The sequence below is a fragment of the Natrix helvetica genome, assembly GCF_964273705.1.
Source record: "Natrix helvetica genome assembly, chromosome: 14".
Classification (NCBI taxonomy): Eukaryota; Metazoa; Chordata; class Lepidosauria; order Squamata; family Natricidae; genus Natrix; species Natrix helvetica.
Genome location: NC_138564.1, coordinates 4,703,486 through 4,764,433, shown reverse-complemented (window position 1 = coordinate 4,764,433; position 60,948 = coordinate 4,703,486). Strand labels below are relative to the sequence as shown.

Here is a 60,948-nt window from a genome sequence, read left to right as displayed (position 1 = left end):
ACGCAACGGCACGGCGCTGCCCCCGCCACCCCCCACAACCCCATTCCAAAGCATGCTCGAGCATTGCAACATGGTTGCACGTGACAAAAACCCATGACTCGCTTTGGGCGTGCTCTGTTGTCGAGTCTCTCTTGGAGAGAAAGGGGAGGGGGAACACCCCCCCCCCTCCAAGAAGGCTAAAAGACATAAAAGAACAAGAGGACCGGTTTGGAATAAAGCCGCCTCGGCTCCGGATCGCCTCCGGATTGCACCCTTTAAAACGCGCGCTTCGCAATTTTGAGTTTTGTTATTTTGCAGAACCAGGAAGAGGCGCCTGCGTTGCAAATCACGGGGGAGCTCGTGAGCGACGGCGCACGGCGGCCAATCAACGAGCGCGGCCCGGACCGAAAGGGGCGGGCTTTAGAACAACCTGGGCATTCCAAAGCCAAAGAGACGAAGCGGCGGCCGGCAGAGGCGGCGGCGGGAGGGGGAGAAGGCTCCGAGAACGGCGGCCAGCGCCAGGCTTTTCTAGCGAGGTGGGAGGTGGAGAGAGAATCTGGCGCGGCTGGGAAGAGCCCCCGTAATCGGACGATTACGGGTTCGAATCCCACTTGGGGAAGAGTTTGAGTTTAGAAGCGGGGGTTAGTTTAAAAATTTCGGGGTACAGTGTTGGACCTGGCTCTTGGAAGCCAGTCCCCCTTCGTTCTTTAGCTCCTAAGAGGGGATCTGAGCAGCCCAGGAGCTTGGAGGTTGCCTGGAGTAGGGAGGAAGGGTTGGAGCGTGGGTGCCAAAGCTAGGCGAGGGTAGCAGGGGAACCTCAGAGGTCCCTAAGGGGGGGGACATTGGAGGGGGACTTGAGTAAGGGTTGGGGGAGACACTTTCAGTTGGGTCACCCAACAGGAGAAGTTGAGTAAGGAGTTGGCCAACCAGCAATGCAAGAGGCGGAGTCCAACGAGAGGAGCCCGCTCTTGGAGCCCAACGCTCGGTCGCCCGTCTCCTTCCCAACGGCCAACGTCTTCCATGGACGGCGCCTGGCATGTGCCGCTGTGCTTCTAGCAGAGCTGCTGGAGAGGGTGGCCTTTTACGGCATCACTTCGAACTTGGTGCTCTTCCTCAATGGAACGCCGTACAACTGGGAAGGTGCCCAAGCCAGCCAGGCCCTCCTACTCTTCATGGGCATCACCTACCTGGTCTCCCCGTTTGGGGGCTGGCTGGCCGACGCCCTGCTGGGCAAGTTCCCCACCATCTTGGTCAGCATGGCGGTCTACCTCTTGGGCATGCTGGCTTTCCCCGCCATGGCCATCGCTCCCAGCCGCCAGTGGCTCTGCGGGGAGCTTCACCCATGGCCCATTGAGAACTGCTCAACGCCTCTGCAGAGTAATACCACGTCCGCCCCGTGCCCGTCGCAAGGAAACACGCGCTACTGTCTCATCGCCACCTATGTCGGCTTGGTGCTCGTTGGGCTGAGCGTGGGCTCTGTCAAAGCCAACATCACCCCCTTCGGAGCTGATCAGGTGGAGTAGCCTTCATTGTCTTCTTCCCTAACGATGTCTTGGGGTGGGTTGTCAAAATGGGTGGCCAAGACAATAGGTTGGACAGCTTCATGTCTGTCCTTGCTGCTGTCCTTGGTTGGTGTAGATCTTCTCGGAGATGTGGTCCCTGCCAAAACACCATAATTAAGTAGGAAACCAAGTGGTTCCTTAAGATAGGTTCAATAAGAGTTTGGACCATCTTAGGCTTGGGTGCTTTTATAGGAATTTCTGCACTAATTTGGATGGTGGGAGTGGGAAGATAATTAATAGAGTCTTCTTACTCTAGATATCTATGATCATCTTCCCCATTCCCAGACATGGCTGCAGAAGCATCTGGAAAATGATGCCTTATAGCATAGACCAGCCTTCTTCAATCTGGTGGGACCCATCAACTCATAGTTTTGGCCACCATGGTCAGTTCAAACAAGGTTGGAGTGGACAATGCTGAGCTAAATGCAGCAATGGCCTCTAATGATAGTTAGCAGCTTTTTGGCTTTCAAGTGATGAGCAGTGATTGATTTTAACGGTGAGATCTACCACATCAACTCATTCCTCTAACATCCTGGTTTTAGAATAGAATTTAGAATTGTAGAGTAGAATAGAGCTTGAAGGGACTTTGGAGGTCTTCTAGTCCAGCCCCCTGTTCAAGCAGGAGTACCTATACCATTTCAGGTAAGCGTTGTCCAAGATATTCTGTAGGTGCGTTGCATGTGATGCTCAAAGTGTGGAGTTTTTCTTGGTTCTCCTCCCATAATCTGTGACTTTGTAGATTCTGAGATTAGCTTCCCATATCTAATCCTCACGATGGCCTTTTCTATCAACTGTCCCCTCCTCCTCTTTGCCTCTCCACCACCAAATTTGGTTGCGTGGTGGAAGATTCTCGGAGTTGGTTTCAAAGGCTCTTCATATCGGGAGATGCCTTCGAAAGGAAAGGCTCAAGAAAGGGGAAGAATTCAAGAATTAAGGGCCATGAATGAGCTAAGTAACACCACAAGAAAAGCTACCTTTGAAATGTGGTGTGAATTGATGTCCGTCTCAAGAACGTTGAGATGGTTTTGCTCCCAAGCTTGTTTGATTTGAGTTGGTGTGTGACATAAGCACATCCTCTCCATAAACTAATGACCTGGCCAGTCTCGTGTTTGCTTTAGAAGAAGACACAAGAAAACTGAGATAAAGAAATGTTTGGTGGTTCTTCTCAATTCTTCTGTCCTTCAACGGTGTCTGTGAGTGAGGTCCTGTCCTTTAACAGATCCTGCTTCTTCCCTTCTCTTGCCTTTGGGTTGGACCATGGAGGGTTAAGAAATATTTCTGAGTAGGCCAGATTTAAAATTGGAAATCTTCAGCTGCTCTTTAGACCAAATTGTCGCCATCAATAGTGGATATGCACATGCTCTGAATGTGCTTGCTCTGCTTTCTTGGGATATTGGTGTCTGTTTTTTGCAGTCTCATCCTTCTTCTCCAGCTCTGATGTCTTTGAAATACGTTTACATCTTTGTGTGTGGCTTGTTTAAGCTGTATCACTTTCTAGGTGGCTAAAATAGTGGTGGTTTTGGATCATGGGAGTTGTAGTCACAGCCATTTGGCCTCTACCAACTGTGTACCGAGCTGTTCCCCAGAGGCAGCCGGCTTGAGTATAAAAAAACATTTGTGTTATATTGAGACAAGGAAATTGGCCTTTTAAACGTCCCATTATTCTAATTTCTCTCTCTTTTGCTTACTATGCTGTGTTGTGCTAAATTTCTGTATAATTCTTCCTCTGTGCTAATCGCCCTGACTTGAAATGCACACAATTGTGGCCTTGTGACCAATCAGACATGTGACACCCAAAGGGGGAAGGTTTGTTCCAGAAAAATGCACACAACAACTTGCTTTTCGTGGGTTTGGTACTCCAGAAGTTGTTGATATGGCCCTCCCCATCAGCTGGTTGATAGCGAGGAATTCTGGGTGTTTAATTAGACAACATCTGGAAGCTCCGTCTCTGTGGAAATGAAACAGGGGCATTGAGGGAACAGGATCGAAAGAGGATTGACCCATTTGAACTTCCGAGTTGGAGAAGATTGCGCAGAAGGCCACGGACATCCAAGGCAACCAATGGGTCGACAAAAGAGATAAATCTAGAGTTATCACTCAAGGCATGAATGATCAAGCTCAAATTGTCCTCCTTCATGTAAAGATCTCTGGAGAAGGTTCAGATGCTAGAAAAGGTGGAAAGAAAGGAGAAGATGAGATGGATGGGCTCAAGTTGGAAGATATTCTTGAAGGCATCCTTCCGGAGAAAATGTATGTATGTGGTCGTTGAGAGTCAACACTAACTTCATGGCATTCAGTCAATCACAGATGAAATCGAATTTCTTTTTCCTATCCATCAGCTTATTCTGTTGATTTAAGATGTAAACAAGGGCTGTCCAACTTGGAAATGTTAAGACTCATGGACTTCAACTCCTAAAATTCCCCAGCCAGCATATTGGCTGGGGAATTCCGGGAGCTGAAGTCCTTCCATCTTAAAGCATGCCGGCTGGAGAATTCTGGGAACTGAAGTCCACTTATCTTGAAGCATGATGACTGGAGAATTGTGGGAGTTGAAGTCCACAAGGCTTAAAGTTGCCAAGATTGGACACCCCTGCCATCAACCAAAGTTTGTCAAGACACACATTCATTGTTCTCTCAAAAATGAATGTAGGGCACTTTTCATTTTCCCGATGTTGCTTTAATTATATCCGCAAAACACACTTACGCCCTGTTCCAAATAGGCAGACTTGAGCAATGCAGTGATTTCATCCCAACGTGGTGAAAATGAGGATTTTTTTTTCATTGCTCTCCCAGCTGTTTTCGAGTTCCTCTTTTGAATGTGTTTGTTTCCTGTTCCTCTCATTGACACAGTTTAAAAAGAAACAACCATGACTTCTCATAGTTCTGAATTCAGCTGTCATCACAGCAAGGAAATGAAACTGACCTAAAACATAAAAATGGCAATGGACGAGAGGCCAAAAATCCTTCTACATCTCACCGGGGGCATGAATGGTTCTTAATTCATTATGGTTAAGGGAATCCTTGTATATATTTGCTTACTGCATATTTCTCCAAGAACTCAAAGCAGGGAGTCTGTCCTCCAATCTCGACCCCCAACAACAGGTAGTTCTCGACTTACAACCACAGTAGGGACCAGAAAAATCATCATTAAGAGCCGTGATGGTGCAGTGGTTAGAATGCAGTGCTGCAGGCTACTTCTGCTGACTTCCGGCCGCTGGCAGTTCGAATCTCACCAGGCTCAGGGTTGACTCAGCTTTCCATCCATCCTTCCGAGGTGGGTAAAATGAGGACCCAGATTGTTGGGGGCAAGAGGCTGACTCTATAAACTGCTTAGAGAGGGCTGTAAAGCACTGTGAAGCGGTATATAAGTCGTTATTGGTATTACTATTTTCCTTCCATCTATCTATCCATCCATGGTGCACAGTGTTTACACAGCACTAGTGGTCAGTGATTGAAATACATAAGGGAAAATTGCTCCTGTTGTTTTGAATCTAGAAGCAGTTCCATAGGTGGAAGGCGTAGACATTTTGGTGAGGTACCGACGTTTAGGACTGTGAAGGAGTGGAACGTCTGCCAATTTGAACTGAGGTAACGGAATGTGAGGCAACTGGCAGTTGGAACAGAGTTCTTTTCAGGTGGGGAGGGGGAGTAGAATGTCTAACGCCTTAGCATCAGAGCGTGTTAATATAAGACAACTGGCAGTTGGAACAGAGTTCTTTTCAGGTGGGGAGGGGGAGTAGAATACCTTAGCATCAGAGCGTGTTAATTACTGTATAAGAATTACTAATGATCTGATGGTCATTTCGAAAAATCCTTTCTTAGCGAGCACCTAGAAGCCAAGAGGAACAAACGTGCCAAGTTTCACGTTTGTAGGCTTTACAGTTCTGGAGATTTCATGATGAGTGAGTGGTATTTGGCTTTTATATATATATAGATTAGATTTTAAAACCTGGGGCACCGTGAAAAGGAAAGATGGCTACACATATCCGAATTCCAGGGGGCTTCCTTTCTTTGAGTGGTTTTTAATCAAACCAGAAAAAAAAGAGGGCTAGGAATGAGGGCAGCGGTATCCTGTGTGGTCTTCATCCAGCTGCGTGGGCAGAGATTCCGAGATTGAAACTGGACCTTTTTAATGAGGCCACAAACAAGCCCTGTTCGTTAAGGAGATTGGCTTCGTGTAAGCCGGGATGGCATCATTGACCCAAAACACAGCAAAACAAGTATCTGGATGATTCAGCTGGCACCGGAGGAATGTTCTGAATTTTTTTATTTTCTTCCTTTTTTTGAGAGAGAGATACAGTAGTGGCTTTTCATTCCCAGATGTGTCATAGAACAGTAGCCCCAATGAGTCATGAAGTATGGGGCTGTGGGGCCAAGGGTGTGTCTTGTGTGAATAGATATATCCCTATAACAGCTTCTGGACATTCAGTCCCCCCAAAAACAGTGAGTTATTCTCTGTTCTCAATGTTTCTCAACTTCGGTTGCTTTAAGATATGTGAACTTCAACTCCCAGAATTCCTCAGCCAGCCATGGAGATTCACTAATTTGGGGGGTGGTTTTTCTCCCTCGTGATTCTTTGATTAGGATGGTGTTTCCTGCTTGCTTCTTTGTCTGGTATCAATCCCTGCTTATCCACCGTGTTTCCCTGAAAATAAGACAGAGTCTTGTTTTCCTTTGACCCCCAAAATAAGCACTTGGCCTTATTTTGGGGGAAGTGTTATTTTTGAGGTGCAGGAGGTGGCGAATGTGGTCACCTCATGGCTGTTGCTGTGTTGCAATATTTTCAGGAAGGGCTTATTTTCGGGGAAGGGTTTATTTTAGCGCATGCACTCAAAAGCCCGATTTGGCTTATCCTGGGAGGTCCTATTTTCGGGGAAACAGGATAGTTACAGGCTGCTGGAGAGGATGTGTTAGTAAAGCTATTGTCAGGTTTCCGAAAGATGCCCTAATTAATTCATTAGCCTTGAGCCAAGTTTCAAAAGAAATCCAGTGATTTATTAGGAACACCATTTCGGCAATACCCCATTGCAGTCAGATGTGACCTCATTTAAATTATGGCTGAACTTTGCCCCTGTTTCTTCCCTCCCCTCACTCTGTGTCATAAATCACATTTCCCAATGAGGTGCACCCCTCCCAAGCCTGCTATAGAAATCTGAGATCCGACTCTAGCCGAAAGTATGCATGGAATGCCTTCCCCCCTCTCCTTTCCTCACCATGGCAACTTGATAACAGTTATGCAAATGCTTTATGAGTTGACAGCTATACAGATAGTCCTCGACTTACAACAGTTCGCTTAATGACTTAGTGACCATTTTTCACACTTATGACCCTTGCAGCATCCCTGTGGCCACAAGTTCAAAATTCAGATATTTGGCAACTGGCTTGCATTTATGATGGTTGCAGTGTCTCATGTCATCTGATCTCCTTTTGCAACCTTCTGACAGAAAAAGTCATTGGGGAAGCCAGATTTGCTTAACAACTGTGTTACTAACTTAAAAACTGCAATGATTCACTTAACAACTGCCAAGAAAGGTCATAAAATGAGGCAAAATTCACTTAACAAAGGTCTTACATTGCAACAGAAAGTTTGGCCACAATTGTGGTTGTCATTCGAGGACTATTTGTATTGAGTGGATGAGAGAGAGTTGTTTAACTCTAATGTTGATAACTTGGCAACATTAAGATATCTGGACTTCAACTCCCAGAATTCCCCAGCCAGAAAAGCTGACTGGGGAATTCTGGGAGGTTGACATCCACATGTCTTTAAGCCACCAAGGTTGAAAACCACTGGATTACAAGAATGCTACTTTATTCTTAGAGGATAAGGAAAAGATAAACGTTCCCCTCGCACATATGTGGTTAGTCGTTCCCGACTCTAGGGGGCGGTGCTCATCTCCGTTTCAAAGCTGAAGAGCCAGCGCTGTCCGAAGACGTCTCCATGGTCATGTGACCGGCATGACTCAATGTCGAAGGAGCATGGAACGCTGTTCCCTTCCCACCAAAGTGCTTCCTGTTTTTCTACTTCCATTTTTACGTGCTTTTGAACTGCTAAGTTGGCAGAAGCTGGGACAAGTCACAGGAGCTCACCCTGTTACGCAACACTAGGGATTCGAACTGCTGAACTGCCGGCCTTCTGATCGACAAGCTTAGAATCTTAGCCACTGAGCCACCCCGTCTTACAGGATAGAACACCAAAATCTTGAAAATCTGCCAAAACGTTCTTCCGCCTCCCCTTATATCAAATAGAATCATAGTGTGGTTTTCTTGAGTTTCTTTCTCACTCTTTCCGTGGCCGAAATCTATTTCTCCTGAAAGGTCCAATCTTAGGAAACTCTGTTCTCTACGGACTAAAAATGGAATTCTATTTTGCATTTCTTGGTTGCTTTTTATAGAGGCAAAGATTTGCACCTGCTCCTTCGAAGTTTGTTTCCTGAAATATCTTTGGTCTCTCTTTGTAGTATTATAAAAATTATGCCTGTAAAATGTTCCCACTGCAGGTGGGACCCCCTGTGATTGAAGTGCTCCTTTGAGAGAGACAGAGAAGGCATTTGCATAAATAGATTGTATACACACACACACACACACACACACACACACACACAGGATACCCATGCTTTGCTACGAAACTGTTTGATTAGGCTTGATAAATTGACACTTAAAGCTTGAGAATTAATGAGTAGTTCAAAAAGGCAGTGTATTATTTCGTTAGAGACGGTAAGATAAGTGTCTGTTACAGATTAAGACATTATTGCAAGTCCAACAACAATAAAATAGGTAGGCTCAAGCCCTTTAATCCCACCAACACTCAGTTGCAACTGACAGTTGGAACAGAGTTCCTTTCAGGTGGGGAGTAGTAGTAGAATGTCTAACTCCTTGGCATCAGAGCGTGTTAATCTAAGGCAACTGGCAGTTGGAACAGAGTTCTTTTCAGGTGGGGAGGGAGAGTAGAATGTCTAACTCCTTAGCGCGTTAATATAATACTGTATAAGAAATACTAATGATCTGTTGGTCATTTCGACAAATCCTTTCTTAGTGAGCACCTAGAAGCTAAGAGGAACATACGTGCCAAATTTTAAGTTTGTAGGCAAGAAACTAAAGCCAAAAAACCCTTTTCTCATAGAGTTTTCTTCTCCCTGGGGGAAAACAAATCTCCTTTAGGTGAAGGATCGGGGTCCGGAAGCCACCCGGCGTTTCTTTAACTGGTTTTACTGGAGCATCAATTTGGGAGCCATCCTTTCCCTGGGAGGCATCGCGTACATCCAGCAGAATGTCAATTTCGCCATTGGCTACATCATCCCCGCCGTTTGCATCGGGGTCTCCTTCGTGGTCTTCTTGTGCGGCCAGAGCGTCTTCATCACCAAGCCGCCGGATGGCAGCGCCTTCACCGACATGTTCAGAATCCTGGCTTATTCGTGCTGTAACCGAAAGCAGCCAGAGCGGTTTTCCAGCCCAAGGTGTGTACAATTAAGGCGGCGGGGTATAGTGATAAGACAATAGTGATAATCAAACGAAGGAAGCATAATAACAATGTATACAAAGATATCTTGATTGACAATATGTGAATTTTGATAAAATTCAAGTGAGGACCACGGAAAGGACGCAGAAAGACCTTGTAACCAATTGACACACTGTGTGTAGTTGAAGAGGCTTTGATGTTATGTGTGTTGTGTGTTTGTTTGAAAATAAATTTTTTATTAAAAAAACAAAACGAAACGCCCAGCTCCAAAGTCTTTGGGGGATGCATCTGAGAAGAAACCAGGGGATAAATTTTCATTCTCTTTTCAAAGGGGCACGCAGGGGGTCCTTCACCAGACTCAGCCTCCCAAGGACAGCCTCCTGGAAGCGGCCAAGGCCTCCCACGGGGGCCCTTTCCGAGAAGACAAAGTGGAAGACGTCAAAGCCCTGGTCAAAATCATCCCCGTCTTTTTGGCTCTCATCCCGTACTGGACAGTCTACTTCCAGGTGAGTGGACGGACCGTGCGTCCATCTGGATTGTTCTCTAGGTGGCCCAACCGATAACGCAAAACCAGTAAGGTAGGTGCAGCAAATTAAACCTTAGCCGCATCCAAACGTCTTCACTTTCAAAATAAGATCAAGCTCCTAGTCCTCAGAACTAGGACTAGGAGCGTGATCTTGTTATGCATTTCTTTCTCTCTCTTCTCTCTCTCTCTCTTTCTTTCTCACTCTCTCTCTTTCTCACTCTCTCTCTTTCTCTCTCTCTCTCCTTTCTCTCTCTGTCTCTTTCTCTTTCTCTCTCTTTCTCTCTCTCTCTTTCTCTTTCTCTCTCTCTCTCTCTTTCTCTTTTCTTTCTCTCTCTCTGTCTCTCTCTTTCTCTTTCTCTCTCTCTCTTTCTTTCTCACTCTCTCTTTCTCTGTCTCTTTCTCTTTTTCTTTCTTTCTCTTTCTCTCTCTTTCTCTCTCTCTCTCTCTTTTCTCTCTCTCTCTCTCTCTCTCTCTTTCTTTCCTTGTGGCTATACAGTTACAAGATTGGGACCTCATCCCAACTTCGTTGAGATTAATATTTGGGGTTTTACTTCTATATAAGCTACCCAGAGTCACTGTGGGTGAGTTGAGCAGCCAGATAAACTTTCTTAATAAATAAAGCAATAAATAAACAATGCTGAAGAGATGGGGATCCTTCAGCAGAAGCTGTCAGGGTTCCAAATAGCATCCGAAAGTAAATCAGAGTCCGAGGCAAAGGATTCCTCAAAGTTCCAATTTATTGAGAGCCATATTGGCACACCTGGGAAAACCCAAATCGGAAAGCTTCCCGGTTTTCCCCACCCAGTTGAAAGTTCAAGATCATGCCCCCACACCCACAAGTCCATCCCTTGGTCCAATCTTCCACTGCCATGCTGGCAAGCAATGTTCCCTCTAATTTTTTTCCGATGTGAGCAGAAAAGTATAGTGTTTGAGTGGCACATTTTCATGCCTGAGCACCCGAATTTTTTTCACAGATGTCACCTAAGACAACAACAAAATCAGTATTATTTGAAACTCAAAGTTATGTTTCTTCAAGGTACACGCTTAATTCAAAGTGTTATATAATATCAGTATCACTTAACAACGCTCCTGCTTAGCAACCAAAATGTTGGCTCAGAAACTCTGGCATTTGAAGCACGCAACTCTTAAAGCTGTCAATTTACAAGACCCTTGCACCCCTAACCCTTTAGGGAAAAAAACCCCCAGGGGTCTTCAAACCTGACAGCTTTAAGATTTGTGGACTTCAACTCCCAGAATTCCTCCTCCAGTCATGTTGGCTCAGGAACTCTGGCATTTGAAGCATGGAAGTCTTAAAGCTGTCAAGTTACAAGATCCTTGCACCCCTAATCCTTTAGGGAAAAAAACCCCAGGGGTCTTCAAACCTGACAGCTTTAAGACTTGTGGACTTCAACTCCCAGAATTCCTCCTCCAGTCCTGTTGGCTCAGGAACTCTGGCATTTGAAGCCTGGAAGTCTTAAAGCTGTCAAGTTACAAGACCCTTCCACCCCTAGAAAAAAAATCTGACAGCTTTAAGACTTGTGGACTTCAACTCCCAGAATTCCTCCTCCAGTCATGTTGCAGCGACGTCATCTGCATGGATCTGCTCCATCTTTGCTTTCTTCATTGTGGGCAGGGCTACTGCTGAAGATACTAACGAGTACGAGTTGCCACCAGAATAACTGCTGCTACCTCCTCCTCCTCCTCCTCCTCCTCCTCCTCCTCCTCCTCCAACAGAATCACCAGATTTGCTCCTGAGCTCAGCGCTGGGTTACCTCTGCCCCCTCCCCCTCCTCCGTACTTTTGAGGAGCCATGAGGCTTTTCCCCCCTGCTCCCCCCCCCGCCTTCCTACTGGCTCCTGCAGCCTCATGGCTCCTCAAAAGCACGGCGGAGGAGGGGGAGGGGGCAGGGGTAACCCAGCGCTGACTGAGCTCAGCTGCTCCGAGCGGAGGGGAGGCGCCGCTGCCACGCGCGGAGATGCCGGCGGGAGCTTTGGCGGCTTAATCTCAGCCGCAGCGCCGGGCGGCAAATCCGGCAGTGCTGCCTGTTAGAGGAGGAGGAGGAGGAGGTGGCAGGCAGCAGTTCTTCCGGTGGCGGTGGGGGCTTTGGGGCTTCACAACTAGCTTCAGTCGCCCCGTGCTCCTCAAAGCAAGTCTGGGGAAGTCCTTTGCGGGCGGCCCGTTCTAGCTGCCTGCAAAGGACCTCCCCAGCTTCCAAAGCCTGTGGCAATAGAAATCACTGCGCGGCAGTTGAAAACTGCTGCGCGGTGTTTTCTTGCCACCTGCGCGCTAGCACAGCCGCGCACCTTAGAGGGAACGTAGCTGGCAAGTCTACCCCTCCAGTTCCGGCCAGGTATAAAGACAAAGGATGACCTTGAATTTCTAAAAGAATGTTGTTATGGCTACATATTACCCAATTCTATATAATCCTCCCTCCCATTTTCCCACAATAGAAAATGAATAGTAGAAAGTGTGGCAGGCCCAAAGTCCAAAAGAAAAGATGGCTTCCAGGCCTGATAGCAGCTATATTTGTAACTTATTCTTTGATTCACGTGTTTTTACCATTTACTGTTTTGTTCCTTCTTAGTGGCCCCAGAGTCATGTATGCATTTGTGTGTGCGTGCGCAGGCTCTAAATTGAGTTAAAATAACAGGTTGGCAGTTAGACACATTTAAATAAATAAATAAAATTTAGGAACTGATCCGTTGCTTTGTCAGAAGGCAATGGACCGTCCCGAAGGATGGAATAATTACATTTAATTTTTAAGGATGAGTTGGCTAGTCAGACCAAAGTTGGTCAGCTGCTTCTAAGCCATTGACAAAGAAAGGTTGATCTTCCTGGGTTTTGTAAAGAACGCTGTTGAGCAATGCCTCCTTTTGACTTCACAGATGCAGACCACCTACGTCCTCCAGAGCCTCCACCTGAGAATTCCACAGTTTTCCAACAGCACATCAAACGGCACCATGAACGCCCACACGGTGAGCCGTAAAGTGGAAACACGATAACAGAGTTGGTGGGGTGTGTGTGTGTGTGTGTGGAGTGCTGCCTTTGTTTCAGTAAATGGAATGTTTGGTTGTGTGGTTGTATCATGATTGGTAGATTGGTGCTGATTGGTGCTGGCTGTGTGTCCGTTGTTGTTTCGTGTTGTAACGGCCTGGGTGGTGGGTGGGGCTCGTTTATTGACTAGGGCTGGTTTCAGGATGTCTGGTAGGTGGGAGGTATCGTCACGTTTATTCATGTTGTGGGGGTGTTTCTCTATTTCGATAGCTTCCATAACACTTCAACAAGAGAATAATTAGACTATAATATATAATATATATAATATATACTATATAATAATTAGAATAATAAGACAATCTCAATCTTACATGGGAAAATACCCAAATACAACAAGACCAGCATACACACACACACACACACACACACACACACACACACACACACGGGGGGGGGAGGGAGAGAGGGAGGGAGGGAGAGAGAGAGAGAGAGAGAGAGAGAGAGAGAGAGAGAGTCTTCCAGAGATTAATAGAGTTGGACGCCACCTTGTAGGTCATCCAGTGCAACCCCCCAGGCAAGCAGGAGACCCCACACCGTTTCTGACAGAGGGCAGTCCCGTCTCTTCTTGAAAGTCTCAAGTGATGAAGCTCCCACAACTTCTCTTCCATGGGTTGATTGCTCTCACTGTCAGGAAATTCCTCCTTCTTTCCAGGTTGAATCTCTTCTTGTTCAGTTTCCACCCATTATTCCTTGTCTGGTCTTTGGGTGCTTTGGAAAATAGCTTGACCCCTTCCTCTCTGTGGCATCCCCTCAAGTATTGGAAGACTGCTCTCCTGTCTCCCCTGGTCCTTCTCTTCACTAGACTAGCCATGCCCAGTTCCTGCAACCGTCCATCGTATATTTTAGCCTCCAGTCCCCTCATCATCCTGGTTGCTCTTCTCTGCACTCTTTCTAGAGTCTCCACATCTTTTTTTCTGCAGGGCTAAAAACAGAGGGGCTTCCAAACGCCTTTCCATATGTCCATTCGGTTAACCCAGTGCTCCTGAAGCCACCGTCTCCGTGAAAGACCAGAGGTCCGCAAAACCGAAGGTCAAAATATCTCCAATTGGAGAGTCTCGTCTCCCCTGGCTACCCCAAAATCATTTGGAATGCCTGACCTATCCCTTACCCATTTCTTGCCCATTTCAGCATTCCTTCCGCATTTTCTCCAACATGAATATTTCATCATCGATGCTGAAATGAGATGCTGGCTGCTTCCCTGTTTAATTGGGACTTTTTACCCTTCCCCTCGTGAACTTTTCCAGTGATTACAGAGGAGGGAGTAACTTTCTACAGGCAGCTAAGGGTATGTCGGCTTGACCCGGGTCAAAATCTTGCAAGGGAGAAATTTTAATGAAGAGCAGGGCATCTGCAGAAGGTCTGAGACAACAGCGAGACCATGAGGGGCTGCTTGTTTGTGTAAATAACTATTTTAGCAGCAATTTTGCTGCGTAGATCATGTGCTCCGATGTTTTAACCTATGAAACCGTCATTCTTCTCCACTTCTAGTTTGATGAAGACAGATCCTTAATGAGTTTGCAGCTTCTGCGTGTCAGAAAGTGTGTGTGTGGGGTATTTTAATTTCTCTACTGACGGGATTTTGTTTTTAGCTTCTGGGAAGTTGGCCCGCTTGGTGCCAAGGGTTTAGCTGATGTTCTCCAAAGCCACAAAGTCATAGGGATAAATGCAAAGTGGAACGATTTGCATCCGGAAGTTGTGGGGGAGGTTTTTAAGAAGAGGTTGGATAACCATTTGGTCTGAAATGGCGTAGGGTTTCCTCACTGAGCAGGGGGTTGGACTAGAAGACCCTTCCAAGGTCCCTTCCAAGTCTGCTATTCTGTTATTCTGTAAATAGAGCTGCGATGGCACAGTGGTTAGAAGGCAGTACTGCAGGCGACTTCTGTTGACTGCCGGCTGCATGCAATTTGGCAGTTCGAATCTCACCAGGCTCAAGGTTGACTCAGCCTTCCATCCAGGGCTAAGTGCTATTGTTCTTCCTCCCTCCCTCCCTTCTTCCTTCCTTCCATGATGCGCAGTGGTTAGAAGTCTAATTCTGCCCACAGCCAGGAGTTTGATTCTCACTGGATCAAGGTTGACTCAGCCTTTCCATCCTTCTAAGGTGGGTAAAATGAAGACCCAGATTGTTGGGGGCAAGAGGCTGACTCTGCAAACCACTTAAAGAGGGCTATAAAGCACTGTGAAGCGGTATTAAGAGGCTCTGCTCTCACACACATTAATCATTGCTAACATGGCCTTGAGGTTCCTCACCGAGCCACATGGTGACTATCAGAGAGGCTGTTCTCTCTGTCTCCTCACCACAGTTCCTAACAGATTAACCAAGTTGGAAGGGACCTTGTAGGTCATCTAGTCCAGCCCAAGAAGAAGACCCTACACCATTTCTGACAGATGGCAGTCCAGTCTCTTCTTGAAAGCCTCCAGTGATGAAGCTTCCACAGCTTCTGAAAGCAACTTCTGTTCCATGGGTTGATTGTTCTCACTGTCAGGAAATGTCTCCTTATTTCTAATTCAGTTTCCATCCATTATTCCTTGTCTGGCCTTCAAGTGCCTTGGAAAACAGCTTGACCCCATCCTCTCTGGGGCAGCCCCTCCAATATTGGAAGACAGCTATCATGTCTCCCTTGGTCCTTCTCTTCACTAGACTAGCCATGCCCAGTTCCTGCAACCGTTCATCATATGTTTTAGTCCCCAGGCTTTTGATTATCTTAGATAGATTCAGATTAACAGAGTTGGAAGGGACCTTGTAGGTCATCTAGTCCAACCCCCTGCCCAAGCAGGACACCGTACATCATTTCTGACCAATCGCAGTCCAGTCTCTTCTTGAAAGCTTCCAGTGATGAAGCTCCCCCAACTTCTGAAAGAAACTTCTTTTCCATGGGTTGATGGTCCTCCCTGTTATTTCCAGGTTGAATCTCTCCTTGGTCAGTTTCCATCCATTCTTCCTGGTCTGGCCTTGGAAAATAGCTTGACCCCCTCCTCTCTGGGGCAGCCCCTCAAATATTGGAAGACTGCTCTCCTGTCTCCCCTGGTCCTTTTCTTCACTAGACTAGCCATGCCCAGTTCCTGCAACCGTTCATCGTATGTTTTAGCCTCCAGTCCCCTCATCATCCTGGTTGCTCTTCTCTGCACTCTTTTTTAGAGTCTCAACGTCTTTTTTGATAGTGTGGAATACTATTTTATATATTTTATAGTTTCCGGCGGCTTGGCTGACCATGTTTGATGCTGTCCTCATCCTCATCCTCATCCCCCTGAAAGACAAAGTGGTGGACCCCATCTTGAAGAGGAAGGGTCTCCTTCCTTCCTCGCTGAAGAGAATCGCCTTTGGGATGTTCTTCGTCATGTGCTCTGCGTTCGCTGCAGGTGAGGCGCAGGATTTTGGGTTACGGAGTGCCATCGCTGGGTACTGCAGGCCTTGTATCTAGTTTTGTACGTAGTTGCTATTGTCAATTTATCATTTCTATCGCAGAGCTTTTGCTATTTGTCTAATTCTATTGCATATCTAAAAAAAAATGCCCATGCTATTTGTTTCTTTCACTTGTTCAGCTTCCATTTTAAAGCTTAATAAATAACTATCATCATCACCTTTTTAACAACCCCATAATCCCTTGTGGGGTGGAGTCTGGGCAACTGATTGGAGCTGAGCGTTTACTGGCTGGATGCCTTTCCTGTTGCCAATGCAGAGTTTTCTTCGGCAGATATATTCTCATTGTGCCCAGAGAGAGAAATATCTGCCTCTACCTAGGATCGAACTCCCACCTCCTGATTGTGATTGATCCTAAACAGGATGCAACCGTGCAATCAAAAGCGCATTACTTTGAACACACGGGTGAGATCAGGGACAATGTGGCAGAAATACACAGGTTGAACATCAGATGCGTGTCAGGCCTGCAGCCATCTTTTCTTTTGGATCTTTGGCCTGCCACACTTTCTGTTATTCTATTACGCATTTTCTATTGTGGGAAAATGGGAGGGGGAATTGTACAGAGTTAGATGCTATGTAGCCATAACAAACTTCTTTCTAGAAAGCCAAGGTCATCCTTTGTCTCTGCACCTCTGCACCTGACCGGAATTGGATGGGTGGAATCTGTCATCGTGGCAGTGGGAGATTGGACCATGGGATGGAGTTGTGGGTGTGGGGGGCAAGATCATGAACTTTCAACTGGGTGGGGGGAAACCAGGAAGCTTTCAGATTCGGGTTTTCCCAGATGTGCCAACATGGTTCTCTTCATAAATTGGAACTTTGAGGAATACTTTGCCTCGGATTCTGATTTAATTTTGGATGCTATTTGGAACAACGGGTGTTGGCAATTGGGAATCATTTCCTGTGTGCTTCTCCTTCCAGGAATATTGGAAAGCGACCGTTTGAGGAGAGTCAAGACCAAAACGATTGATCAGAAGATTGGGACGGCCGTCTACCATGCAGCCGACATGTCCGTCTGGTGGCAGATCCCCCAGTATATCCTGATCGGAATCAGCGAAATCTTAGCCAGCATTGCAGGTTGGTTTGTCATGTCGCGTGTGTGACAGGAAAACAAGCCCCCTTTAAGCTTCTTCATTTGGTCTGTAATTCCCTAGATGTTCTGACTTGGGCTTCCCCAGATAGCATGAGGCAGATCCCTGGTCCTGACAAAACCCCTTTTGTTAAATGAACGTGAATTCCTCTTGTTCACATTCAGCCAAGGGCTGGTAAACAATCTTTCAAAGGAATATTTATGACCACAGACCTTATCTATCTTGGAAAGCTGCCATGTCAATATTTTCCAAAAGCGGTGCTGTGCAAAGAAAGACTGGGCACAGAGTCTCTGAGATTCACGGACAGATCTCCACACTCCTGAAACAAATAAACGAATTGTTTCCTGCAAACCTCACTCCCTTCTAGCACTGATGTTGTCCCCTAGTTGGATCATGAAATGTCTGCAAGGAAACTACCAGGCTCAGGGAGCACCAAGGACCCCTCAGTCCTCCTCCTCCTCTTCTCCTTCTCCACTCAACCAATCCCACTCCCTCCTAGCACTGATGGTGTTCCCTACCAGGGTTATGAAATGTCTACACGCAAAGCAACGAAGCTCAGAGAGACCCAAGGACCCCTCATACACTTATTTACATTTATTTATATGTGATTTATAAGAGACATGATGGCTCAGTGGCTAAGATGCTGAGCTTGTCAATCAGAAAGGTCGGCGGTTCGAATCCCTAGTGCCACGTAACGGAGTGAGCTCCCGTGACTTGTCCCAGCTTCTGCCAACCTAGCAGTTCGAAAGCACGTTAAAAATGCAAGTAGAAAAATAGGGACCACCTTTGGCGGGAAGGAAACAGCGTTCCGTGCGCCTTCGGTCTTTAGTCGTGCCAGCCACATGACCACGGAGACGTCTTCGGACAGCGCTGGCTCTTCGGCTTTGAAACGGAGATGAGCACCGCCCCCTAGAGTCAGGAACGACTGGCACATAAGTGCAAGGGGAACCTTTTACCTTTATATATGATTTCTAATTTTCTGATTGATCTCACTCAGACAGGGACAGCTACAGGGCTGGATATGATCTGGGTCCCATAATATGCCCAGGTCTAAACGCACTACTTATACTATTGGCTCAAACCAGGATTTAACTCACGGGAAGCAGCCAGATTGTTGGGACTTTCTCTAGGCCAGGGGTGTCCAAACTTGGGAACTTTAAGACTTGTGGACTTCAACTCCCAGAATTCCCCAGCCAGCCATGCTGGCTGGGGAATTCTGGGAGTTGAAGTCCACAAGTCTTAAAGTTCCCAAGTTTGGACACCCCTGCTCTAGGCTGTTCCCGGTGGATTTTTAGAAAATTCCTGGCTTGAGTAAATGAGGAAGTTGTGGGCCTCTTTGCTAGTGCGTAGCTATCTGGGCTCATCACCGGCGATTGATTTTCCTTCTCTCTCTCTTCCTCCCCTCCAACTTTCCTGGTGCAACCTGCAAACGGGAGGTGTGTGCGTGGCCATAAAATCTCATTTTCTGCTCCGTTTCACACACATTTTGGGTTCATTGGGGGGGGGGAGGAAGGCCTCCAGGCTCTCCATGTTTTGCAGAGAACCTCATTTCGCCTCGTCTTCTAATTAAATCGTAGCCGTGTTCTCGCTGTGGGGGCCCAACCAATTCTGAACAGCTTGGTTTGTCCTTTTTGTAGGTTTTTGCTAGCAGTGACAAACTGGCCTCCAGGTTTATGGGGATAAGTTGGGCGTTTTTGAGTCTTGTTGTGAAGTCGTGTTCGACCGATTGTGACCCCATGGACAACGTTCCTCCAGGCCTTCCTGTCCTCTACCGTCCTCTGGAGTCCATTGAAGCTCACACCAACTGCTTCATCCAGCCACCTCCTTCTCTGCTGTCCCCTTCTTCTTTTGCCCTCCATCGTTCCCAGCATGAGGCTCTTCTCCAGGGAGTCCTTCCTTCTCATTAGGTGGCCAAAGTCTTTGAGTTTCCTCTACAGGATCTGGCCTTCTAAAGAGCAGTCAGGGTTGATCTCCTCTAGGACTGACTGGTTGGATGGCCTTGCGGTCCAAGGGACTCGCAGGAGTCTTCTCCAGCACCAGAGTTCAAAGGCCTCCATCCTTTGGCGCTCAGCCTTCCTTATGGTCTAACCTTCACAGCCACACATTGTAACTGGGAAAACTATAGCTTTGACTAGACACACTTTCGTTGGCAGGGTGATTTTCGAGCCTAGAAACCAAATATTGCAGAGCAGCACTTGGGAGAAAAATGCCAGATCCAAGGCCTGGTGAAGACTATTTCCAAGATTCAGAGGGACAGTTTGGTCTAGGGGTTAAGGCTCCAGGTTAGAAAGCAAGAGTCTGTGAGTTCTAGTTCCATCTTAGGCACGAAAACTGGCTGAGTAACTTTGGGCCAATCACCCGGAGATGGCGAATTCTAGTTCTGCCATAGGCGTGAAAGCCTTGGACAATGAACAGGAGACTGGGAATTCCGGTCCCCTGTTAGGCATGAAAGCCAGCTGGGAGAGTTTGGGCCACTCACCAAGAGACTGGGAGTTCTGGGAGTCCGGCATGAAAGCTGGCTGGGTGATTTTGTCCCATCAGTAGAAGACTGAGAATTCTAGTTCCAAGTTAGGCATGAAAGCCAGGTGGATGACTTTGGGCTAGTCCCCCTCTCTCTCACCCCAACTCACTACTCAAGCTTGATGTTGTGTGGAAAATAGGAGGAGGAAGGTGTGCTGGATATGTGTCCCCCCCCCCCCCCCTTGAGTTACTCCTAAAGATCAATAGCAGCCAGGCACAAACAAATAAATAAACACCTGCTCTGCAAAAGGACCATCTCCCTCAACCAGGAATGTGCAACTTTTGAGTGGCGTGTTTCTTTTCTCTGTGTGTGGCTCGCTCTAAAAAATGAAGCGGTACACGAGAACAATCACACTGCTGGTATTTAGGTTTCATTAAAATTCAATACACCGGCTGCCCTTATTTTCCATTCGTAACATTGAATTATTTCCCCCCTCTGGACACATTTGAAATGGCAATTTGGCCATTTGCTTGAGAGGCCTCCAGAGGCACCTTTAAGGTGTGTGTGTGTGTGTGTGTAGAGAAAGAGAGAGAGGAATTGTGTGTGTGGGGGGGGGGGTTGAATTCTGGATGGAGAACAAGACTTCCCTGTTCCTTATTCTTCCCATTGGGAACGAGCCACGTTCTTCTCCTCTCTTCTCCCGGGGGTGATTCGGATTTAGAAAATAAGGATTTTTGCTTCTCTCTTTGAGTTCTGAAGAGGCTTCGGCTGGAGAAGAGAGCTCATTTTTGGACGCCATCAAGGGATCAACGGCTCTCCAACACTGCTCTGTTAGTTGTAGCTGCGTGTTGAGCACGAGAGGGCGGGATTTTCAGAGATTTGGAGAGAGGTTTGCAGAGAGAATTGGAATGGAAAGACTAGAATAGAATAGAATAGAATAGAATAAGGATGCGGTGGCTCGGTGGCTAAGACACTGAGCTTGTCGATCAGAAAGGTCGACGGTTTGAATCCCTAGCACTGCGTAAAGGAGTGAGCTCACATGACTTGTCCCAGCTTCTGCCAACCTAGCAGTTCGAAAGCACGTTAAAAATGCAAGTAGAAAAATAGGGACCACCTTTGGTGAGAAGGGAACAGCCTTCCATGCGCCTTTGGCGTTGAGTAATGCCGGCCACATGACCATGGAGACGTCTTTGGACAGCACTGGCTCTTTGGCTTTGAAACAGAGATGAGCACTGCCCCCTAGAGCCGGGAACGACTAGCACATATGTGCAAGGGGAACCTTTATCTTGAATAGAATAGAATAGAATAGAGAGTGGAATGGAGGGGAGGGGAGAGGAAAGAGAAGAGAAAGAGAAAAGAAGAGAGAATAGAATATAAATTAGAATAGAACAGAATAAGAAACACAACAGAAAAGAGAATAAGGAATAGAATTGAATAGAATAGAAACTTGGAGATCTTCTAGTCCAGCTCCCTGCTCAAGCAGGAGACTATACCATTCATGACAAGTGGCTGCCCACTCTCTTCTTGAAAACCTCCAGTGATGAAGTCATTACAACTTCTGGTGGCAAGCTGTTCCACTGGTTATTTGTCCTCACTGTCGGGAAGCTATTCCTCAGTTCCAGGTTGCTTCTCCTCTTGATTAGTTTCATCCATTGTTTTTTTTTTTTTCTTGCCTTCTGGTGCTTTGGAAAATAAATTTTCCAAATAAAAAAAAAATCTGTGCAGCGTCCTGGCGCTTTCGTTTTTGACATCAGAGGCGGCCACTTTTTTTTAAATTTCCAAGGACATAAATCAGAAACGTCCTTGTCCAGTGGTGTTTTGCGCCTAGCACTACAACTCTCAACAAAATTAAGCGGTGGGAAATTCGAGGCTAGAGAAACCGAAGTCTTTCTGTTGTGAAGTTAGCTTGTGAGCTTGTCAGAATATTCATGAGCCGGCAGAGACATGGTAACAAGGTCAGCCAATGGGAGCTGAAACAGTTTGGAGTCTGGGTGTGGCTGAGCTGTGAACTGAAACTAAAAGAAACTCTGTGTAGCCTGCCTGTGCTTGAACCTGCTTACAATTTCTCCTCTCTACCACGTTGGAAGAATCTGCATTTAAAGAAGTTAATGAATCCTGCTGAATCAGTTATCTGTGTGTGCTTTCTGGATTTGATTTTTCTGCAACAAACTCTGACAGAACTAAACCATGGTTGTCTGTCTGTCTGTGTCTTCTCTTTTGTGTTCCAGGTTTGGAATTCGCCTACTCCGCGGCTCCAAAATCGATGCAAAGTGCAATAATGGGCCTCTTCTTCTTTTTTTCTGGAATCGGGTCTTTCGTGGGCTCTGGTCTCCTGGAGTTGGTGTCCCTCAAATCAATCGGTTGGATGAGCAATCACACAGATTTGGGTCAGTTATCTCTATTGGCTTGGATTTTTCTTTTTTTTAAAAATAGGCAGGCAGAAAACCACATTCAAGTTTACCCCAAAGGCTGATCCCAAAGTCTAGGACTTTCTGTAGTAAACACGTTCTCTGAATTTTTGGGGACCCACTATCTCTCTTGGTTGTAAGTCAAGGGCTCCCTACAATAAACACATTCGCCACAGAATCTTGGAGAAACACTACCTCCCCTGGTTGTAAGTCAAGGAGTCTATAGCAAGGAGTCCTCTGACTTAACAACCATGGGAGATACTGGTTCTCCAAGATTCTCCAACATATCATCCTCTGAAATCTTGGAGAACATCTGTCTTCCATGGACATAAGTCCAGGACTACCCATAATATATTCTCCTCTGAAATCTTGGAGAACACCTGTCTTCCATGATCTAAGTTAAGGACTGCCCAAAATATATTCTCCTCTGAAATCTTGGAGAAAATCTGTCTTCCATGATCCTAAGTTAAGGACTACCCATAATATATCCTCTGAAATCTTGGAGAACATCTGTCTTCCATGGCCATAAGTCCAGGACTACCCATAATATATTCTCCTCTGAAATCGTGGAGAACATCTGTCTTCCATGACCATAAGTCCAGGACTACCCATAATATATTCTCCTCTGAAATCTTGGAGAACATCTGTCTTCCATGATTTAAGTTAAGGACTGCCCAAAATATATTCTCCTCTGAAATCTTGGAGAAAATCTGTCTTCCATGATCCTAAATTAAGGACTACCCATAATATATCCTCTGAAATCTTGGAGAACATCTGTCTTCCATGATCCTAAGTTAAGGACTACCCATAATATATTCTCCTCTGAAATCTTTGGGAACATGTGTCTTCCATGGCCAGAGGTCCAGGACTACCCATAATATATTCTCTGAAATCTTGGAGAACATGTGTCTTCCATGGCCATAGGTCCAGGACTACCCATAATATATTCTCCTCTGAAATCTCAGAGAACATCTGTCTTCCATGATCCTAAGTTAAGGACTACCCATAATATATTCTCCTCTGAAATCTCGGAGAACATCTGTCTTCCATGTAAGTTAAGGATTACCCATAATATATTCTCTCTGAAATCTTGGAGAACATCTGTCTTCCATGATCCTAAGTTAAGGACTACCCATAATATATCCTCCTATGAAATCTTGGAGAACATCTGTCTTCCATGGCCATAAGTCCAGGACTACCCATGATATATTCTCCTATGAAATCTTGACAACCACCATCTCATGGTGAAGAAGCTGGGTGAGATCCAACTTAGTAACGTAGAAGCGTTCTACCTCATTAAATGAGCCCATGGGGAACTTTTTTTGGGGGGGGGAGGGAGGGCATCAAAGTTCTCAGGACCTTCTCGGAAACTGATTCAGCAAAACCAGCCCTTATAAATTGCTCGATGGGCAATTATTTAACCCAATGAATTGATCCAGTTTCCTCCCTTCTCCATTCACGGGGTCGGCTCAAAATCTTCTCCTTCACGGATCTGCAAGAGCCCGAAATCGCCAGCCAGCATTCCTCTAAAACAATTAAAATTAGTTCTGCCTCGTGAGCGAGAGAGAAAAAGATTTTTATGGCATTCGCTGTCTGATCCGTAAAAAAATCGGGGAGGGGGAAAGGCAGTTTTTTAAGCCCCTCTGCTTTTCAGGGGAAATATATATCCTGTTTTTAAAGTGTCAGGTGGAGGAGCTTTGGTGCAGTTCTCGGATTAAAAGAAAAAGGGTTTAATTGAATTAATGCTTGAAAGAGGCTTCATCTTGACCCAGGGGTATTGCCGTTGGACTGACGAAATTCAGAGAGTTTTCTGTTTCCCTCCCTCCCATCTCTTTCTCCTTCTTTTCTATCTTTCTCCCTCCCTCCCTTCCCTTCCCATCTCTTTCTTCTTCCTCCCTCCCTCCCTTCCTCTCCTTCCTCCCTCGTTCAGTCTCTTTCTCCTTCCTTCCTCCCTTCCTCCCATTCATTTTTTTCTCCTTCCTTTCTATCTTCCTTCCTCCTCTTCTCTTTTCTTCCTAGCTGTACACCTTCCTTAGGCGAGTCCCAACCTTTGCCTTAAAATCATACCTCTTTCCCTTTAGGACACATCCTAACTTCCCAGGCTCCTTCCACAGACAAAACAAAACAAAAAAGAAAGTCTCCGCTTAATTTCTCTTCTCCGTTCCGCCGCTTACTCTGACTCTTTGTTTTTTCCCCTCGCAGGCAACATCAACGGTTGCCATTTAAACTACTACTTTTTCCTCCTGGCGGTCATCCAGGGTGTCACTCTGCTGCTTTTCCTCATCGTGTCCGTCAAATACGACCGCCAGAAGGCGAGGACTAATGCCGGAGGGACTTGACGGGGGGACCGTAACAGAAGATAAAACGAAGTCGGTGGGGATCGGGAGAGGTTGCTGATCGAGCAGGAAACAGCCATTTGGAGGGGCATTTTCTTTTGATTTGCATGATTTTGACTTCTAGGTTGCCCCCCCCCCCAAATCTTACACACACACACACACACACACACACACACACACACACACACACACGTAAAGCAGAGAGTGCCTTATGCTAGCAAACTAATTTTACAAGATTTATCCTGCAATGCAGGACAGACGTTGGAACCCGGAAGCATTTCAGTTTCCCTTCCAGGGTGACGGACGGACAGAACTTCACAACGGATCATTTCAGATCCTGGCTTGGAAAAAATTCCTTCCTCCTCCTCTCTCCCCCCCTCCCTCCCCCCGGACGCCTTTCATAGAGGCTCAGAGGTAAAGGTTGCAGACATCAAGCCAGGTTTGTGAATTTTCTGTGCTGTGCATCAAAGCTTCTTCTCTCTCTCTCTCACACACACACACACACAGACACACACATACGCACCGGTAGTCCGTGTGGGTAGGACTCCAAAGCTCTACCAATGGCTCTGGCGTTAGGGCTGGGGATCATAGGTCATTTAGTCCAAGCTATGAAGAGGTCTAGTTAGACAGAAATAAAGGATGTTTTATTTTTAAGCTACTGTAGGTTTTGGGAGATGTTGTGGTTTGGTTTTATGTTAGCAATTATTTGGGAGTGTGAAACTGGTTTGGCATCGTGATTTTGCCTATTTTCTGACCCTTCCTTCCTTCTCATTGCCCTCCCTCCCTCCCTATATTCTTTGCTTGCTTCCTCCTTCCTTCCTTCCTTCCTTCCTTCCTTCCTTCTTTCCTTCCTTCCTTCCTTCCTTCTCATTGCCCTCCCACCCGCCCTCACTATATTCCTTGCTTGCTTGCTCCTCCTCCTTCCGTTTCCTTCCTTCCTTCCTTCCTTCCTTCTTTCCTTCCTTCCTTCTTTCCTTCCTTCCTTCTCATTGCCCTCCCTATATTCCTCCCCTTCCCCCCTCCTTCCTTCCTTCTCATTGCCCTCCCTCCCTATATTCCTTGCTTCCTTCCTTCCCCCTCCCTCCGTCCTTCCCATTACCCTCCCACCCACCCTCACTATATTCTTTCCTCCCTCCCTCCCTTCCTCCCTCCCTTCTCATTGCCCTCCCTCCCTCCCTCCCTATATTCCTCGTTTGCTTCCTTCTTTCCTCCTCCTTTATTTTCCTTCCTTCTTCCTTCCTTCTCATTGCCCTTCCTCCCTATATTCCTTGCTTGCTTCCTTCCTCCTCCCTTTTCCTCCCTCCCTCCCTTCCTTCTCATTGCCCTCCTTATATTCTTTGCTTCCTTCTTCCTCCCTTTTTCTCCCTCTCTTCCTTCCTTCCCAGGGTTTCTTTTTAATGACATAAGGGTTGAAATCAGAGATGAACAGGCAAACAGAATTCTCAATTTCTCCTCCGCTCATGTTTTCCAAGTTGTCTCAGATACACAGCCTTGACTCCGCAACCCTTTTAACCAATTCTTTGCACTGAATTTTAGAGTCATTGGAGGGAAGAAACTTTGCCTGTTTTTTTTTTTAACTGAAAATTGCTCTTTAATTCTTAAACAGGGTTAGCAGGCAGCCCTTCTCTTCTCTTTTTTAAAAAAATATCAAATATCTTCCCTTTAAACTTGTTTACAAAAACCTTGTGACGTGAGCCTGTGTAAATAAATTTTAAAACAAACTTCGTCTCTTCGTTTTCTCTCCAAATTTAGTCTTTTTTTTTTTAGTTGCAAGGTGCAAAAGGTCTGCGAATAAACTCAATACTTAAGAAACCATGCTACGTCGCTGTTGGAAGCTATTTTCATAGTTCATAAGGGCTAGAAACTTGAAAACCAGCGAATACCATAGCTTCTTCAAATAGGTTTTCCATCTGTAATCATTACTGACAGACACCATAGCTCCTGTGTAATAACCTAAGAAATGTGAACAATTTTTATCTTCATTGGTCTATTTATATTTTATAACATTGTACAAACAATATGACTTAGTGCGTCATACACCTTGGTGGGAATATTTTGTGCCTTCTACAGGTCATCTTCACTTAGCAATCACAGTGAGACTGGCCACTTGGTCGTTCAGTGAGGAGGTTACTAAGTGAAACAACTTACGGGCCTGGAGGATAAAACATAGGAAGAATGGTTGCAGGAGCTGGGCATGGCTAGTCTAGTGAAGAGAAGGACCAGGGAAGACAGGATAGCAGTCTTCCAATATTTGAGGAGCTGCCACAGAGAGGAGGGGGTCAGGCTATTCTCCAAAACACCTGAAAGCCAGACAAGGAATAATGGATGGAAACTGACTAAGGAGAGATTCAACCTGGAAATAAGGAGGAATTTTCTGACAGTGAGAACAATCAACCCATGGAACAGAAGTTGTCTTCGGAAGTTGTGGGAGCTTCATCACTGGAGGCTTTCAAGAAGAGACTGGACTGCCATCTGTCAGAAACAGTGTAGGGTCTCCTGCTCAAGTGGGGGGTTGGACTAGATGACCTACAAGGTCCCTTCCAACTTTGTTAATCTGAATCTATGTAAGATGATCAAAGTCCTGGAGGCTAAAACCTATGATGAACGGTTGCAGGAATTGGGCCTGGCTAGTCTAGTGAAGAGAAGGACCAGGGGAGACAGGATAGCAGCCTTCCAATATTTGAGGGGCTGCCACAGAGAGGAGGGGGTCAACCTATTTCCCAAAGCACCCAAAGGCCAGATAAGGAATAATGGATGGAAACTGACTAAGGAGAGATTCAACCTGGAAATAAGGAGGAATTTTCTGACAGTGAGAACAATCAACTGATGGAAGAAAAGTTGCCTTCGGAAGTTGTGGGAGCTTCATCACTGGAAGTTTTTAAGAAGAGACTGGATTGCCAACTGTCAGAAATGGTGTAGGGTCTTCTGCTTGGGCTGGGGGTTGGACTAGATGACCTACGAGGTCCTTTCCAACTCTTAAATCTGTTAACCCCAATTGTACTTACCATCTTCCTTCAACTTTTCTTGCTTGGCAGACCCGCGAAAGCCATCAATTCCAGGACTAGTGGCAAAGTTAACTTTTTCATTTCCATCACTACTAAGGGTTGCTGTGCGAGGCAGTCACTAAATGCAGACAGCCTCTAATGTTGCCAGGTCAGGCTCCGCCCTCTGATCCCAGGGACAAAGTGAACTTCGCAACTTTTGGCACAAGTTTGCTCTTTTCTCTGCCAGTGTCTAAATCTACAAGATCCATTTATTTGGATTCCTGGAGGTAAACGTGGCGTTTTTGCTCGAACAGGTTTTCTTATAAAGATTTACCACATTCTGGGTCGGTCTTTTTTCCCCCCTGAAAACCTGACCAATTAACTTTATGGCTAATTAAAGAAATACCTTGGCAATTCATCGTTGATGCTTTCGGGTTCAGTGGCCGATTTAATGTAGCAGAAACATCGTCCTGCCTTTTTAAGTCCTTTTCTTCTGGACTGCTAATCTTTCATTGGGAAATAAATCAAGCGAGGCAGAACTTTTGAGGGGGCCCGTCGGCCAGAAACCGGAGAATGGAGACACCCCTGAATGGCACCGTTTGAAAATGCCTTCATTGTAAGAGCCATGGTGGTGCAGTGGTCAGAACGTCGTACTGCAGCCTTCTACTGCCGGCTGCCTGCAATTCAGCAGTTTGATCCTGGCCAGCACAAGGTTGACTAAGCCTTCCCTCCTTCCGAGGTGGGTAAAATGAGGACCCAGATTGTTGGGGGCAAGAGGCTGACTCTAAACCGCTTAGAGAGGGCTGTAAAGCATTATGAAGCAGTATATGTCTAAGTGCTATTTCTATTGCTCTTCCTTTTCCTCTTCCATCCATCCATAGTGGTTAGAATGCAGTACTGCAGGCTACTACTGCTGCCTGCCGGCTGCCTGCAATTCAGCAGTTTGATCCTGACCGGCTCAAGGTTGACTCAGCCTTCCATCCTTCCAAAGTGGGTAAAATGAGGACCCAGATTGTTAGGGGCAAGAGCTTGACTCTGTAAACAAGAGGCTTAGAGAGGGCTGTAGAGCATTATGAAGCGATATATAAGACTAATTGCTACTGCTATTGTTCTTCCTTTCCCCCTTCTTCCCTTCCCTTCCATCCATCCATCCATCCATCCATCCATGGTAGGCAGTGGTTAGAATACAGTACTACAGGCATCCTCACTCCTTTCCTTCCTTCCATCCATCTATCCATCCATAGTAGTCAATGATTAGAATACAGGCTCACTGCTCACTACAGAAGTTCGAATCTCACCAGGCTCAAGGTTGACTCAGCCTTCTGTCCTTCCAAGGTGGGTAAAAAGAGGACCCAGATTGTTGGGGGGGGCAAGGGGCTGACTCTGTGAACTGCTTAGTGCTATAAAGCAGTGTTTTTCAACCTTGGCAACTTGAAGATGTCTGGACTTCAACTCCCAGAATTCCCCAGCCTGGCTGGGGAATTCTGGGAGTTGAAGTCCAGACATCTTCAAGTTGCCAAGGTTGAAAAACACTGCTATAAAGCACCGTGAAGCGGTTTATAACTCTGAAGGGCTGTTGCTACTGCTATTTTCCCCATAAGCAGAGATCCAGCATGTGCTAAGAGAAGCTACCTTTCTTCCTGCATACAGTAAAATGGAATTTTCGACTTACGACCACAACTGAGCCCCCAATTTCACTTTACCAAGCAAGACAGTTGTGAAGTGAGTTTTGCCCCATTTTGCGACCATGGTTGTTAAGCTGTTGTTAAGAGAGCAACACGGTTATTAAGTGTTCCCATTGACTTGGCTTGTCAGGTCATAAAAGGGGATCAGGGACCCTAAGACATGGCAACTGTTATAAATATAAGTCAGTTGCTGAGCATCTGAATTTTGATTACGTGGCTATGGGGGATACTGCAACGGATGTAAGTGTGAATAACGGTCGTAAGTGACTTTTTTCAGTGCCGCTGTAGTAAGTCAAGGACTTACTTATGTGAAGGCCTGCCATAAAGCTAATATCCTGATAAATTAATCTGATTTATAAACCTAATTCTGGGTATCAATCCCGAACCCAGCTCAGTTTGCGAAACGGGTGTTTTATTCTATTTTACAATATCTTACTAGGCAGATCTCTGAGCATCTAACTAAAGTGCCTCCTCCTCCGTCTATAAAGGTATTTAAGCGACTCTCCTCTTAAGAGAGGAAATTTGGGGTGATTTAACGTCTATTCCTCGGAAGAGGGGGGGGGGAAATTTACACCTTAATGACTGTCAGATCTTAGTGGCTTGATGGGCTAGAATTATCCCGTCGTGAAATCAAACTAACCAACCTTTAATCTCAGTCATCCGATGATGTTGATACTGTCGGGGTTTTTCCCATATGGAGTTTTCAAAAGTCCTGCCCTTCCTTTTGAAAAAGGAAAAAGAAGGAAAGCAGAGATCAGCTGTCTGTCTGTCTGTCATCTATGTCTACCTCTCTATCATTCTATCTGTTTCATCTATCATTCTATCAATCTATCCATCCATCCACCTATCTATATCTATCTATCATTTCTCTCTCTCTCTTATCTATCTATTATCTATATCATTATCTATCTCATCTATCATCATAATCATCTGTCTTTATCTATCTATCTATCTATCTATCTATCTATCTATCATCTACCTATCAATCATTTATCTATCTATCTATCATTATCTATCTCATCTATCATTATCATAATATCTGTCTTCTATCTATCTATTATCTATCTATCTATCATCTATCTATCTCATCTATCATAATCATATGTTTTCTATCTATCTATTATCTATCTATCTATCATTATAATCATATGTCTTCTATTATCTATCTATCTATCTATCTATCTATCTATCTATCTATCTATCTATCTATCTATCATCTATCTATCTATCATTATCGATCTATCTATCTCATCTATCATAATCAACATCATATGTCTTTATCATCTATCTATCTATCTATCATCTATCTATCTATCTATCTATCTATCTATCTATCTATCTATCTATCTATCATCTATCTATCTATCTATCTATCATCTATCTATCTATCTATCTATCTCTATCTCATCTATCATAATCATAATCATATGTCTTCTATCTATCTATCTATCTATCTATCTATCTATCTATCATTATCTATCTATCTCATCTATCATAATCATCTGTCTTCTATCTATTATCTATCTATCTATCATCTACCTATCAATCATTTATCTATCTATCTATCATTATCTATCTCATCTATCATTATCATAATATCTGTCTTCTATCTATCTATTATCTATCTATCTATCATCTATCTATCTCATCTATCATAATCATATGTTTTCTATCTATCTATTATCTATCTATCTATCATTATAATCATGTCTTCTATTATCTATCTATCTATCTATCTATCTATCTATCTATCTATCTATCATCTATCTATCATTATCGATCTATCTATCTCATCTATCATAATCAACATCATATGTCTTTATCTATCATCTATCTATCTATCTATCATCTATCTATCTATCTATCTATCTATCTATCTATCTATCTATCTATCTATCTATCTCTATCTCATCTATCATAATCATAATCATATGTCTTCTATCTATCTATCTATCTATCTATCTATCATTATCTATCTATCTCATCTATCATAATCATCTGTCTTCTATCTATTATCTATCTATCTATCATCTATCTCATCTATCATAATATGTCTTCTATCTATCTATTATCTATCTATCTATCATAATCATGTCTTCTATTATCTATCTATCTATCTATCTATCATTATCGATCTATCTATCTCATCTATCATAATCAACATCATATGTCTTTATCTATCTATCTATCTATCTATCTATCTATCTATCTATCTATCTATCTATCTATCTATCTATCTATCTAGCTATCTAGCTATCTATCATCTATCTATCTATCTATCTATCTATCTATCTATCTATCTATCTATCTATCTATCTAATATCTATCTATCAAATATCTATTTTCTCTAACTTGAGTCATCTATCTGATGTATATTAGGGGCCATGGTGGCACAGTGGTTTCAATGCAGCATTGCAGGCTCTGATGGCTCAAGGTCAACTCAGCCTTCCATCCTTCCGAGGTCGGTAAAATGAGGACCCAGATTGTTGGGAGTGACAGGCTGAGTTTATAAAAATAGGCTGACTCTAAAACCGCTTAGAGAAGGCTGGAAAGCACCGTGAAGAGGCACAGTGCTATTGCTATTGCTATCAATCCTCTATCTATCCTGGTGATTACAAAAAATTTGTGAGAAGAGTTTTAAGAAAGTAAACCTCGTTTGCTGGAGAGAATGTTATCATCTGTTATCAGCCAAGAATGGGAGCGTAGTACATGGCAAAACTGATCATTGGATGATAAAAACAAGGCAAGGAAAGTACAAATGGCTTGGTCCCAGGGGTGAGCCATTTTACCTTATGACTGTAATGGCCATAAGTTGAGGACTGTCTGCAATTTACAGGGAGGACAACAGCAATCCCGAAGAAGGCAAGCATTCAGGGGTGGCTGTTTTTTGTCGGTTCTTTTGTTTTTTCTTCTCTTCTCGCTTGTGGTTATGTCACCTGCTTCTCTATTCAGAAGATAATGTACCTTAAATCGGTCTGCCGCTATCCATTCCAAACCCAGCCGTTGTAAATCCATTAATGCTCCAGCTAAGTATTTATGAAAGGTTAATAATTCAGAAATCGCACTCAGAGAATCATAACAGCGCCCAGATTCCAAGGCATAACATGCGCTGGCTGCCAAGGCAGTATTGTTAAATTGCTATGATTCTTGCTTTTAAAAACACATCAAAAATATTGTGTACCGAAGACTTATGCGCGGAGGGGAAAAATATATATGTGTGCAGGGAAGCAATAATTCAAAATTGCAGCGTGTGTGCACCTTCTGGAGTGTTTTTAATATTGGCAGAGAGCACTTGAAATATTTTTATATAGATTTCAGGCGGAAGGGAAATGAAATATCAGAACAGGTCTGCATTTTGGGAAGCGCGGGTTAGATTGGAGGGTTCCTGAGGTTAGCAAAACGCCGCTGTTTTTGAGGCGGGGAAGGGGGGATATAAGAGGTCATGTCTCTTTCCAACTGCTGAGCACTTTAAGTAAGGATAGGATAAGACAGGATAGAGCAGAATAAAATAGAGAAGAATAGGAATAGAATAAAAAAGGAATAGAGCAGAATAGAGTATAGAATGGAATTAGAATTGGAATGGAATAGAATAGAATAGAATATAGAATGGAATTGGAATGGAGTGGAGTGGAGTAGAGTAGAGTAGAGTAGAGTAGAGTAGAGTAGAGCAGAGCAGAGCAGAATAGAATAGAATAGAATAGAATAAAATATAGAATGGAATGGAATGGAATGGAATAGAATGTAGAATGGAATTAGAATTGAAATGGAATGGAGTAGAGTAGAGTAGAATAGAGCAGAATAGAATATAGAATGGAATTGGAATGGAATGGAATAGAATAGAGCAGAATAGAATATGGGATGGAATGAGAAAGGAGAATTAGAAAATGAAGCAGATGAGAGGGGGAGGGGAGAAGAGAAGGAGAGGGAGGAGGAGAAAGGGAGAAGGAGAAGCAGAGAAGAGAGAGAGTGGAGAGAGAGAGAGAGAGAGAGAGAGACAGAGAGAGACAGAGAGAGAGAGAGAGAAAGAGAGAGAGAGAGAATGCCTAGAGTAACACGGACAGCTTTCCTAAGCCAATATTTTCAAAGGCTACCTTGGACCGTGCTCATAAAATCTGTCCTTCCCTCCCACCCCCCACCCATGGCAAAACACTAAAAAAAAGCTTTCATTGGGTGAGTTTTGCTGAGGCTTGTTTGGGGCAGCGTTTTATGCCAAGTTTCATCTCCTGCATGCCAATATTTTTTTTAAAAAAAAACCCACCAAAGTTTCCCCGCAATTAGTCATTTGTTTTCCAGCCATATTTGGAAACAAGAGACACAGACAGCCCAATTAAGAAAGAAGAAAATAATTATAACTTATCGCATGGCTTTGGAGCAGCTCTACAATAATGAGATCCTTTATGAGGCTGACCACAGCCAATGGTCTGAATTTATTCTCCAAAAGAAGTTGGGGTCCTAATTAGGAAATAAAAAGGAAAAGCATCCAAGAGAGGTTTAATTCCTTGTCGAGACAAACAAAAGTTCAATCTATCCCCCATAATATGGCAACTGCCATCCAAATGGAGTTCATATTTTTTTTCCTGTTTGGTGCCAATATGAGGTTTAATAAAAACAATGGTTGCTTTGAATGGTCGTTTGCCAGTGGCTAAATAGGCTGCATCCATAAATCATAGAGCCACCGAATGGAGGAGCTGATGGAACCCCAAGGAACATCTCCAAGCCTTTGGTCGTCTGCAGGAAAAGCAACTTGGCCAGGCTCTAGAATGGGCTGCCCAATCTCTTCATCAAAGCCTACAGATGGAGAACTTTCAACAGTCATGTAGAGTAGAGTGTTCTCTCTTCCCATATGACCAGGGAGAACTCTTAAGAAGGACAGGGTGATTGTCTTCCACCCCAGGTGGGGAAGTTGGTTTTGATCTTCCAGCAATTCAGGGCTACACTATTTCCTTTCCTTCCTTTTCCCCCTTTCCTTTCCTTTTCCTCCTTTCCCCCTTTCTTTCCTTACCTTCCCCTTTCTATTTCCTCTTTACTTCCTTTCCCTCCTTTCCTCCCTCTTTCCTTCTCCCTTCCCTTTCTTTTCCTTCCCTTTCTTTTCCTTCCCTTCCCTTCCCTCCTTCCCTTTTCTTTCCCTCCTTTCCTTTCCTTCCCCACCTTTCCCTTCCCTTCCTCTTTTTGTCTTTCCTTTTCTCTTTTCATACTTGCATTTCAACCAGGGAGTACAATTTCAACAGCTCATCTCAAAAGCCTTTCAAAAGCTGGGGAAGCATTGACAGCAAGCTCGGCTTCTGAATCCAGCAGCCTAGCTATTCAAAAACTGTTGGATGCAGCAAAAGAAGAAGTGTGTGTGTGTGTGTCTGTGTCTCTCTGTGTGTGTGTAGGGGAGCTTTTTTCCTCCCCCCCCAAAAGGTAGCACTTTAAAGAGCTCATAGAATCACAGAACCAATTTTAACGGTGGGAAACCGTTTACTCGGCAAACCTCCTAGTGCCAAATATTCCAAGCATAGCTAGTTGGTGTTGTTGTTTTTCCTACCAACTCTCCCCTCCCCTCCTCTCTCTCTCTCTCACTCACACACACACACAACAACGCTTTAGCATAGCAGTGGCTTTTTTTTTTTTTTACAAAGGATTTGGAGAAGGCAGAAGTAGAGAGCAAAATTCGCAAGTTATCAGTTAGGAAGTTATCAGGCGCCCTCCTCTGGCTACATTGGAGACTAATCAACTTTTTTTAGAACTTGGTCTATCCTGGTTCATCACACTAACTCCTGGTTTATTCCCCCCTCCTCCCCCTTTTTTTTAAAAAATAGACTCACTTGCTGGGAGTGGTTGTTTGGACATCAGGAGAAAAACAACCTAGAGATTGAAGTCGGTTACATGGCCAAAACTTTGGACTGGATCTTCCTGTGGTCGGCCAAATTGATCTACATGCAAACAAGGATTGACTGAACAGGAATGCCTTCATGTCTGGAATGACAGTTTAAATAGGGTTATTTTAGTTCATTTCATGGCAAGGTTTCTATTTGTGGAAGATGGCTGCACAAGATTTCAAGGCGCAACAAGAAAATCGCGTAGACACAACACAGAGAGGATCAGCCAGAAAATATACTCCTGGGGAAGGAAACTGCAAAATCCCCATTCCCTCCTCATTCCAGGAGAAGGATATTGTAAAATCCGCATTCCCTCCTGATCAGCTGGGACTCGGGAGGCAGAGAATAGATGTGGGCGGGGCCAGCCAGAGGTGGTATCTGCCGGTTCTCCAAACTATTTAAAATTTCCGCTACCGGTTCTCCAGAACTGGTCAGAACCTGCTGAATACCACCTCTGATCTCTTCCCTCCCCCCCCAGGACCTCAAACCATGTGATCCTGTCCATCATCAATAAACCTTCTTTCCAAGCAACTTCCATGAATTCAGTGTCTTTCCCCCCACTTGGAACTGAACCCAGAAGGACATTCCTTGCAACAAAGCCATGGAAACGTTTTAATTACATCCGTGGACATGTAGAAATAAATATTACATTCATTCCATTTACAGTGAATACCAGGCCAGTCTTGTTAAAATAATAATAACAACAACAACAACAATAATAAAAAAAAGTCGGTCTACATTATGAGGTGTCAACTTCCATGGATGGAGACCATCCCAAAGAAAGAAGAGAAGTAAAATAAGACAGGTGTTTTGGGTGGGAGAAAAGCCCAAACCCAAACAGGGCACAAATAAAATGCAATGAGGCATTTAAGTATCCCTAAAGGTGATTGACAGAGCATATTCCCCCTTTGCAAGCAGTCTGGGAAGCTTTTAGAAGCTTCATTCGCACAACACGTTTAACCTGAGTAACTAAATGGACCAATTTTCTGAATTCATACAATGCCGTCAGCTGTAAATTAACACTCCCAGGCTGAATTGATATGATGGACTAGCGGTCACCAACTGCTGCTCAGTGGACCACTGGTGGTCTGCAAGAAAAGTTTGGTGATTGCAGAAAAAATATTTGCATTTTTTATGTTGCACTAAATCAGGGATTCTCAAACTACAGCCCCTGGGATGGATACGTGCAATGAACGCTTGTGTTGCTGCCGAGAGTCTCCCTCTTTGGAGGTTTTTTGTGTGGGTCAGAGGGGGGCAGAAATTCTGACTTGGGGTCTGCTTCGGCCTCCTGATGGGGGGCTTTGGGCGAAGGCTGGAGGGAAGAGCCGCTGGTGACAAAGAGCCGGAGGGCCTCGTTCCAGTGGGACTGCATCACGGCCTGGAACTGGCTGACCATCTCAGCCCAGTGAGCCTCCAGGCATCAATACCTGGCCTTGCACTCCCACAAGTCTTCCCTCTGCTTGGAAAGCCTATGCTGGTAGTCCTCAGTGAGGTGCTTCTGCGGAGCCTCCTTCTCGGTCAGATCCAATTTGAACTGAGCTCTTTTGCCAACTCTTTCTCCTGGTGGCTGCTTAGCTCCAGCAACTGCTCCCTGTTGGGGCCCTAAGGAACCCAAGTGGGCAGGGGAGGAGTAGCGGGGAGGGGAGGGGTGAGTAGAGGCCGGCGAGGTGCCCCTTGACGTGAGTGACATCGAGTTGGCCATGACCACCCAGTCACATGACCACCTAGCCACACCCATCCAGCCGGTCATTAGGCAGATCATATTAGTGGTCCATGGGATTTAAAATTATGAATTTAGTGGTCCCTGAGGTCCGAAAGGTTGGGGACCCCTGTGTGCTGGACTACACCGAGAGATAGCTAATCAAGGTTAACACCAGCCAAGCTGAAGCAAGGGAGCAGCAGTCACACAGATTTGACCAGCTCTGGTTCATTGGGTTGTGCAAATTTAGCCAACCCAACCCTAGTCTGTTGAACTAGGACTGATTTTTGTTTCGAGTAAAGGAGTACCAGAATGAAAAGCTGGAATATCGGGGTTTCTGCTCCACTTAGAATGAACTAATTTCTGCTCTGCTTAGAATGAACCAATATTTGAGGGGCTGCCACAGAGAGGAGGGAGACAACCTATTTTCCAAAGCACCTGGAGACCAGACAAGGAATAATAATGGATGGAAACTGATCTTTTTCCTCTAACCAAAAGCCCTATCAACTGTGGCACTGACCAGCGACAGGGAGCCGCAGAAGAGGGATGAATGAGCCACATGCAGCTCCAGAGCCACAGGTTGCTGTCCCCTGCTCCAGATCATCTTTGCATCCATATAAAGTCAACAGCATGAACACATTCCCCCCCCCCAAAAGGGTGTCAGAACCCAGTATATTGTCAGGAAAGTTCTGAATGTTTATCCAGTGAAGAAGAAAAGGCAACACCAACAAGTAAACCTTGACCAGAAAGATGGGACAAGAATCAGCAAACCATCTTGATCCAACAAGGTCATAGTTGACGATGGAGGTGCAGAGCTGAAGGACAGAGAGTCAACTCCACACTACAAAAGAGACGTTGAGAGTCTAGAAAGAATGCAAAGAAGAACAACCAAGTTGATGAAGGGACTGGAGGCTAAACATACAAAGAACGGTTGCAGGAACTGGGCATAGCTAGTCTAGTGAAGAGAAGGACCAGGGGAGACATGAGAGCAGTCTTCCAATATTTGAGGGGCTGCCACAGAGAGGAGGGGGTCAAGCTATTCTCCAAAGCACCCAAAGGCCAGACAAGGAATAACGGATAGAAATTGATCAAAGAGAGATTCAACTTGGAAATGAGGAATTTTCTGACAGTGAGAACAAACAACTGATGGAAGTTGCCTTCAGAAGTTGTGAGAGCTTCATCAGTGAAGGCTTTCAAGAAGAGACTGGACTGCCATCTGTCAGAAATAGTGTAGGTTCTCCTGCTTGAGCAGAGGGTTGGACTAGATGATGTACAAGGTCCCTTCCAACTCTGTTAATCTGTTAATTTCAAGATGATTGCTCTCCTAAGAAAGGAGAAGATGACCTTCTGGTTTCCAGATCATCTCTGTCCTCTCAAACAGGCCATTGGGTTTGCCTTCAAGGGAGTGGGACAAAAAACCTTCTAAGATAGACATGCATGTGGATTAGACAACGCTCAATGTCGAGTGCGTCACTCAATGTCAATGTCACTACAAGGCTAACCCAACAACCAGAGTTGGCTGTTCTATCTACCCACTGGTGGTTAGGTTGAAGAAAGCAATGTTGAGGTGCCCTACCCCTTTTCTATGTGCGTGGTGACATCACACACAGGACCCATAGGGGAATGAAACTTGCATTGCAATGCGGAGGTGTTGCTTTTGTCGTCGGTTATAATCAGGAGAAGCTCATGGGACACCTCTCAGTCTAGAATTCCCTTGCCAAAGCTGTCTTCTCCAAGACACTTCAGTGGATTATGTTAATTTTGGACCAATGGGAAGCTTTGGGATTGGAATCTCTGTAAAATAAGTCTCCTCTGCTCTAAATGGCTTGCAGAGAGACGATGTTGGGGAAAGAAAGAGGCACGATAAGGAGAACCAAATTTCCATATGGGTTCCTTCAAAGGAAAGATGCAGCTGAATCCAAACATGAGCCAGTTTCAATCTCTTGCACAAGGCATCATCCCCAATGTTCTTCAGCTCAAGGAATGGGAAGTCCACCATGATAACTCCCTCAAGGTCTCTTTAGATCTCAAGACTTTTCAAACCTTTAAAGTTAAAGGGAAAGGTTCCCCTCTCACATACGTGCTAGTCGTTCCCGACTCTAGGGGGGCGGTGCTCACCTCCGTTTCAAAGCCGAAGAGCCAGCGCTGTCCGAAGACGTCTCCATGGTCATGTGGCCGGCATGACTCAATGCCAAAAGCGCACAGAAAGTTGTTACCTTCCCACCAAAGGCGGTTCCTATTTTTCTACTTGCCTTTTTTACTTGCTTTTGAACTGCTAGGTTGGCAGAAGCTGGGACAAGTCATGGGAGCTCACTCCGTTACGCGGCGCTAGGGATTTGAACCACCAAACTGCTGACCTTTCTCATCGACAAGCTCAGTGTCTTAGCCACTGAGCCACCGCATCCCTTTTCAAACCTTTACAAGACATCTAAAAAGTGTATGGCCTTTTATCTCTACTATCCACTTGGATTCCTCTCTAAAAAAAAGAATACTTTTGGTTACTTTGCAGTTGATAATCTCTCCAAACCCAACCTCTTGATTCGTAATGACATCCTGTTCTATCTATCCATCAGCTATTGCTTGGGAACTTCTATTTGACCTTAGAAACATTTTGTCAGAATATTCATGAACTGGAATAGGACATAGCAACAGGTCAGCCATTGGGGACTGGCTGGAATAGGACATGGTAACAAGGTCAGCCAATGTATAGGCATGGCAACTGGGTCAGCCAATGGGAACTGTTTGGTGACTGAGAGCCATGCCAGACGGCTCGGAGCCTGGGCGTGGCTTACCTATGTAGCTCTGAGTCTGTGCAAGAGAACTAGTCTAGTCTGCTTTCTGAATTGAAACTGAAAACCAACCTCTCCTGGGTTTTGCCTGTAACTACTACCACGTTGGAAGAACCCACTATTGGTATTGTACATTTACTCATGTGTTGTTATGTGCATAAAGAAGTTAATGAATCCTGCTGAATCAGTCAACTGTGTGTGCTTTCTGGATTTGATTTCTGCAGCAAACTGACACATTTGGTCTGAAGAGGATGGGGTGTGGGAGAAATCACAAGGCATCGACATCCAAGAAACTTCTTCATGAGAAACTTCTTGGATGAGAAGCGAAACGTCTTCAAGGGAAAAAGAAAGAAAGTCCAGTTGCCTCTTGAAAAAGCACCTTTGGGACAACCATGACCTGGAGGACGGAGAATCTCCATAGACATTAGCAAATATGCTTTAGCAAATAAACATGAAATTAACTTTTATGAAAACATCTATGTAGCATCGCTGGCAACAATGTGGAAGTAATTTGCTGTTGTCTCTTTCTGGTTGTGTTTTATTACTTCCCAGTAGGGCCTACAGCCCAAGAACATATTGATGACGTTCTATCTAAGGATTAACCAAGTCCAACTTTTATTCCCCCCCCCCTGCAATCAGTCCAGCTTGATTAGACATTGCTACCTAGCTGGTTTTATCAAAGAACGTATCTACTGGGCTGTCAAAATTGGTCCTACACATCATCTACTCAGTCCCCACTCCAGTTCATGCATATATTTGTTTATTCCCATATTTCAATGCATCCGAAGGCATCAAGGTGTGGCTGTTGACTCTTAAAACCCAGAAGTGATGCTACATTTTGTCTTTGAGTTTCTCCAGATAGTTCCTGATCTGTTTCGATTCTCCCAGGTCCATATCTTGGCAAACCCATTTAATGTCATCTTCGTTGCAATTGAGGATGGAGTTGACGGTGGGGCAACCGTCATCGGGTGGGATGGTGGTGAATGTGGTAAACTTGACCCGCTTCCGCTTGGAGGCGGGCGAATGCAGAGGATTTTCCTGCTTCAGGTCCCTGATTTGCCTGTCTCCCAATTGAATTTTGGGACTGCTTTGACTCGGGAGTTTTTTTGGCGTGCCAACGAGGAGTTGACTGCCCATGTCAAAGCCTATCCCTTGGTCTATGATCGTGGTGCACTCATCCGGCGGAGGCGAGATATCTGCTGTGTTGTCCAACAGCTCCATTTCATTCCCAAGCCACACCCAGTCATGAGAGTGGTTCATGGAAGTCTGCCCTTCCATGGGAAGCTGCTTGTGGCGGTACTTCAATGTGAAGGTGGCACAGTTGATTAGGAAGACCAGAATGGCGAGGCAGAAGACTCCTAACAGGGCATACATCCCTGTCTCCAAGTCACTGAGACCTCTAGGTGTCTCAACCAGGTCGCTGTCCTTCATGCCATTATTGCTTTGGGGAAGATCGATCTGAGCCGGGAAGTTGGTGAAGTCAATCGGGATGTTCTGGAGTAGACCTTCATCTGAAAGTTTATCTCCTTCGGGGATACTTTTGAAGACTTTGTTTTTGGTTGTGGACTTGGCTGTCACACCGTTCTTCCTTGCAGGACCTTCTTCTCGTTCAGCAGAAGAGCTTCTATAATATTGTCCTTCCTGGCCATGGTGGTCTTGATCCAACACCTTCTGCCTCCTGTCACTGGCATGGTTTTCAATTTCCTCAGCACTGTAATCCCCAAGACTGTGGGGGTTGCCATCGTTCTGGCCAAACTTGACTTTGATGTTTCCATTGCCAACTGCTAGGATACTCTTCCGCTTGGACTTCTGGCAAGATTCAGAGATCATCATATCGACTTTGACCAAGAGGCCTTCTCCTTCCCCTTCTGCTACCACCACTGGCCATTTGACCGCAGAGCTCTGATGGGCCGTAACAACCGATTCATCAAGCGAGGAGGCAGAGAGGGAAAAGTCTCTGGGGTCATAGATGTCCAGTGGGGTCACAGCACCATCGCTGAATTGGATCCAGGAGCTCACCAGGGCCTCCTAGCAGAAAACAAAAGGAAGTAGTTAAAACAAGGTCAAACGTCTTCTGCCTTCTGAGATGTCAGTTGAACAGCTTGCTAGTTTTCGTGGAAAATGGACCAGTGAAAAAGAAAACATGTGTTAAGTCTTTGAGATAATCCAGACAGGAAGCAGACTCTACCTTGGCAAAATAAAAAAATAAAGTACAATCACATGACTTTCTAAATCAGTTGTCAAGTGCCTGAATTGCAATGTTGTGACCTCAGAGATAATGTGACGTCTTACAGATACAGATTAATAGAGTTGGAAGGGAGCTTGTAGGTCATCTAGTCCAAGCCCCCGCCCAAGCAGGAGACCCTACACATGGCAGTCCAGACTCTACTTGAAAGCTTCCAGTGATGAAGCTCCCACAACTTCTGAAGGCAACTTCTGTTCCATTGGTTGATGGTTCTCACTGTCAGAAAATTTATCCTTATTTCAAGGTCAACTCTCTCCTTGATCAGTTTCCATCTGTTATACCTTATCTGGCTTTGGAAAATAGCTTGACACCCCCTCCTCTCTATGACAGTCCCTCAAATATTGGAACATGCTATCATGTCTCCCCTGGTCCTTCTCTTCACTAGACTAGCCATGCCCAGTTCCTGCAATCGTCCATCACATGTTTTAGCCTCCAGTCCCCTAATCATCTTGGTTGCTCTTCTCTGAACTCTTTCAAGAGTCTCAACATCTTCTTTATAGTGTGGTGACCAAAACTGGATGCAGTACTCTAGGTCTGGTCTTACTAAGGCTTTATGGAGCCTCCCTTGATCTTGATTGAATCCCTCTGTTAATGCAATTTAGGATTGCATTGGCTTTATGAATTGTGACTCAACTGTTTGGGACCCAACTAAATTCAAGTTCAGAATAGAGAAGGAAGGGACCTTCGAGGACTCCTAGTCCAACTCCTGCTCTAGCAGAAGACCCTTTACCATTTGAGACAAGTGACTAGTCCAGTCTTTTCTTAAAAACCTCCAATGATGGAGTAGCCACAACTTCGGAAGGCAACTTCTGTTCCACCGGTTCACTGGCCTCACTGTGAGGAAGTTTCTCCTTAATTCCAGGTTTTGGAATTACTGCTATTGATTAATAATTAATAATTATTGCAGTTGAATCCCAGTTACTACTGGGACCCAACTGCTTCCGAGGTCTCTTAACTTCAGATCACCACTAAACAGACAGTTGGAAAGTCAAGGACTTCCTTTATTTATGTTTCCCAAGTTACTATCCGTAACTCTTATTTTCCCAAGCTTGTTATTCCATACTAGCTTTGAGGTTCATGAATCTGGTGAAAGCCTACCGACTTTTCTTTCTTTTTTGAAATGATAACAATTAACACGGTGGCTCAGTGGCTAAGACACTGAACTTATCGATCAGTTTGACGGCTCGAATCCCTAGTGGAGTGAGCTCCCGTTACTTGTCCCAGCTTCTGCCAACCTAGCAGTTCGAAAGCATGTAAAAAATGCAAGTAGAAAAATAAGGAAAAACTGGGAAGGGAAGGTAACCGTTCTGTGCACCTTCGGGGTTTAATCATGCCGGCCACATGACCACAGAGATGTCTTCGGACAGCACTGGCTCTTCAGCTTTGGAACAGGAATAAGCACCACCCCCTAGAGTCTGGATGACTAGGACATATGTGTGAGGGGAATCTTAACTTTATTTTACTTATAATTATAAAAAAAACATACATATTTCACTTATGCATAACAATAATACAATACAATACAATACAATACAATACAATACAATAGCAGAGTTGGAAGGGACCTTGGAGGTCTTCTAGTCCAACCCCCTGCCTAGGCAGGAAACCCTATACCGTTTCAGACAAATAGCTATCCAACATCTTCTTAAAGACTTCCAGTGTTGGGCCATTCACAACTTCTGGAGGCAAGCTGTTCCACTGATTAATTGTTCTAACTGTCAGGAAATTTCTCCTTAGTTCCAAGTTGCTTCTCTCCTTGATTAGTTTCCACCCATTGCTCCTTGTTCTACCCTCAATAATCTTTCTTCATCTAATTTCTACCTCATATCTCTAACCATTGATAAAACCTCTTCCATGTTGGAAAATACGCTGTATCTCCTTTATCTTTTTCTTTTCAATGTCAACCTATCCATCTCTCCACAGTCCAATATTTTCCTAACTATGCTTTCATCTGGTGGGGTGTTCTCATTTCCCCAATATTGTGCAAATACAATTCTCACAGCTGTCCATACATGTAGCGTTAAGTGTCTAGTCGCTTAATCTTAATAATTTCTGGTATTATACCTAACAAAAATATGTCTGGCTTTAAATCTGTCATGGTGCCACAATCATCTTATCTTTTATAAAGATTTTCCTTATATGCAGCAGCCATTGTCATTTCGTAATGTCTCTCTCAAAGTTTTTGCCGTTTATCTAATTCTATGGAACAGCCAAACATTTTGGCCCAGACTATCATTGGTTTTTTTTTAACTTGTTCTAGAAAATTTTCAAGGAGATGGTTGTTTCCTGACATAAATCAGCTGTAATGGGAAGGCGAAAGAGAGTGCCTCTTTACAGGGCTGGAATGCTTAATCAATAGATCCGATCAATAAATCTGATACTTTTTAAGCAATGCAGAAGGGAGCCCTTCAGTTTAATGGTCTTCAAGGATTATTATACCTTCCAGGTAGGAAATAGCCAGAGGGGGGCGGGGAAATCTCTTCTAAGAGGATTTGTCCCTTGACGCAAACATCATTTAAACATGAGAACGGTCTTTTCTTCTTTGGAACAATTGGTACAAATGTATACCCATTTAGCTTAAAAGGTTTTACCACTGCCTTGGGAAGAACATGGCTGGACCTCTGTGGGATATTTGTGAAGAAGTAAGCTTTTAGAGGAGGCCATAAAGTAAGAAGGCGTAATGACTCTCCCCATTTGAGGAACAGTTTCATTGCTCCATCCTGTTGTGGCTCTCCAGTGGCCAGCAGAGCTGGCAGGAGATTCGGACGGTGAGGAGGTTGGGGAGGAACATGGGCCAGTCCTGGAGTCTGGGGAAGGCTCTGATGAGGGCTCTGCGTCGGAGGCAGAGATGGGGCCAGGGCTGTCTGACAGTTATCAGCTGCCTTCAGAGTCAGACATCAGTGGGGCAGAGGAACAGCTGGAGCCTGTTCCCAGTGTGCACATGTGCAGAGTTGCCAGACAAAGGGAACAGCTAAAAAACAGGGGTCGACTTGGGAGTAAGGCCACAGGTGGACGGTGAATGGTCCCTCCCAGAGGAAATAAAAGTGGAATGAAAGGGAAGTGGAGTTTGCAGGAGATCATTAGTTCCCTTAATCGGTTTGTGACTCTCCGAGACTCCTTGCCAAGTTTTGCAGATCTCGGCCTGGCAGCTCTCCAAGCCAGATAAGGTCTGTGACTGTAAGTCCTCCCTTGAAAGACTTTGCTGGATGTGAATGAGCAGAATTCACAGTAAATCAATAAAAGGTTTTTTTGTTGGGACCAGGTGTTTGCTTCCTGGGAAGCGTAGATCAGAATACATCCCTCCGTATGTTTTTGATACTAAGGACTGGTGGTTAAAGATGAAGTGAGATTCTGGAGCCATAGGTGCTCAGTGTAACGACTCAGAAAAACCCAAAATGCTCTACCTGTTTGTGAGTGTGAAGCAAGTCTTGAGCTACGGTGGTAGCCACGAAAGCTTGATGACCAGCTGTGCTGGGCTGAAGGACCAGGGACAACCCAGCTACTAGTTGGACTCCCATATCGGTGATGGTCACCTTGTCGTCCAACACCATCACGGTCTTCTCAGCCAAGATGGAGTCAGATAGTGGAGAAAGGACCTTTGGAAGTCAACAGAGAGATCCTCTTAGGAACATTAGAATAGAGTAGAAGAGAAGAGAAGAGAAGAGAATAGAATAGAATAGAATAGAATAGAAGAGAAGAGAAGAGAAGAGGAATAGAATGGAATGGGAATAGGAAGAGAAGAAGAATAGGAATAGAAATAGAAATAGAATAGGAAGAGAAGAGAATAGGAATAGGAATAGGAATAGGAATATTTTTATTATTTTTATTATTTTATTCGATTTATCAGTCGCACCCTCTCCGCGAAGGGACTCGGGGCGACGTACAATCAAAGATATAGGCGTGTGGCATGGAGGAGGTAAATACATCAACATTTAACAATTCAAATAGAAATAAAAGCCACAAAGTTAAAATAAATAACAGTAAAATTACAACAATTAAAACAGTTAAAATACCCCCAAAATTTAAATTTACAGTTTAAAATTGCCAGGGAGGTTAGAGAGTTCTAATTAAGCCAGGCAGGCTAGTTGGAACAGGTGGGTCTTGAGTTTCGTGCGGAAGGAGCGGAGATCAGTCGTTGTCCTAATGTCTGGGGGGAGGTCGTTCCAGAGGGTTGGGCCCATCACAGAGAAGGCCCTACTCCTGGGCGCCGTCCTCTGGCACTGCCTAGTGGAAGGCACCTGGAGGAGTCCCTCTCTGTGAGAGCGGATTGGTCGCAGGGATGTATGGGGCAGGATACGATCCCGCAAATAACGAGGTCCTGTGCCATGGAGCGCTTTAAAGATGGTAATTAGCACCTTGAAGCGCACCCGGTAGACCACAGGGAGCTAGTGCAGCTCGCGCAGGAGAGGTGTTACATGGGTGAACCTCGTTCTCCCCATAATTGCCCACGCGGCCGCATTCTGGACCAATTGTAGTCTCCGGGCGCACCTCAAGGGGAGCCCCATGTAGAGAGCATTGCAGTAGTCCAGACGGGACGTCACCAGCGCGTGAGTGACTGTGCGAAGGGCATCCCGGTCCAATAGGGGGGGCAATTGGCACACCAGGCGAACCTGGTGGAACGCCCCCCTCGCCACGGCTGCCACATGGTCATCCATAGACAGCCGGGCGTCTAGGAGGACGCCCAAATTGCTCGCCCGCTCCACGGGGGCCAGCTGCTCGCCCCCGATGGCCAGCGATGGAATACACTGGTTGAATCGGGGGGCCGGTAACCACAGCCACTCCGTCTTGGAGGGGTTGAGTATGAGTCTGTTGTCTCCCATCCAATAGAAATAGAAATAGAATAGAATAGAATAGGAATAGAAGAGAAAGGAATATAAATAGAATAGAATATAATAGGAATAAGAAGAGAAGAGAATAGGAATAGAAATATAAATAGAATAGAATATAATAGGAATAGGAAGAGAAGAGAATAGGAATAGAAATAGAACAGATTAGGAATAGGAAGAGAAGAGAATAGGAATAGAAATAGAAATAGAATAGAATAGGAATAGGAAGAGAAGAGAATAGGAATAGAAATAGAACAGATTAGGAATAGGAAGAGAAGAGAATAGGAATAGAAATAGAATAGAATAGGAATAGGAAGAGAAGAGAATAGGAATAGAAATAGAACAGATTAGGAATAGGAAGAGAAGAGAATAGGAATAGAAATAGAAATAGAACAGAATAGGAATAGGAAGAGAAGAGAATAGGAATAGAAATAGAAATAGAATAGAATAGGAAGAGGAAGAGGAATAGAAGAGAATAGGAATAGGAATAGAAATACAAATACAATACAATACAATACGATACGATAGGAATAGGAATAGAATTCAGGATAGGATAGACAGGGCAGGGCAGAGCAGAGCAGAATAGTGTACACAAAGACAAGATGTATTTGTCACGAATCATAAGGTGCAACACTTAATGACAGTCATGGGGTACAAATAAGCAATCAAATCATATTAGGAAACAATCCATATAAATCGTAAGGATACAAGCAACAAAGTTACAGTCCTGCAGTCATACGTGGGAGGAGATGGGTGATGAGAACGATGAGAAGATTAATAGTAATAGTAAGGCAGACTTGGTAAAGATCGAAGTTTCACTGTCCCTTTCTCTCAAATATCTTTATAGAATGGAATATCAAGGCAGGGATGTTCTGATACCCACGTGATAGACTCACCTGGACCATTGTCATGCCAACTTCCTGCCCAACTAGAACTTTGCCTCCTTGTAACTGGGCCACGTGAGGTTTCTCAAGCTTCATGAAGTCCGTCACCAAATCTGTTATGTCCATCTGCCAGTCGGAGCCCAACAAATAGGACAGCTGCCCTGATGGGCTAGCATCTTCGGCCACAAACTGAGTGAGGACCCGCACCATGGCATGCTGGTACTGGAGGGTGCAGCCTCTTCCCTTCCGCTCATCTTCATCTTCATCATCACTGTCTCGCGTCAATCTGAAAAATGAGCATTTAGAGATGAACTTCATGCTCAATGTGTTCAAATATGCACACGACACTTTAAAACCGCCATGGCTTCGTCTTCAAAGAAGATGCCCTTGTAGGGAGATTCTCTATAGTCAACGGGGAGCTCTCTGATGTTTGGAGAGGACAATCCATTGTTGGTTCATGGACTAATCTCCAATGAAGGCTTCCTTTAGGGGAGAATTTGCAATTACCCCGAGCCAATTATATTTGTTTCTTCACTTCTTAAATGGAATTGCCCATATGTTATCCTCCCCTCTCAATAATTATATAAACTACATTAGAGGGAGGGAGGGAGGGGAGAGAGAGCGGGAGGGAGGGAGGGAGGAGGGGGAAAGGGAGAGAGAGAAAGAGAAGGAGGGAGGGAGAGGGAGAAATATGATGGATGATAGATAGATGATAGATAGATAGATAGATAGATAGATAGATAGATAGATAGATAAATAGATAGATGAATGATGGATGGATAATAGATGTTAGACAGGTAGATGATAGATGGATGGATGAATGAATGGTTGGATGGATAATAGATGATAGATAGGTAAATGATGGATAGATGGATAGATAGATAGATAGATAGATAGATGGATGGATGGATGGATGGATGGATGATGGATGGATAATAGATGTTAGACAGGTAGATGATAGATGGATGGATGGATGGACAGATAGATGATGGATGGATGGATAATAGATGATAGATAGACAGGTAGATGATAGATGGATGGATGGATGAATGGTTGGATGGATAATAGATGATAGATAGGTAAATGATGGATAGATAGATAGATAGATAGATAGATGGATGGATGGATGGATGGATGGATGGATGGATGGATGGATGATGGATGGATGGATAATAGATGTTAGATAGGTAGATGATAGATCGATGGATGGATGGACAGATAGATGATGGATGGATGGATGGATAATAGATGATAGATAGACAGGTAGTTGATAGATAGGTAGATAGGTACAGAAGGTAGGTAGGTAGATGATGGACAGTCAGACAGATAATAGATATACAGATAAATATACAGATAGATAGAAGATAGAGATATACAGATAGATGATGGAGATAGGTAGATAGGTAGGTAGGTAGGTAGATGATAGAGATAGAGGAGAGACACATATTTCAGAAAGTCCTATGATCGAGTGGCAGCTTGATGCTTGATTTTCCCTGAATCCAATCCAACTCTAACCACTGCACCAGGTCCTCTGGAATGGGGGGAAAAACTGAGGTGGATCACCCTAGGAATCTATTCCTTTTCCGGTCCCCTTTGTAAACTCCTCTCCCCTATCTACTGAAAGAAGAGAACGAAGCAGAACAGTGGGTTGAAAAAGAAGGCGCAACAGAAACAGAAGGACACGGAGTCCGTTGGACTTAGACCGAGGCCACAAATCTCAAGCCAACCAACAAAACCCACCTCTGGTTGGAAACAATGGGGACTCTCCAACCTTTGATCTGGTTCAGCTCCGTGTCAGACACATCGATCTGAAGAGGCAGGCGCGGGACCCAAACCGTAAGCCGCAGGGGGGCACTGAGGTACTGGTAGGTGAAGTTTACCACAGCATTCACTTTTCCTTTCATCTCTTTGCCATTGACAAAAACATAGTCACATCGATCAGAGACCTAGAGAAGGATGAAATGAGGAAGAGGTCAAGATAGAATCAGGGGATGTCGCTGAGTGAGCGATTGCCATGGATTGGCTATCTTTGGAGGAGATCTTTGGTGCCGATCTGGAATTTTGAGAGCCAGGTGGGTACTTGGCATTTGATATGATCAGACCATACCCATTTAGCTTTTCGGGCCTGGGCCTTCAGTGAGGCTTAATGATTTCACTGGAAATACGTATGACCCAATGTGCATGGTTGCAAGGTTTTTGGCAACATTTATGACACTTTTAAGAACTGTTATGATGACAATGTTATCATAGAGTCTCTTTGGCAACCATCTCTCCCCCCCTCTCTCTCCCATCCATCCATCTAGCTGTAGCCATCTTCTCTCTTCTATCATCTCTCTCTCTCTCTTTATCTAGCATCTGTCTGTCTGTCTGTCTGTCTGTCTGTCTATCTAATCATCTATACCTACCTACCTACCTACCTACCAATCATCTATCAACTATATCATCTATCTATTGTCCATCCATTCTAGCTATCTTTCATCTATCTCATTCTATCTATCTATCTATCTATCTATCTATCTATCTATCTATCTATCTATCTATCTATCATCTATCATCTATCTTTCTTTCTTCCTTCCTTCCTTCCTTCCTTCCTTCCTTCCTTCCTTCCTTCCTTCCTATCTATCCACCCACCCACCCACCCATCTATATTTCTATCCATCCATCCATCTATTGTATCTAGCTATCTATATTATCATTCTATTATCTTTCATCTACCTATCTAGCCATCATTTATCAACAGCCTACCATCATCCTCCCAACCCACCCACTGTATGTATGTATGTATGTATGTATGTATGTATGTATGTATGTATGTATCTATCTCTCTCTCTATCTATCTATCTATCTATCTATCTATCTATCTATCTATCTATCCACTCTGTATCCTTTGTCTCTTTCAATGATTTTTATCTATCAACAATGATATCTATTATGTATAACTATCTGCCTGTCTGTTTGTCTGTCTCTATATCTGTCTATCTATCTATCTATCTATCTATCTATCTATCTATCTATCTATCTATCTATCTATCTATCTATCATATCTACAGTATCTAATCTTTCTGCACTTTTTGTTTCTTTCAATGATTTTTATTTATCAATGATATCTATCTATTCTTTATATCTGTCTGACTGTCCATCGTCCCTGTATCATCTCTCTGTTTCTCTCTGTCTTCTCTCTTTCCATCCATCCATTATCTATCTCTACCAGCCAGCTTGTCCCCAGCCATGTTAGCAGAGGAGGAAAGTCAGTGGTCTGTAAAATCCAACACTGATCAAAGAAGCGATTACGGCTTTCCCTCTGAAATTGGCTCTGCTAATGTATGCTTCTATTCTGGGACAATATTTACATGCTAAATAATAAATCCAGTTCAAGGCTGCCGGTGAGAAGAGGGGAGGCTGCCCTGAAGTTGAATGAAAAGAAAAGTTCAGCAGCATAAATCCAACCATAAAAAAGAGATAATGGACTGTCATAGAAGGAATGGAGGGTTTTTTTTTTGTTTTTTGTTTTGGCTGGGTGTTTTATTCCTTGTACAGAACCGTCCTAGGGATTTGTAACGTCTAAAGGGAGAAGAAAAAATAGAAGGGCTGCTTTGAGAAATAATAATAACGATGAAGAGTATTAATCACTACTTGGAGCTGCTGATATATGGTTCTTGGGAAGAACTTGGCATGAATGGAGGCCAACACCTGCTAAAGAACTGGCAGCTGGATTTGGACTCCTTCCCAAGGACTTGGGATAGGAAGAGATTGTTTGCAAAGGTAGTGTCAGGTTTCCTAAAAATGCCCTAATTGATTCATGGGTATTGAGCCAAATTTCAATGCAAAACTAGTCGTTTATTAGGAGCGCCATTAGGCAAGGCCTTTTCGCAGTCAGATCTAAGCTTTGTTTGCTTTATGGTTGAACTTTACCCCTGTTCCTCCCCTCCATCTGTGTCATAAATCACATTCTCCAATGAGGTGCACCCTCCCAAGCCTCCTGCAGTAATCTGAGATCTGACTTTAGCTGAAAGAAATTCCCCCGCCCTTTCTCTCACTGTGGAAACTTTAGTTGACATGTAGTACCAACAGTAAAAGGTGCCTTGGGTATAATTGCAAAACATCTGGAGCATCACTTGAACATCATCGGCATTGACACAACCCCCATAAGTCAATTGCAAAAGGCCGCCTGATTTGGAACAGCTTACATCTTTCAACAACATTTTTAGTGCCGCCAAATGACAACATCTGTGCATGGGGAGGACTTGATGGGTGGAAAGAAATGCCAGATCCGATCGAAATATCTGGCTGAGTGGGGAAGCAACCGTAGGAACAGAATTCCGGTGTCCCAAAGATGCTTTTTCAAAAGGCAAGTGGACTTTTTATTTTTTCCCAGAAGACGTTTTGCTTCTCATCCAAGAAGCTTCTTCCCTTCTGACTGAATGGTGGAGGAGGTTCATCGGTCCAAGTGGCCTCAAGGACTCTCCGAAAGAGCACTAACGACAGGATGACTGCAAGGAATATGAATCCTCCCAACCTCCTCCATTCACTCAGAACCCAAGAAGCTTCTTGGATGAGAAGCGAAACATCTTCAAGGAAAAACAAAGTCCAGTTGCCTTTTGAGAGAGAGAAAAACAGACGTTTGGGACAGCCATGGCATGGATGACTGAGAAACTCCATAGACATTTAGAATTCTGGAAAGTTGATTCTGAGTAAATTTGTATAAAATTGAGAGATGGAATAAACTTCTCTTACACCACTAGGTTGGGTTGGTTTCCCCCTTGCACATATGTGCTACTCGTTCCCAAATCTAGGGGCGGTGCTCAACTCCGTTTCAAAGCCGAAGAGCCAGCGCTGTCCAAAGACGTCTCCGTGGTCATGTGGCCGGCATGACTCAACTCCCGAAGGTGCACAGAACACTGTTCCCTTCCCACCAAAGGTGGTTCCTATTTTTCTACTTGCGTTTTTACATGCTTTCAAACTGCTAGGTTCGCAGAAGCTGGGACAAGTAACGGGAACTCACTCCATTACACGGCACTAGGGATTTGAACCGCCGAACTGCTGACTTTTCTGATCGACAAGCTCAGCGTCTTAGCCACTGAGCCACTGCGTCCTTTTACACCACTAAGCCAAGTTGATGGGAGGTATTAATCAAGTATGACATGCGCATTAAAACCCATAACGCATTAAAATGGGCTTCTTCCTAACTATTCACCTTTTCTCATAATTTAACACTCGTTGACAAGGTGGGAATAAGCCTAGAAGGATGTTGTAAGCCTGAAAAATTCAGTTCCTTGTCACTGTAGCATCTAACACCTCCTGGTATGTGTGCTTAATTAAACAATATCCTCTCTCTAAATCTTCAGCCTGTAAGAATGCAATAAGAGATTTTACTTTGGGGGGAAAAAGGGGGCAAAGAGCCTCGGTCCATGAACTCACGAAAGCTTCCTGCTACCCCGGATATATGGAATAAAATATTGCTCCCAGACATGAAATCCAACATCTGTCGCTTCTCTCGCAAACAGCTTTCATCGCAAGTAAAAGGGACCGAATAGAAATAAAGGCAGAATAAAGAAATTTAAGGTCAACATAACTCTTTTGTCATGGCCAATTCACATTGTCAACTCACCTAGTCTGGAGCTGGTGATTAAGCACAGCTGGGATTAACAGAGTTGGAAGGGACCTTGTAGGTCATCTAGTCCAACCCCCTGCCCAAGCAGGAGACCCCACACCATTTCTGACAAATGACAGTCCAGTCTCTTCTTCAAAGCTTCCAATGATGAAGCTCCCACAACTTCTGAAGGCAACTTCTGTTCCATGGGTGGATTGTTCTCACTGTCAGAAAATTCCTCCTTATTTCCAGGTTGAATCTCTCCTTGTTCAGTTTCCATCCATTATACCTTGTCTGGCCTTGGAAAATAGCTTGACCCCTTCCTCTCTGTGGCAGCCTCTCAAATATTGGAAGACTACTATCGTGTCTCCCCTGGTCCTTCTCTTCACTAGACTAGCCAGGCCCAGTTCCTGCAACCCCTCCTGGACCGAGATGCCCTACGCGCGGTCACTCATGCACTGGTGACGTCTCGCCTGGACTACTGTAATGCTCTCTACATGGGGCTTCCCTTGGGACGCGCCTGAAGACTGCAGCTAGTCCAGAACGCAGCCGCGCGGGCAGTCATGGGGAGTACCAAGTACTCCCATGTAACACCGCTCCTGCGCGAGCTGCACTGGCTGCCTGTGGTCTTTCGGGTGCGTTTCAAGGTCTTGACCACCATCTTTAAAGCGCTCCATGGCATAGGGCCCAGTTACTTGCGGGATCACGTCCTCCCACATACATCCCAGCGGCCAATTCGCTCTCACAGGGAGGGGCTTCTCCTGGTGCCGTCCGCTAGGCAATGCCAGCGGGCGACGCCAAGGAGTAGGGCCTTCTCTGTGATGGGCCCAACCCTCTGGAATGACCTCCCCCTCGACATTAGAACCACCACCGACTTCCGCTCCTTCCGGCAGAAACTAAAGACTCACCTGTTCCGACTGGCTGGCCTGGCATAATTTCAATGCCTATCTCCTGGCATTTATATTTTTACTGGTTTTTTAAGGGGATTATTCTGTAGACTTAATTTTATAGGGTATTGGGATTTTAATGTTTGTATATTTTAATTACTTATTAGCAATACAGTCCTGCACATCTTTTATCCTCCTCTTATCCATCTATTCTATATCTGTATATATATATTGTCCATTTAGTAATTTTAATTGTTTTAATGTTGTTCTTTGACATGGACTGTACACCGCCCCGAGTCCCTTTCGGGAGAGGGGGCGGTCTATAAGCGCTAATAAATTGAATTCAATTCAAACCGTCCATCGTATGTTTTAGCCTCCAGTCCCCTCATCATCCTGGTTGCTCTTCTCTGCACTCTTTCTAGAGTCTCAACCTCTTTTTTGTAGCGTGGTGACCAAAACTGGATGCAATACTCTAGGTGTGGTCTTACTAAGGCTTTATAGCTCTTAATTGTATCTTGATTGTATCTTGATCTTGATGTTTTGGGGCAACCTCCCTTATAGCACAGTCTTGTTCAATGGTAAGAAAAAGGAGTGAGAAAGAAAGTTCAAAGGAGTTAGAGATCTCCCAAGATCACGGGAGATCTCCTGAGGTTTGGAAGCATTCCTAGAAAGATGCCTGCAACTCGCACAAGATCTCATCTGTTAACACAGACATTTGACCAGATTTGGGGATCATGGAACATTTGCTCATTGGGTAATCTGATAAGCCTTGGGGACGATGGGATATTTCCACAGGGAAAGAGTTGAGGATTTATGGGACATTTGCTCATTGAGGAATCTGATGAGAGTCAGGGATCACAGGATGCTTTCTTACTAGGAAATCTCATCCCAAAGGTTTTTTTTCAGGAGGCAACTGGACTTCCTTGTTTTTTCTTTGAAGAGGTTTTGCTTCTCATCCAAGAAGCTTCTTCAGCTCTGACTTGGATGGTGGGGAATGGAAGGATTTATACTTGCAGACAGTTGGTCATTTACATCCTTTTAGAGAACCGTTGAGGCACTTGGAGGTTTATCGGTGTCCTCAGGGTCAACTGAGAGGTGCAAATGTTTTCTGTACTCTGCAATTTTTCTTCTGGAAATCCATTCCTTATTCCCACACCATTCCAAGGGTCTTCATCCCAAATTGTATAGTTACAAGTCTACAGAGATTCTCAGTCATCCAAATCATGGTTGCCCCAAAGGGGCTTTTTCAGGAGGCAACTGGACTTTCTTCTTGTTTTTCTTTTGAAGAGTAGGAAAATCTGGGAAATCTCATCATTTGTTGAAGATCATGGGACATTTGCACATTGAAAAAAATTCTCATAAGAGTTGGGGATCATGGGATATTTGATCGACTTCTAATGCAGGATGGATGTAGCTTGCTATGCTAAGCAGGAATTCCATCCTGAACCTCTGCAATCCTAGTCCAACGTTCAAAACACCTACTGCACATCAGGTCCTCCAACCTTCAAGTTTAGCAACTCCTGAACTTCGAGGTCAGGTGGAAAGCTACCAAAGATATACACATATTTTATCTCAGCATCAATGTTAGAGGAGATACTTAAAAAGTATTGAATTTTACTAACTTCCTCAGGTTGATTAGCATTCTTTAGCCTTTAAAGAGGCCCGCAGGAAAAGGCGAAAGAGATTTTTGTCCTTCAAATCCTGACACATCCCACTGGGTTCGTTCACTTAGATGTATCTGAGGGATCCTTGCTGCTCCCTGGGCTTGGTTGGTGGTTGTATTTTTGCACACATTTCATTATCCAAACTAGATAACATTATCAATGCTAGAAGGGAGTGAGGTTTGCAGGGAGGAAGAGGAGGAGGAGAGGGAGAAGGAAGGAGGAGGAGGAAGAGGGAGAAGAAGAAGAAGGAAGAAGGAGAAGGAAGAGGGAGAAGAAGGAGAAGGAAGAAGGAAGAGGAAGAAGGAAGAGGGAGAAGGAGGAGAGGGAGAAGGAAGAGGGAGAAGGAAGAAGGAGAAGGAAGAGGGAGAAGTAGGAGAAGGAGGAAAGGGAAAATGAAGAGGGAGAAGGAAGAAGGAGAAGGAAGAAGGAGAAGGAGGAGGAGAAGGAAGAGGGAGAAGGAAGAAGGAGAAGGAAGAGGGAGAAGAAGAAGGAGAAGGAAGAGGGAGAAGTAGGAGAAGGAGGAAAGGGAAAAGGAAGAGGGAGAAGGAAGAAGGAGAAGGAAGAGGGAGAAGGAGGAGAAGGAGGAGAGGGAAAATGAAGAGGGAGAAGGAAGAAGGAGAAGGAAGAAGGAGAAGGAGGAGGAGAAGGAAGAGGGAGAAGGAAGAAGGAGAAGGAAGAGGGAGAAGGAGGAGGAGAAGGAAGAGGGAGAAGAAGGAGGAGAAGGAAGAGGGAGAAGTAGGAGAAGGAGGAAAGGGAAAATGAAGAGGGAGAAGGAAGAAGGAGAAGGAAGAAGGAGAAGGAGGAGGAGAAGGAAGAGGGAGAAGGAAGAAGGAGAAGGAAGAGGGAGAAGAAGAAGGAGAAGGAAGAGGGAGAAGTAGGAGAAGGAGGAAAGGGAAAAGGAAGAGGGAGAAGGAAGAAGGAGAAGGAAGAGGGAGAAGGAGGAGAAGGAGGAGAGGGAAAAGGAAGAAGGAGGGGAAGGAGAAGGAAGGGGGAGAAGAAGAAGGAGGAGAAGGAGAGGGAGGAGGAGAAGGAGGAAGGGGAGAGGAGGAAGAAAGTAGGATTGATGGTGCTCCCTGAGCTTGGTGGTTTCTTGAAGATGTTTCATGACCAACTAGGGGATGTCATCATGCTAGAAGGGAGTGGGGTTTGCAGAATGATGATGGAGGAGGAGGCGGAGGCGGAGGCGGAGGCGGAGGAGGAGGAGGAGGAGGAGGAGGAGGAGAGGGTCCTCAAGTGCTCCTCAAGCTTGGTTGTTTTCTTGCAGACATTTCATTAGCCAAGTCAGTAACATCATCAGTGCTAGCTTAGTCTGGGACTCCTTCTCTTTGCAAACCTCCCTCCCTCCTACCACTGATGATGTCGCCTAGTTGGGTAATGAAACATTTGCAAGAAAACCACCAAGCTCAGAGGGCACCAAGGACCCCACAGTCGTTCTCCTCTTCCTCCTCCTCCTCCTGCAAACTTCACTCCCTTCTATAGCACTGATAATGCTGACTACTTGGGTCCTGAAATGTCTTCAAGAAAACCACCAAGCTCAGAGAGCAGAGACTATACAATTCCTTTCCTCCTCCCTCCTGCAAATTTCACTCCCTTCTACCACTGATGATGCTACCTAGTTGGGTGATGAAACATCTGCAAGAAAACCACGAAACTCAGAGACCACTAAGGACCCCGCAGTCCTCCTTCTGTTTGCAAACCTCTCTGCCTTCTAGCACTGATGGAGCTACCTCGTTGGGTAATGAAACGTCTGCAAGAAAACCACCAAGCTCAGAGACCACCAAGGGCCCCCTCATGCCAACCCTGAGCTACAGATATTCTCCTTTATTCTATGTCTGCTCTCTGTTGAATTCCTTTGCTGCCAACCTCAGCACATGCGTGACTCGCTTGCATTTGAATAGAGACACAGAAATAAATAGAAGACACTTGACTGCCAAAGCAAGGCTAGAGTTCAAATCTGAGCAATCTGTTCCAGAGAGGGAAGTGATTTCCTCACCCCCTCAAGTTTTGCAAATAAAAAATAAAAATAACTGGCTCCTTTTCTAAGTTTCCAGGAAGGGAAGAGATTCCCAAAGCCCGGAACCCTTGTTATTAATAGACATCGAGAAAGCATCTTGGATGAATCTTGCTGAGACAGCGAAAAAACGTGGCCTATTTATTCTTCATGGTTTAGTGCCACTGTAAATATCTTCTGGTCCACTTTTTAAAAGGTCAGACCCGTCCTTGGGAGATTGAGGACTTTTATAACTGCAGGGAGGAGTGTAAATTCAGAATCCAGACAAGGAGAGGGCTGTTGATAAGCCAAACCAGGAGAGAGATAGCAAAAGAACTGGCTAAATATCCTGGAACATCAGTTACACTTTGAGGGTGTCACTTATATTGCTAAGGATAGAGAATTGCCAACTTTTCAATGATGTTCATGTTTTATGGACTAGACTTGGTTGGTATGCCAAGAGGTATATAGCAAGAGCGAGTGTGTAAAATATTAAGTCTCACCCTTCATGATCTGCTTTATGGTTTATTGGTCCACACTTTTCTGGTTTCCTTTAATGTTTCTTGAAATTTTTGAGCACGGTGCCAACCTAGAACTGAGAAATTTCCTGACAGTGAGAACAATTAATCGTTGGAACGACTTGCCTTCAGAAGGTGTGGGAGCTTCATCACTGGAGGCTTTTAAGAAGAGGCTGGACAACCATTTGTCTGGAATGATATAGGGTTACCTGCTTGATCAGGGGGTTGGACTAGAAGACCTCTGAATCCCTTCCAACTCTGGTACTCTATGTTCTGTAATTATCTGGGTAAAGGTTCCCCTCGCACATATGTGCTAGTCGTTCCCGACTCTCGGGAAGCAAAGCACATGTGGATGCTGAATGGCACCTCCCTGGCTAGGGAATAAATAGAAGGAAAGGGGAGTGGTGGTCGTAGGAGACAACAGTTCGTATTTCTGAAGATTTTGCTCATTGTGTTTCGTGCCTCAGAGACTGCTTGCCAGAACTTAATTTGCAGCCTTTCAGCTGGGAGCTCACGGCCTGGCAATTATCACAAGGAACTGATAAGGTCTGTACTGCAGTTAATTCCTTGAAGGACTATTGCCTGGACTTTTTGGTGGGTGAATGCCATTAATTCACAAGAGGTAAATAAAGAGGGGGGGGGGGTTGTGACAAGGAGTCTGTTTCTTGCTTCTGCTAAGGTTGGGCCAGAACAGATACGGAGTGGGGGGGGGGGGTTAGAGATAGCTGTATTTATTGTAGTGAAAATAAAATACTCTTGGGAACCAAGGATGTTCTCACACCTGGTCAGAGGAAGGAGGGGTGATGTCACCAGGCAACCAGACAGCACCTTGATTGGACCATGTGACTGTTTGTTTGGGGAGGGGGAAAACTTTTACTTTTAAGTAGGTGAAAACAGCAGGACTTTTCAGAGTTGGTTTTCACCAGATATGTGTCAATATGATATTTCCAATAAAGCTATTCTTTAAGGAATCTACTTGCCTTGGAGTGTTGCTTGAAATAGATCTATTCAGTGGTGGGATTCAATTTTTTTTGCTACCGGTTCTGTGGGCGTGGCTTGGTAGGTGTGGTAAGGGAAGGATACTGCAAAATCTGCATTCCCTCCCCACTCCTGGGGGAAGGATTCTACGAAATCCCCAGTTCCTTCCGATCAGCTGGGACTCGGGAGGCAGAGAATAGATGGGGGTGGGGCCAGAACGGTATTTACCGTTCTCCGGACTACTCAAAATTTCCACTACCAGTTCTCCATAACTTCTCAGAACCTGCTGAATGCCACCTCTATATCTATTACTTGGAACCCTAACTGCAGGACCATAACTATATCTATATCATCTATCTATCTATCTATCATCTATCTATCTATCTATCTATCTATCTATCTATCTATCTATCTATCTATCTATCATCTATCTATTCATAGATTTTCATGGGTGTAGGTATGCTGGTCTTGTTGTATTCGGGTCTTTTCCCATGCAAGATTGAAATTGAGATTGTCAAACCCAAACTCTGGCTTAGATATGTTGATGACACTTTCGTGATTTGGCCACATGGGAAAGGAAAACTGGACAACTTCCTCACATATCTCAACAGCCTACACCACAAAATACAATTCACCATGGAAATAGAAGCAAACGACCAACTTCCCTTTCTGGATGTCCTAATCTACAAAAAACCCAATGGCTCCCTAGGACACACCATCTACTGGAAAAAAACACACACCAACACTACTTAAATGCACAATCCCATCACCACCCTGCACAGATCAACTCCGTAGCCAAGACCATCATCTCCGGTACCAAAGACTACCTGAAAACTGAATTACACACTCTCACAAACGTATTAATTTCCAACGGATTCCAAAGAAAAACAATTACCAACCAAGATTCCCCCCAAGAACCAAGACACAGAACAGGACAATGGCATCGCCCTCCTCCCTTACATCAAAGACACCACAAATAAAATCAGCAAAATTCTCCACAAACACAATATCAGGACAGCCTTCACCACTGACCAAAAAATAGCCAACATCTTAAGAAACCCCAAAGACAAAATCCAGCTAGAAAACCAAGGAGTCTACAAAAACCATGCAAAATCTGCCCTGCAACATACATAGGACAAACGAACAGGAGAATAAATGCACGCATCGCAGAACACAAGAACGCCGTAAGAAAAAAAAAACTTCCTCCCTTTTCCAGCACCTTAAAGCTACAGGACATGAAATTAATTTTGAAGGAACCAGGTTAATCTCCAAAACAGAACACTTCAACAAGAGAATAATTATGGAAGCTATCGAAATAGAGAAACACCCCCCAACATGAATAAACGTGACGATACCTTCCGCCTACCAGACATCTGGAAACCAGCCCTAGTCAACAAACGAGCCCCACCCACCACCCAGGCCGTTACAACATGAAACAACAACGCACCCACAGCCAGCACCAATCAGCACCAATCTACCAATCATGATACAGCCACACATCCAATCAATCCACTTGCTGAAACAGGGCCAGCACTCCACCCCCACCCCCCAAGGTTTGTAGAGGGACGGCAGCTCCTATCACACTTTAAACCCAAAACAGCAGCCTGAAGATGGCGAGTGAGACCTCACTGAAACGTTGCCAAGACAATCTCAATCTTACATGGGAAAAGACCCAAATACAACAAGACTATCAATCTATCTATCATCTCTCTCTCTCTCTCTCTCTCTCTCTCTCTCTCTCTCTCTCTCTCTCTCTCTCTCTCTCTCTCTATCTATCTATCTATATATATATATATATATATATATTTGTGTTGTATTTTGTGCTGATAAATAAATAAAGGAGTAGTGAGCTTCCTCCCATATTTGGGCATACCAGGGGTTGTAACACAAATACATATACTTATACTTATACATATACATCATATACATATACATATACATATACAGCATATACATATACATATACATATACATCATATACATATACATATACATATACATATGTCAGTTGATGAAGGTTTGAGAAACTGCATCTTTAACTGAAAGTCTGAAGGGTC

The 60,948-nt window shown here is 44.6% G+C and overlaps 2 protein-coding genes across 2 annotated transcripts in view; one reads left to right on the top strand and one right to left on the bottom strand.

Annotated features, from left to right (window-relative positions):
- The first annotated feature begins 244 nt into the window (after positions 1–244).
- On the top strand, positions 245–25,868 carry SLC15A4 (solute carrier family 15 member 4). Its single transcript, XM_081966909.1, has 8 exons — positions 245–1,493; positions 8,700–8,995; positions 9,329–9,503; positions 12,409–12,498; positions 15,766–15,934; positions 16,917–17,072; positions 21,776–21,934; positions 24,158–25,868. Exons 1-8 carry the CDS (start codon positions 912–914, stop codon positions 24,292–24,294), a joined length of 1,764 nt encoding a protein of 587 aa, XP_081823035.1. The 5' UTR covers positions 245–911; the 3' UTR covers positions 24,295–25,868.
- Positions 25,869–38,281: 12,413 nt separating this feature from the next.
- The window catches only part of LOC309399054 (transmembrane protein 132C-like), a gene marked incomplete at its 5' end in the record, with an annotated part of 191,604 nt that continues 168,937 nt past the window's right edge, over positions 38,282–60,948 (bottom strand). Inside the window, 4 exons of the mRNA XM_081966520.1 lie at positions 38,282–41,337; positions 44,959–45,150; positions 47,277–47,550; positions 49,005–49,210. Of these exons, the coding sequence (XP_081822646.1) occupies positions 40,141–41,337; positions 44,959–45,150; positions 47,277–47,550; positions 49,005–49,210 (1,869 nt within the window). The 3' untranslated portion in view covers positions 38,282–40,140. The remainder of the gene's footprint in view (positions 41,338–44,958; positions 45,151–47,276; positions 47,551–49,004; positions 49,211–60,948) is intronic.

Bases quoted from the DNA above. Each gene is read 5' to 3' on its own strand.
- SLC15A4 (XM_081966909.1), top strand. From the start codon at position 912: ATGCAAGAGGCGGAGTCCAACGAGAGGAGCCCGCTCTTGGAGCCCAAC. The intron at 8,996-9,328 runs GTGTGTACAATT...CTCTTTTCAAAG, and splicing joins GAGCGGTTTTCCAGCCCAAG to GGGCACGCAGGGGGTCCTTC. The intron at 12,499-15,765 runs GTGAGCCGTAAA...TATATTTTATAG, and splicing joins GCACCATGAACGCCCACACG to TTTCCGGCGGCTTGGCTGAC.